Raw genomic sequence first — 60,948 nt, 5'->3', positions numbered from 1 at the left:
CTTCACGAATCAAACGTGTATACAAATTGTCAATACTATTAATGACGGTAATATTTTAAAACCGTAATGTGATAGCATGTTAATGTAGCTGGCTACGACGTTGAGAAACAGACATGCAGAGACATTATCCCGTTTACCTGTAATTTTCCCACATAAAAAAACGAACAATTGGAACATTCAAAATAACAATAATACATCGGGAATACCTCAACAACATGAATATCATTCGAGGACCCGTTAATAGTAAAATAATTATCTAGATAAGACTTACCAAAAGGAGCCCATGGAAATGATTCGCGCCAGGCGATTTCGAATAGTTAAGGAATCCGCGGTGTAAGGACGTCATTCGTTTTTCTCGGAACAGCGCCGCGAAATCAACGTGCGGCCAAGAATATATCGCATCCGAAGTGATAAGAACTGAATGGGAAAAGTTAAGGAAAGTTAAGCTTAACTATCCGCGGCTTCCGCGCGCGTCCTGGGTTCGAATCCCCATCGGCCGGGGCCTCTCTGTGCGGAGTTTGCATGTTCTCCCCGTGTTTGCGTGGGTTTCCTCCGGGGACTACCGGTTTCCTCCCACAGGACATGCAGGTTAAGCTGATTGGAGATTCTAAATTGCCCATAGGTATGAGTGTGTGAGTGAATGATGTGTGTGCCCTGTGATGGACTGGCGACCTGTCCAGGGTGTATTCCTGCCTTTTGCCCAATGTATGCTGGGATAGGCTCCAACCCCCCTGCGACCCTGCTCAGGATAAGCGGGTTAAGATAATGGATGAATGAATGAATGTAGGCTCATCATCATCTCCTGTTCAAATAAATCAATGAATGCCCAGTGATTTATCATACAATATGCAAGAACCAACTTAAAAACAGGATGCCACAGTTGTTCTGGAAAGGATACTCTTTCGCAACCCCTAATTTCACCGTACAATAAAAGTTGGAAAATGACTGATCGATTTATCCTAAAATTTTCATGATCTAAACATGGACTGTTGTTAAAGAAATCTGTTTCTATATAACTATGCTTTAGATGTAATGTTAGTTTTCAAATGTCATGTGTCAATTCAGTGAACAAATTATTGTATCCAAGCAATTGAAAAAAAAAAAAAGAATTTTGATTATCTGTTTTGAGGCGTGTCTACAGTTTCGAAAAATGACCCAAGGTTCTGAAATTTGTGTCAAAGTGATAGTAAAAAAAACCTCTAATAATATAAAACAAATTTACGGTTTACCTGTAAGAGCCCCATCTCATTAACATATAATCAATCAAACAATAGGAATACTGCACATTCACAATGCCGCATGTGTACTACATCACTACTCTATATGCATATTGTACATTCACAATGCTACATGTGTACTACATCACTACTCTGTAGGCATACTGCACATTCACAATGCTACATGTGTACTACATCACTACTCTATATGCATATTGTACATTCACAATGCTACATGTGTACTACTTCACTATTCTGTAGGCATACTGCACATTCACAATGCCGCATGTGTACTACATCACTACTCTATAGGCATACTTATATCCATCGTTATATCAGGTTTCATGCAATAAATGTGTATTAAAGAAAACCACTTTCCCAGGGTAGGTTGGTGTTAAACTGAATGTGATGTATTCATTTTTAGCTGAATATGTCTGGACATTATTAATCAATGTCCATGTTTCCAGTGATCTGATTTGTTGGTCACATTCTTCTTCCAGTGATCCACTTTGGGTTCATATCTGTTTGCAGTGATTCAGCATGTCTTTATATTCAGTGCCTCGGCAGGAGCTGTAGGATTGCCGTATACAGTAGAGTCACAGTCACAGTCATTGCACTCGCCTCAGTCACAGTCATATACAGTAGAGCCCTGATTGCACTCGCCTCAGTCACAGTCATATTCAGTAGAGCCCCGATTAGAATTGTAGGCGTAGCCACAATAAGATCCGCACAGCCGTTGGGCCCTTGAGCAAGGCCCTTAACCCTGCATTGCCCCAGGGGAGGATTGTCTCCCGCTTAGTCTAATCAACTGTACATCGCTCTGCATAAGAGCGTCTGCCAAATTCCATTAATGTAATCTAATGTAAAAAAAGAACTAACTTACTGGCAAAAGATGGCAGGATGAAATGCATTTTCAGTCATAATTCTGTCTTTTTTATCTCTTAAAGAAGCCAGTGGCAAACTCCTCTTGTTACTGAGCATTTTATGAGTGTGTGAAATTCTGTGTGCAAATGCAGCTGATACGGAGAATGGAGAAATGAAAATAACAAACACTGTGGAAATATATCCACATAACAAACAAGACAAACACTTTGGGGCCTTTCCCCTGTGCCTCCCTCAAGTGAGACAACACTGATCAGTTAAGGGTCCTGCTTTAAATCTCGTGTAACCAACACCAAGATAACCACAAAAAGTACTGCAAAATAAGCTGCAGTGTCCAGGAATGAAACGACTGCACATCACTGCTGCCCCCTGCTTTCAGGCACGGTAACTACAACACGATCAACAACTGCTTTCCAAGAAAGAAAATTATTTATTTGAAATGTTTAATTAAATTAATGTAAATTGTATAATTCCACTTTGCCATCCCAAGAAACATAATATTTGGACATTTCCACAGGCATCAAAAGTAAAACGAGACATTTTCTGTGAAATTAACACACACTTCACTGCCTGACACATCCTTCCACGCGTTCGTGGACCTCTGCCGTTCTGAGCTGTGGTTCAGAAAGACTGGGAAAGGAACACCAGGGAACCCGTCGGAAAGGGTCGATACCGTTTTACTAGCCCCCCTCACGGGTCACACTTCATGACTTCGCGGAGACAGACGGTGGCGTAGCAGGAGGAGTCCAGATCGAACAACAGTGCCAGACTGGGTCCAGAGGGGGGCGCCAGAGGGGCCTCGTGCTCCTCAGGACTGCCGCCAGGAAGCCCCTGCAGCCTGTGTGTGAGGTTCCGGGGGAACGCCAGCAGGGGGCGGTAGCAGCCCGGCACGTTCAGTTTCAGAGACGTGACCCGAAACCTGCAGCTCTGCAAGCCGTCCTTCTCCAGCCGGGCCCGGTACCACGGCCCCACCGCGTTCTCAGGGTACGTCACGCTGTTCCCCGGCATGGGCAGAACCACCTGGAGGGCGGCAGAGGTCGTGTCAATTCATCCCGGGGATGAGCACAGCCCCCAAAGCCAAGAGAAGACACAACATAGCCAGGGAGGTCACGGTAACACAGGATTCGGGCCTTTTTATGCAAAAAAATACACAATGTTCCATCAACATCGTGCCTGTGTGGCAAAAATCTACATTATATATATTTATAACAGAAGGCCAAAACATTATTGTTATCTATATTTCACCTCGTTAATCCGGCTTCTTGATAAAATAATGAACGACATCCATTTATTGTGTTATCGTGAATTACCATATGGCGGAAAAACTAGCTATCAGAAACCAAGTACATTAGCGTAAAACACAGATTTTTTTTTTTTATATATATACATTTATTTTGGGATTTTTCCCTTTTTCTCCCAATTTGGTAGCCAATTGTACCTCGTCTGATTAAATTAGAGCTAGCATTAGATACACCACTCACACCCCGTCCCTCGGTAGCCCGAAGGAGAGCGACACGCCTTCTTCAAGCCGTCTCGTCTCATGCTCGTGACCGTGATTCCGAGGCACCCGAGGTGCTTTATTGTGCAGCGATCCGCTCACCCTACCAAGTCCCTCCCTCTGGAGCAGCGAGCCAATTATGGTGCTGCATGTGAGCCGGCCAAACTTGGCTTTTGGCAGGACCGGGAATCGAACCCCGGTCCCCGGTGTGCAAGTGCAGTAAACTGCAACCGCAAGTCTGCTGCATCTTAGCCTGTTGCGCCACCACGGCCCCTAAAACACAGATTTTGACATTACCAAACCCATCACCCTGAAGTCATACCAAGCCCTTTGATCCTAAATAATCATTCAGAAGCATCTACACAAAGGATCTTGTCACAAACTGGATCTGTATAGTGTCTGTTCAGTATCAACTAGTGTATAATAACAATAGAAGAGTAAAACTGCACGTTTTAGCTGCAAAGCTTCTCCTCCACTCCAAGTTGAACACAGATTATGTGCAGTTGGGCATGTTGAATTAACGGCCCATGGGAAAACATTCAAATTGTGTTCACCATGTTTAAAGAAGGCGGTGGGTAGCACTGCAAGGAGGTCCTGGGTTTGAATCCCGGTCGGTCCTGGGTTTCCTCCGGGTACTCCGGTTTCCTCCCACAGTCCAAAGACATGCAGGTTAGGCTGATTGGAGAGTCTAAATTGCCCGTGGGTATGAGTGTGTGAGTGAATGGTGTGTGTGCCCAGCGATGGACTGGGTGTATTCCTGCCTTTCGCCCAATGTATGCTGGGATAGGCTCCAGCCCCCTTGCAAAAAGCTGAGTTTTCCCCCGGCTCTCGTGGAGCGGCGTTCATTGGCTCGCTGCTCCAAGGGAGGGACTTGGCAGGGTTAGTAGGATCGCCGCGTACAACAGCACCTCGTGCTCGGAGGAACGGTCATGGGCTAAGAGACGAGACGGCTTGGAGAAGGGTCGCTAGATCCGACTGGGCCAACCAGTGTATCCCCAGCTAAACACTAATTGGATTAGCTAGGGTACAATTGGCTACCAAATAAATAAAATAAATAAATAAATAAAATAAAAAAGATGGAGTCAAAACAGAGGGATGAAACTAACCTGACGGAGGGAGAACACACAGCCCGCCTCTTCTTCGGCTGTCACAACGTGAATCTGAGGGACAGGAATGGCAAGGAATTCATTTACGGAGCCGCCCAGGCTAGCAACCAACTACAGATAGATGTAAACAGGAGGTTAACTGGGAGTACACGGTTGCCAAGGGCGTTGTCATGGAAAGGTCAGAGTTCAGGAAAGTGGTGGACATTGATTTCTCCACAGCTAATGGGCATTTGTTTTTTGGAATGTTTTCTTTCTTTTCTAAACGCAATATTCAAGAACTGAATTCCAATGGGCGGCACGGATGGTGCAGTGGGTAGCACTGCCGCCTCACAGCAAGGAGGTCCTGGGTTCGAATCCCCGTCGGCCGGGGCCTCTCTGTGTGGAGTTTGCATGTTCTCCCCGTGTCTGCGTGGGTTTCCTCCGGGTACTCCGGTTTCCTCCCACAGTCCAAAGACATGCAGGTTAGGCTGATTGGAGAGTCTAAATTGCCCGTAGGTATGAGTGTGTGAGTGAATGGTGTGTGTGCCCTGCGATGGACTGGCGACCTGTCCAGGGTGTATTCCTGCCTTTCGCCCAATGTATGCTGGGATAGGCTCCAGCCCCCCTGCGACCCTGTTCAGGATAAGCGGGTTCAGATAATGGATGGATGGATGGATGAATTCCAATGAATAACCAATTAGCAAATTATTAGCAAATTCGTTTCACCGCACTCAAATCACATGCCGCTCATGTGACCTCGCACCCGAGAGGGTTAACAGACGATCCTCATACAACGCTGCACCTCGAAGCCTGAAAACATTTCGGGACCCGCTGTCTTCTTCGACGCGCCTCTCACCTGCTGGGGAGTCTGCCCCTCGCCCTGGCCCCTCTCCCCCGGGGCCCAGACCAGGTCTCCCCGCAGGGCCGAGGGCCCGTGGCCCAGGCAGAGGAGCCGGTAGGCGGTTGCCTGGTTCCACACGCGACTGCAGTAGGCGTGGATGTAGAAGATCCGCACCCCGTGCGGGAGGCTGAGCCAGGCGCGCACGCACCCCTCCCGGCCCGTCCCGTAACGGTGCAACGCGCGGAGCATCAGCCTCTCCCGAACCCGCTGCTCCGGCATCAGGGCCAGGCTCTCTCTGGCACTGCCTGCAACACAGTTTTCATTTCTGTTATTGTTTTTGAGTCTGTTATTGCCGTTTGCCAACATGAGGGCCAGACATCAGCTGAGACGGTCAAGGAAGCCATTATGTGCCTGAGAAACAAGAAGGGCTATAGTGAGCCAGCCTGGTTCAGCTCTACAGTGGGAAAGGGCTATAGTGAGCCAGCCTGGTTCAGCTCTACAGTGGGAAAGGGCTATAATGAGCCAGCCTGGTTCAGCTCTACAGGGGGAAAGGGCTATAGTGAGCCAGCCTGGTTCAGCTCTACAGTGGGAAAGGGCTATAGTGAGCCAGCCTGGTTCAGCTCTACAGTGGGAAAGGGCTATAATGAGCCAGCCTGGTTCAGCTCTACAGTGGGAAAGGCCTTTTCTCACCTGTCTGGAGGAAGTGTTTCTTGGCTCGGTTCTGGAGGTCGTCCCCTTCATCCGGGGTGAAGAACAGCTGCACAGCTTCCACCTGAGAGGGAGTGAGAACAAAGCGAGCATTCAAACCATTACTTTAGTTTTTCCTCAGGCAGAAAAACCATGTCCCCCAGCAAGCCATACTGGGGAGTAACTGAACAGATTTTTGGTGTTCATGTTCAAGTGGCATTTCACATAAAAATGAATGTGTTACATGTCGAGCCGAAGACTTTTTTTTTTTTTTTTTTTTTTTTTTTTTACGGCCATGGTGAAAAAAGCTAAAATAAAAGTCCCTACCATTTCCTCTTTGAGAAGAGCCAGCCCAACCTGGTCAGTCTTCACCCTCTGCCCTGCACCAAACCTCTGGGGTCCATACAGATTCACGAAGCCTTTCACCTGGAAGGAAATGCACACACGAACAAAGATATGTCCACACCAGATTTGCTTCACGATTTGCTTCACTAAAAAGCCATCATCGTAGAAAACATTAGCAGAGATCGAACCAGACGACACAATGAAGAGGTGTGATTTCTGTGAGCTTGGCTGTGGCACCTTGACGTTGTCCAGAGCTTCCTGGACGAGGCGTGGCAGGTCGGCGGTGGAGTCGGGAGTGTGGGGCCGGAGGTCCCGGACGACCAGCTGGAACCGGTTCCCCCTCAGCCTCCCCAGGTGGAGGGGCTGGGAGACCGGGCGGACGTGAGAGAGCTGGATCCCCTTCTTCTCAAACTCTGGCCTCCTCTGCAACAGCCTGCTTACACACACACACACACACATATGTATATATATACACATACACACACACACACACACACACCAGTAAACACCCCCATTTGTACATGCTACACAATATACACAATTACCTCATGAGCACACGCATCCATACAGGCTACTTACAGATGCAACTTCCCCCAAATCAGAACGTAGTGCATTCACCACGAAACCTAATTTAAGCCAACTTTAAGCACGAGGAGACAAAAATACGCAGGTATATCAGCTCCCCCCGACGCCGAGAACAATCTAGAACAGCAACGGGTACCCCACCGCTCCGGGGAGATCTTCTTCACCACCATGGACTGGTGAGTGAGGGCCCGTTTGTCCTTGATGCCGGCGTAGGTGAAGTCGGACGGGAGCACGCCCAGCATGGCGGCCATGTAGCTGATGGCCTCCAGCGTCTCCAGGTTCTCCTTCCGCAGAGTAAATCCTCAGAGGAACAACACGCTCAGACGTCAAATTAAGCGGTATCCCCACCACAAAAAACTTTCAATTTCAAAATGCAAACATCAAAAAGCAAGCATTTTTGAAACACGAGCTCAATGAGAGGTGTTCTTTACTATTATTTATCAACAATTGTACTTTGTTGAGTAGTACTAGCTATACTAGGGGTGCCCAATCTTATCCAGAAAGGGCCGTGGTGCAGGTTGTTGTTTTAGCACAGGACTAAGACAGCTGATTCTACTCAAGGTCTTGATTAAAGACCATGATTAGTGCATTAGTATAATCAGGTGTGTTACTGCTGGGTTAAAACAAAAACCTGCACCCACGTCGGCCCTTTTAGGATAAGATTGGACACCACTGAGCTATACTATAAGACTTATGCTATTGTACAACATACTTTAAGGTGTTCCTTTACCTGTGTAAATCACACTCTCTTCCTGACAATCGGCAGCCGTCCTCTTCTTGGCTGGTTTTGATCTGGCTCTGAACCGGACAGTGATCGCAGTTTTCTGCAATCCAGGACCAGAGACGTCGCTGAAGCTCTTGGTTTCCACCAGCTTACCGAAACGTTTGCTGACAAAATGATGCACCGCCTTCCTGTGCTCTTTGCTATCGTCCTGTGCGAACGTGAACGACGCATTGGGGACTTTGGCGTCAATGAACCGAAAGAAATCTTCAGCCTCCTCCTCTGAAACCAGGCTTGCCAGCTCTCGATAATCGGGGTCCTCCTTCACGAGAACCTCGGTCTTGTTCGTCAGGGTCACTAAGAACGGGAATAAATGGCGTACGGCGCGATGCACGGAGGCTCTCTGGTGCTTCTCCGCAAACGCGCCCAGGAATAGTTCTGTCCTGTCCGCGATGCTGTCCCTTCGGGGTGCGTCGCGCACTGACGTTGCAAACCGCTCCAGTGCTTCGTTCGCAGCCGGACCCAAAACTGCCTCCAGATCAAAAGCCTCTTCACATTCTCCTGCGGCGGTGTCCACGTTATGACACTCTACCGCGGCGCAGCAAAGTTCCTCTGGTATGCAATCCGTCTTTACTTTGACGTCCTCTGTAGTTAACGGTGTTAAGTTTCCCTCGATCTTTAACTCGCCACCAGGACACATCTGCCCGCTGCTATCGTACAGCTGTGAGGAGACATTATCCACCAAAGTCGTTTCGGTTACTAACTGACCACTGATATTTATTTCAGTCACTGCAAAGTCTCTGGTTGAGTTTTTGATGCTACCAAAGAAGCCTTCGTGATCAGACATAAAGCACGGCTCTGAATCGGAGTCGCTCTTCGCCTCTTCCTCCATTCCGATTTCAGGACGTCCCGGGAGTTCTGTTCAACAAATGAGTTAGGTATGAGAAACCATCATATGCCCACGATATGGTTTAAAATAGCATTTTATTCGAGTTCGGATGCACAACAACCTATTCAAACAGACGCAGTCATGTCAATGGAAATAATCATATTACAAACCAGCACACAAAACAACTGATAAAATGCATATACAACATAATCACCGAACAAGCTGAGACAATCGCGCAAAAGATCAGTACTTACTATAAACCTAATCTGTCTCAAATATGAAACTTCTTCATACCTCACACCTTAGTTTACACTGTACCTTGGCGCACACAATCCATTCAAAAACAGTTCAACACTCACATGGGGGTGCCTACTACTTCCGTGTCACGTGAGATTTTAAAGGGGATGTCCATGTTTACCGCAGGCCGATACAATACATTTAAAGGTGAAAACACTTTCAATATTTCACAGGGAAGTTGCTCAATTTTGGAAACTACGAGGCACCATTATTAACATATATTTTCATGGCACAGCATCACATAAAGTTTCGTTTTTCAAGCGATTGTGTGTGCTTTTATAACTAATGTAAAGATAAGGGCAAGTGTTGACAGTTGTGATGTGGTTCGTCATAGTTTGACATTTCAACTGACAATTAGAGGTAATAGTTGACGAAACTGAACTAAAATAGGTAATTTGACGGTAGCGATACCGGAAAGGAAACTGAAGAGTCTATGTCTATGCTATGTGTTCGTTTCTAGTGTTTCAAGATACGTCTAAAAAATCCGTGCGGATACGATAAACTATTATTAATGAATAAGACAAGCTTCCTTGTTAAATTATGTCTGGTATAAAGAGATTATACGCGTGTGACGTAACTTACATGTGTCTATATTCAATAATTTAGGATGAGTCAAGAAATATCATCAACGACATTTGTCCGGAGCCTCCAGCATGGCACACTGCGTCAACTGTCCGATTTTTTGGACCCACAAGACAGCTGGAAGAAGGTCTTGGCGGCTATTCATAAACCGACTGGGGAGCCGAGATACACACAACTTCATCTCAGGTAACGGTACATCGTCATCGCTAAGTAACACGCATACTCTCCTCGACTGAACTTCAGCATAACATTTTGCCAAATAATTACACCCACTTCCTTTGATTTAACTGGAAGGAAATCCCGAATGTTACTGGTTACGAATACTGCAATATTGCCTTCCGATAATTATTCAGCGACCCCCATATACGCCTGTATCGCGTCACTCGCTAATATTTGTGTGCAGGCGATTTGAAAGACTGGTCTCGATGGGAAAAAGTCCTACCATTGAACTGCTCTATGACTGGGGCACCACGAACTGCACAGTGGGGGAACTGGTGGATATCTTCCTCAGACACGAATTATTGGCGGCAGCGAGTGTTCTGCTTCCAGGTAAAAAGCAGCCATTGTGTTTTACAAGCTACTCAGATAATGTACCATTTTCCTATTGCTTTACATTAGATATTAAAATTACTTTAATCATTCCCATGTGTTGCATCTGGTGTGGCCACTTCAACAGGCCTACGTCTGTTTAAAATGTGTTGCAACCAAATTGTCCCCCTGGGACAATAAATATAATATTGACTGGAAAGTATGTACATGTGTTCTTATATTAGATTGGTCTTCTGATATAAAAGGTTGGTGGAGAACACGCCTTAGCACAGGATGGGAATTGCGAGTACAGTAGTGTTATTCAGGTGTTATAAGCTGTGACGGTTGCTTAGCGTTTACACGTACACTTCGGTGTTTTGATGGATCTGCTTTTCATTCCGTTTTGTTCAGACAAATTTCAAATGGATGCAGGTGTACAACGCCATGTTCCGGTACAGGAAACCGTTTCCCCGAGTAGCCAGGCAACGCGTCTGTTTGACCAGAAGGAACAGGCCAGTGACTGCCCACTTCCTGACAGCACCACGAAACCCTGGGAGGAGGAGGAGCCTGACGACACGGGTAAATTAGGTTCCAATTAGGTTCCAATTAGGTTTCAGTTAAGTGTGTTGGACGGTGCAACACGCATTTCGTCAACGATAGTACTTGAACTCATACATATTAAAAAATAACCTTTTAAACAGATGATAATGAAACCAGAAGATTCAAGTATGTTTTTTTGTTTCTATAAAGTAATAAAGTTGATTGCTTGGTTTATTACACCCCGAGGAAGGCCCTGTGAGGCGGAAACCAGTCAGCGTTGTTATGGGCATCTATATCCTAGATATTGTTGTTTTTATTGGCTGTTGTTGTATTCTAGCTGCCAACAGTGGTATGCTAGTTTGAATGTTAATTGTACTCTTCAAGGGTTCTGAATTTCTGTATGTTTACACTAGGACTCGGAACTGTACTGTCGTCTCAGGTCTACTTTTGCACTTGTTCTTGTGATTGATTTGCACTTTGTTGTACGTCGCTCTGGATAAGAGCGTCAGCTAAATGCCATGTAATACCATGTAATAATGTAATGTAAGATATGTCCAGCATTAGGGGGTTAGGTTTAGTTTTTCCCAATTTTCCAATTTCCAGTGTGGCTACAGGAAATGGCAAATGAAAATTAATCGAATAATACATTAAATAAATCTCAAAAAAATCGAAACACGTCGGTGAAGTGACGCGTTTGGTCGAATCGTTTCTCTCCTTTCCAGGATTCTACAGGTTTTCCTACGACAGGCTAGCGAAAATAACGAGCAACTTCGACGAGCGGCCGGCATCGGAAGGCGGGCGGCGTCTGGGCGAAGGAGGGTTTGGCGTGGTGTACAAGGGCTGCTTTAACGGGAAACAAGTGGCGGTTAAGAAACTCAACTGTGTAAGGGCCTGTTCTGACCAAATGCGCATGGTTCTGAAAGGCAAAGAAACCAATGCAACTGCTGCTCAGTTTTGTTCTGGATAAAATGTTGGACTTACCACCGTTTTATCATGTCAACAAGTACTGAAAGAAGAAACGCAAGGTTTAATGAAGAACATACCACAGACACAAGATTACCATTTTTTAAACTTAACTTGCTTGTATCAAAAAGTATTCTCTGAGGTAATATCGTGTTGTCACATTGAAAAAACCCAGGCGCTGTTTTAAAACTCAGGGGAACGATTACGGTTTTTTTTCCTTTGCAGGTGGATGACATTTCCCCCCAGGAGCTGAAAATTCAGTTTAACCAGGAGATTCAAGCACTGAAAATGTATGCATCTTTAGGCCAGTTCCAATGTGAAACTGCTACACTAAAGTATAAGCAAACAGACAGTCTCTGATGACAATGTAGAATTGAATGCGTTTGTACATTGGTGGTATGAAAATAAGATTCACACAAAAAGACCAATATGAAGGGGTATTTTGTGCCATTATCAGACCTGGGTCAAATACATAAGAGGACCAGAAGGTGGGGTTGGCACTTTGTGAGAGTGTTTCATAGGTTCTAATGCAGCAGACAAGCCAAAACAATTATGTATTTGACCCAGCTTTGGACATTACTGAACCAGTTGGTAGGATAAGTGACTGTTAGTGATTTTTGAGGTACTCGGTGTCATTTTGTTGAGCAGTCATGGGAGTTGATTTTTAGTGCGAGTAGATTTTAGCACGTGGTCAGTAGTGTCATTTTTATGGCATTATTGATTCTAGGGTTGATTGTAGGTTATTTTTGGATGAATGGTCATTTTAGAGTCAGCGGTCACAACAATCTCTTGGTGAATCGACACCGTGTCCCCCCCCCAAAAAAGAAAAATGCACTTATGATGACAACTATGTTTTCAACAGCATTTCATGTGTATTTGGCTAGTTTCTGGATGTGATGCTTTGACTTATGGTAGAACCTATGCACTTGTAAGTCGCTTTGGATTAAAAGCGTCTGCCAAATGACTAAAATGTAAAATGTGTGATATTAGGGTGGACGGTTTTTAGAGGGAACACTCACTGGATTCTATGTTAGACTAAACTGTCACTATTTAATGTTAGGCTAAACTGTCACTATTCATTGTTAGGGTAAACAGTCTATGTATTCAACTTTAGGGTGACTGGTTTTTCTTTGGTCTCAGGTTGAAACATGTGAACCTGGTAGAGATGGTGGGCTTTTCATCTGACAGGGATCATCCCTGCCTGGTGTATGAATTAATGGCTAACGGATCGCTGCTGGACCGGCTAGCCTGCCTGGTGAGTGATTACATCACCACGGTACTACATTACATCACTATTGTACTACACTACACTACATTACATCACTATTGTATTGCATTACATTACATTGCACTACACACTACATTAGATGAATACTGCATTACCTTACACTACATTACTACTGTACTACATTACATTGATGCGTTTAGCAGAGGCTGCTGTGATCAAGAACATACAAAATTTTCAGACAAATAACAGAAGTGTGTCAGAACAGATAGTTGTAGTCAGTAAACAAACCTACAGCATAAGAGTGCACCATGCGATTTGATTTGAGCATATGGTCTTAAAATGTCTCTGTGTGCGTGTACAGGGGGGGAGCCCTACCCTGTCCTGGAGCAGGAGATGTGCCATCACCGTGGGAACAGCAAGAGGTCTTCAATACCTGCATGTCAACCATCACGTTCACAGAGACATTAAGAGGTTCTTCATCTCTTGTACACTCCACACGGTGTCCTGAGCACTGCTGTTCTGGACGTTTGTAGAAGGTTTTGGGATGCCGGTAACATGCTACCGCAGGGGTAGACAACCCGGGCCCTTGACGGCAGTGACGTGTCTGGTTTTTGTTCCATCTGAGCTTGATGGAGTAAAATCTCAATATTCAAAACGGTGAAAGGTTGAGTGCCTCCAGCACATGGTCAGCTGCATTCATTAACCTTGATTAATTAAAATGAGTCCAGTTATGTTGTTATACGTCTGGATGGAGCAAAAACCTCTCTAGATTTCTTCCAATTTCGAAACAAATATGATCTGATTACATATCAACAAGGACGGCCCTGTCTTTGGGAGTTCTGAACTACAGCCGTAACCAACAGACAAAGTGATAAACGATTTCTCCCTTCCCCCGCCAACAGTGGGAACATCCTGCTGGACGAGGCGCTGGGGCCCAAGATCTCCGACTTCGGGCTGACGCGGGGCTCGGCCAGGCGGGGCTCCTCCACGGTGCTGACGGAGAAGATTGTGGGCACCACGGCCTACATGGCACCGGAGGCCATGAGGGGCGAGATCAGCCCCAAGTCCGACGTCTTCAGCTTCGGCGTGGTACGGTGCTCCGCCTTCTCCTGCTACCATTTACGCGTCTGCTCACAGTTAGCGGCGTCTGCTAACGGCATGTGCTAGCTGCTAACGGCTTCTGCTTGCTGCCAATGGCGTCTGCTAGCTGCTAACGGTGTCTGCTAGCAGCGCCCTCCTGTGGGCTTTGGTGGAACTGCATGTTGAGCGTTGTGACCTTTTTGGCAGGTGCTGTTGGAAGTGCTGTCTGGACTTCCGCCGGTAGACGACAGCCGCGAACCACAGTTTTTGGTAAGCCCTTGGATAGGAGACAGCCCGCCCACCCCCCCCACCCACCCCATTGACTTTACAGACATTACATTACACTATAGTCATTTGGCAGACGCTCTTATCCAGAGCGACGTACAATAAAGTACAAATCGGAAGCAGGGACAAGTGCGCCGAGAACCCAAGAGGGAAGTACGGTTCCAAGTCCGAGAGTGATCACATAGATAAAAACTTGAACCCTGATTAATCAGATAACGATCCAAGTAGCAATACCACGGTTGGCAGCTAGAAGACTGTTAAGGGGTGTCTTTTTGAGAAGGCGGGGGGGCAGGGGGTGTAGAGTGTGTCAGGAGCAGGGTGGCCTGTGGCGTAGTGGTTAAGGTAAATGACTGGGATACACAAGGTCGGCGGTTCGATCCCCGGTGTGGCCACAATAAGATCCGCACAGCCGTTGAGCCCTTGAGCAAGGCCCTTAACCCTGCATTGCTCCAGGGGAGGATTGTCTCCTGCATAGTCTAATCAACTGAACATTGCTCTGGATAAGAGCATCTGCCAAATGCCATTAATGTAATGTAATGTAATGTAAAGACCGCTTCTCCTTTCAGCTGGAAATGAAAGCAGAAATCGAGGATGAAGACATGACGCTGGAGGACTTTGTGGACAAGAAGATGGAGGACGGCGAGCCGTTGGCCGTGGAGAAGATGTTTTCATTGGCTCGGCTCTGCCTGAACGACAGGAAGGGGCGGCGGCCGGACATTGCCCAGGTACGTTGCGCGTTTCTCCACGCTGCATTCCTACACAATGTTTTGGTACAGCGTCGGGCCGTCAACTGTATATTTTGAAACCCGAATTTAAGGACTATTCATTCAGCCGTTGGTGAGTCAACATGTCAATGAGCCTTTATCAATGATAGGAAGGGATTTACAAACAATGTTTTAACACAAAATTGTTACCTCTACCCTATACTATGACAGCAAAACATCACCAAAACAACCCTATTTATTTTTTTCTGCTTCATTGGCTGTCCAGACCCACTTCCAGAACTCTAAATGTTAAGACTTCGTACTCAATTGTAAAACGAGATAAACGGGATTACGACGTTCGTAAAATTAGCAAACATTTCTTCATGCTTAGCGCCACGGCATGTCAGTTCACGTGACGGGACTGGAGCTTAACACGGGGTGTTGTGAGACGCATTAGAGAACGCAGGCCTGTCGTAGTCTATGTGCAGATCCTCTCCGCAGGTACTGAGGCAGCTGGAGGATGTCCTCACAACATCAGCTGAACATTAAGAGCAGAGCCCTCTTCACAGCAGGAGAAACCCCTCACCATGCAACTCACCTGGGGCCCCGAGACCTGATTTTTTTTTTTTTTTTTTTTTTTTTTTTTGCATTCCTGTAAATTGTGAACCTAGTCTTAGTCATTTAAAAGTGGAATTTCTGGTTTTAAGAAAATTAATAACCTCCAGGAAACAATTATGTGCTTTTACACTGAGTATAATAAAAACAAGAAAACGACAGTTGTGTTTAGAAATGTTTTTAAATATCGGCAAGGGTTATTTCAATATTTTATTCTTTTTTATTTTTTTTAAACATTTGTTTCATTGTAAAAACATTTAGAGCCAGCATGAGCCACCATTTATGATTCACTATTTTCATGAATGTTCGTTTCTGTTTTAAGCACAGAGAAATTTTGGGAATAGTGACTTACACACTGCAACAGTGGCTGCACCTTTTATTGCATATTTGAAATGTGTCAACAGTTTGAGATTCAGGAAGAAGACTTTCTGTCCACAAAACAATCGCTCAAGATTACAGTTACTATGTTCTGGCACAAGACTCCATTAAAACAAACAGTCATGTACAGTACATGCATAGAAAAATAATTACTTTTCAGCAGTGATGTGTTCTGTTAACCCCGGTTATGTCAAACCAGTGTTATTAGAAAAAGAACCGCAGTACAACAATGGATGCTGCAAACAGCATTTTTTAATGAAAACTAGCCTGTAACGTTTAAGAATGGAATCTTAAACTTAATTTGGTCAAATAAGTAACAGCACGCTTTAAGACTTGAATTGGTTAGTTGCTTTTCAGTGTATTGACCCATCAGTTCACACACATTCCCGTAGGCTTCCATTCGACCCCCCGTATCCTAACGACGAACGGTGCAGAAATGTTCGAACCCGTGTAAATTCATTAGTGGCTTTTTTAAAAATAAAAACAGCTGTGTGCCGTAATCCGCGTGTACACGGTACAGCAAACTCCAGACGGAAGCTTGTGTGGTGCGTGTGCATAGGTGTGAACTTTGTGGGTTTCGGTGGAGCTCACGGGGCTCGTCTCAAAATGGCTCCTCCCCCCCCCCCCCCCCCCCCCCGCTAAGTGGAATGTTCCATGGACAGGTTTGACTTGCTAAGTGGAATGTTCCACCGCAGGCAAGGGGTGGCCTAGTCCTCGTCCTCGTCCTCTCCCGGAGGGCGGATCATCCTGCGGCCGCCCCTCTTACCGGTAGGCCCCTTCGGCTTGGCAAACTTCTGCTTGTGCGCGTGCTGTTTCGGGTGAACCTCGTCGTACAGGAAGTCAGCGGTCAGCTCATCGCTGTCATCGATTTCAATCTGAGGGGCAGTTTTGTTACATTACGTTAGTTGTTTGGCTGACACTTTTATCCAAAGCGACTCAGCAGGGGCTAATTCCCACTCCCCCGGAGCAGTGTGGGGTTAAGGGCCTTGCTTCAGGGCCCAGCAGCTGCACTGACATTGTGACTACACTGGGGCTTGAGCCATCAACCTTCCAGGTCCCGGTCAAGCATGTTCGCCACTAGGCTACAGACTCAAAAACCTGAAAAACCTTTGAAGAAGGATCAAATCAAATCCCACTGACACAGGAATAGAGTCAGCCTGTTCGTTAACACTATTAAGAATTTACTGGTTTTAAATTACTATTGGTGTGCCTACAATTTTATGAATATTTAATTTGATGCTCTACCTACAGCAACAAGAACTAGTTCTCTTAATTCCATGACGACCGCTCCAGGCCAGGCTAGTCTGAGCTTTTAATTTCTCACCTTTTTTTCTATTTCCACCTTGAGCTTGCCTTCAGCCATGTCGATCAGGGAGCTTTTGCAGCTGGAGTACAGCATCCTTTCCCGAACGCTGCAACAGTACCCAGGCATGGAGTAGATGAAGACTGAAAACCAAACATTTACCGCTCAGTCACGAACAGACCGTCTGAAGCCACACCACAAACAGACCGTCTGAAGCCACATGACAAACAGACCGTCTGAAGCCACATGACAAACAGACCGTCTGAAGCCACATGACAAACAGGATGTGAACAGGCACCAGGACATAGGCCCTTCCAGCCTAGTTGGAATATTCCCACTCGTCCCGCTCGCGTAGAAGCGGTAATATGAGAACAAATCATTCTCCACACTAACCTTACCCAGAATACAAAATGCCAAATTCACTCGGCTGTAGACTGCCCTCGATAAGATGCCGAACGTCTACGTGGCCAACAGAGGTTTGTAATTTGTAATTAAACATGTTTTAAGAAAAAGGCATTAGTTTCAGGAAGAAGCCCTGGTGGGGGGGCTCTCACCGTTGGACTCTAGACAGTCGCCCTCGTGGTTGTGCTTATAAAGGAAGAAATGGTATCGGGCCGACTCCTTTGGGATCCTCTTCGGCAAGTCGGCTAACTCCGTGGCAACAGTGCTCGACACCTTTATGATCTCGTTCTCAAAGTCGATTTCCTGTCGATAAGCACAGAGAATAACGTCTCAAAATCAATTTCTGTTTAAAAAGCAAGAACGATTTTAAAATGCTTTCATATTTAGAATGCACAGTCGACATTTTTATAATGCCGTCAGAACATCATGATGCATTTTTTATGACCTCAAAATTTTTTTTAGCATTTGTTGCGTACCATCTAATTAACCGGTTAACAATAGAAAATGTTTCACTGGTAAAGTACACTTCATTGCTAGTCCAGTCCATTAACTACAGCTGACAGTAGTTCAGCCCTGAGGGCTTGTATAATGTAATGTCATGTAATGTCATGTTAGCACGTGTCCCTGGGGGCTTGTATAATGTAATGTAATGTAATGTTAGCATGTGTCCCTGGGGGCTTGTGTAATGTAATGTAATGTTAGCATGTGTCCCTGGGGGCTTGTGTAATGTAATGTAATGTCAGCATGTGTCCCTGGGGGCTTGTATAATGTAATGTAATGTTAGCATGTGTCCCTGGGGGCTTGTATAATGTAATGTAATGTAATGTTAGCACGTGTCCCTGGGGGCTTGTATAATGTAATGTAATGTTAGCATGTGTCCCTGGGGGCTTGTATAATGTAATGTAATGTAATGTTAGCATGTGTCCCTGGGGGCTTGTATAATGTAATGTAATGTTAGCATGTGTCCCTGGGGGCTTGTATAATGTAATGTAATGTTAGCACGTGTCCCTAAGGGCTTGTATAATGTAATGTAATGTAATGTAATGTTAGCATGTGTCCCTGGGGGCTTGTATAATGTAATGTAATGTTAGCACGTGTCCCTGGGGGCTTGTATAATGTAATGTAATGTTAGCACGTGTCCCTAAGGGCTTGTATAATGTAATGTAATGTAATGTAATGTTAGCATGTGTCCCTGGGGGCTTGTATAATGTAATGTAATGTTAGCATGTGTCCCTGGGGGCTTGTATAATGTAATGTAATGTCAGCATGTGTCCCTGGGGGCTTGTATAATGTAATGTAATGTAATGTTAGCACGTGTCCCTGGGGGCTTGTATAATGTAATGTAATGTCAGCATGTGTCCCTGGGGGCTTGTATAATGTAATGTAATGTTAGCACGTGTCCCTGGGGGTTCCTCACAAGCTGAACGTAGTTAAGCTCCTTGCAGCCGAACCGCTCCAGAGCTCGCACGGCGTCCGGGTGGAGCGGCAGGGCCACGCCCTGAAGGGTCTGCTGCTTGGTGTCCACGCCGATGTCCGTCTGAACCTGCACAACACGGGGCAGCAGGACAGCACACTGGTCAGAGCAGGGGTCAGCAACTCACCGTCCCTCATTACCCGGGAGAAAAGAAAACCAGGGCTGGATTTCATTCCTGGATTAGGTGAGGCTGCCAGTTCAAATCCCAAGAGATGTTTTACTCAGGAAGGTGCTCGTCATGAATTCATAAAAAGATGACTACTTGCAGTTCACACAGGAACTACAATGACCACAATCCATTGCGCCTCCAGAAACTTAAATAAATAAATAAATTAAATAAATAAAAAAGTTTGAAATTAGTATATGAAAATGTTTTAAGTCTTTCGAGAAAAGGACATTTGCTGAGACAATTCATGTACCTATAAACTTCTGCAAATTCAGTTCACATTGACTGGTTCCCCAGTCATGTTAAACACATATGGTCTCTGGAGATCTAAGGTACTATAGGTTTACATTTCAACCCAAATTTGCACACCTTTTTGTAGCTCAAGGATATCTTGAGCCATTAAATGAGGTATGCTTTGTCAGGGTTGGAGTGAAAACCTACAAGACTGTAGATCTCCAGGAACAGGGTTGGGTAGCCCAGCTCTAGGTGTTGAATTAGGTGTTGAATCTAGTGTCTTCTCCTCATCCTTCTCCTTCTCTGCACTGCACTCTGCTGAAGCCAAATCTAAACTGTCTGTTTAGAACAGCACTTCATGTGTATTTTACTAGTTATGGATGTGATGCTTTAACTTGTGGAAGAACCTATGCACTTGCAAATCGCTTTGGATTAAAAGCGTCTGCCAAATGACTTTAATGGAAATAAAATGGAAATGGAGGACTATAGACCTCCAGGAACAGGGTTGAGCAGCCCTGCTCTAGCTGTTGAATGAGGTGTGCTTGGTTAGGGTTGGAGTGAAAACCTACAACACTGTAGATCTCCAGGAACAGGGTTGGGTAGCCTGGCTCTAGCTGTTGAATGAGGTGTGCTTTGTCAGGGCTGGAGGAAAAACCTACAAGACTATAGAGTTAGGCAGCCCTTCACTAGCTGCCCATCAGTTAGCTAGCTACAAACAGGGTTAGGCAGCCCTTCACTAGCTGCTGAAAACATTTTATCATCTTGAGTTCTGCCGTGCCGATGTTACACCGTCAAATATGATATTGCTTGTGTTTATAGGTCAAATTCAAGCACAGAGACGCAGTTCAGTTCAGAATGCTCTCAATAGACCCCACCTTCCCTCCCTGAGTGCACTTGACTGCCCCCAGTAACCCCCGTCCCCAAAACTACAACCACACAATCGTCATTTAGACACAGACTGGAAGAGAAGTCTTCAGCACCACCCTTGAGTTACAAGGACAAGACGGGGCATGTGCAGATGATTAAATGTCATCAGTCCTGCCGTTTTTCTCCACTCAGATTAAGATAAATAGTTTTATGGTTTATAGCGCAGAGTAAAAAGCGGTCTCGACAAATTGATAATATTCTTCTTTCTGGTGCTGTCGGTCGGGGGGGGGAGGAATTCTTCAGCGCTTCCTGTTTGTGTTTTTTTTCCCTGGGCTCGAAGCTCAGACGCTTCCTTTTATGGAAGTGAGAGACGCTCCCCTGTGACATCACGACACGCACGGTAATTATTACCAGCTTTTTGTTTCCTACGGAAGAAAACCCAACTGAACAAAACAGGCTGAAGCCTCGCTTCTCTGAAAACATGCCTGGAGTGAGACGGACTTCTCTTTTAACGTTCTCTTTTAACGTCTGGACTTCTCTTTTTAACGTCTGGGTGGCCGCCGTCAGAGTTAACCCCTTGGATGCACGGTTCTGGATACGAAAACCCATATGGATGCGTAACATTCTCAAACGTCTGCAAAGGTCCATTTTGATGGTATAATAATAATAATCATATTATAAATTATTATTACAATAACCAGGAGAAAAAAAATTATTCCTTGGCACATAATTATTCCTTGGCATAGCCTCAGTGTTTAGATCTAATCTCATGTGCCGACTGTGTCATTCCACACCTAGTTACTCTAGTTTTGAGTTGCAGCTCTTTGAAATGAACCTGTCCTCCCCGGTGCTCTGCGCTGTTGCTTATCGTCCGCCAAAATGTAACACGGACTTCATTAATGATTTTGCTGACTTTTTGTCGGGGATCATGGTTAAATATGACCATATTTTAATTTGAGGTGATTTTAATGTCCATGTGTGCTGTGAATCAAGACCTTTAACCAGGGAATTTCTGCACTTAATTGATTCTTTTAATCTCATCCAATCTGTATCTGGCCCGACACATGAAAAGGGACACACATTGGATCTTGTCTTATCGTTTGGTCTATCTGTTTCTGTAAATGAAATCTGTACAACAGCAAGACCATTTACCTGTCCTGTTTACATCTTCTATCCCTTGCTCGGGAATCAAATCACGCGCCTCCGCACGCCGTTTGCGCTCAATCAACCAGTCGACCGCATCACAGTTCTCTGATATTTTCAGCGTCTCCTCAGGCGCGCTTGCAGGCGCCCTGAGAGAACGTGGAAAAAGGATAAACTCCATGTCTCTCTAGAAATCCTGCGTAGTTGCCTATCAGACTACCAGAGAGCTGTTAAAACTGCCAAAACAGAGTATATATCTACCTTAGTCTCCAAAAACACCCACAAGCCTCGGGTTCTTTTTAATGTTTTTAATTCCCTTATTAACCCCCGTGATGTATCCCCCATCATATCTTCACCCACACTCTGTGAAAATTTTCTTAAATTTTTCATTGAGAAGGTCTCTACTCTTAGGCTAGCCCACACGAGTGTTAACACATTGAGTGTTACCATTGACCCTCCTCCATCTCTGTGCTCTGCCATTTTTGACCAGTTTGAGCCTATATCCCTCCCTTCGCTCTCAGATATAATTAAGCATCTGCGGCCTCAGACAGCATCCCCTCTCGTCTTCTCAAAGAAGTTTTTGATTCAGTTGGTGCTAGCGTATTATTGCTAATCAATACCTGTCTCAGTTCAGGATGTGTCCCAGCTGCATTCAAACATGCTGTAGTGCAACCACTGCTCAAAAAGAAAAATCTTGACCCCTCGGTTCTCTAACTTTAGGCCTATCTCCAAGTTACCTTTTTTGTCTAAAGTATTGGAGAAAGCAGTTTTTATTCAGTTACAATCATTTTTAGATAAAAATGACATCCGTGAAAAGTTTCAGTCTGGTTTTAAACCTCGGCACAGTACTGAAACTGCCCTTTTACGAGTTTTTAATGATCTGATAATAACTACAGACTCTGGTGAGCCTGCTATCCTGGTGCTCTTAGACTTGACAGCGGCATTTGACACCGTGAATCATGAGATTCTTTTATCTCGCCTTGAACACTGTGTGGGTATTAAGGGGGCTGCCTTGGAGTGGTTTCGGTCGTACCTATTGGACAGGAGTTTCTCTGTCCATGTGGGAGATTACTCCTCAGATACAGCCCCACTCACTTGTGGAGTCCCCCAGGGCTCTATTCTAGGTCCTATATTATTTTCTTTATATATGCTGCCCCTGGGGTTAATTTTCAGGAAGCATAACCTTTCTTTCCATTGCTATGCTGATGATGAACAGATTTACTTACCTGTAAAATCTCAATGCAAGAAATCACTGCAGCCTTTACTTGCATGTCTTAAAGACTTAAAAAACTGGATGGATGCTAACTTCCTGCATTTAAATGAAAATAAGACAGAGGTCATTATGTTTGGACATCCAGCTCAATTGGCGGACATTGTTGGTGCTTTGGGCCCCCTGGCCCCCAAAAATGTTCCTGCTGCGAAAAGCCTTGGTTTCACCTTTGACAGTGCCTTTAAACTTGAGAAGCAAATTAGTGGTGTTGTCAAAGCTGCCTTTTTTCAGTTAAGACAAATAGCCAAGGTCAAGGCCTATCTTTCTCAAAAAGATTTGGAAAGAGTGGTCCATGCTTTTATAACATCTCGGCTGGACTACTGCAATTCTCTGTATATAGGTTTAGACCAGTCCTCTCTCTGCCGTCTGCAGCTAGTGCAGAACGCTGCAGCCCGCCTTCTGACTGGCAAAAAGAAACGGGAACATATTACACCAGCACTGTCATCCCTACATTGGCTTCCTGTCCGTTACAGAATAAATTTTAAAATTTTATTATTTGTTTTTAAGGCAATGAATGGTCTAGCACCTACGTACTTGTCTGAACTCGTCAATATGTATACCCCAGCTAGATGACTTAGATCATGCAATCAGCAACTTTTAGATGTCCCTATGTCGAGGAGAGCTAGGAGGGGTGACCGGGCCTTTGAGGGAGCAGAAGTTGTGGAACAGCTTACCGCCACATATTAAATCTGCCCAAAACATAGATGTTTTTAAATCCTTGTTAAAAACCCACCTTTTTAGTGAGGCCTTTATGTCAGACATAAATGGGGAATCCAGATAATGTACATGTATTTCATTTCATTTCATTTCATTTTATTTCTTTTTATCTCATTTTATTTCATTTTATCTTTAATTTTATTGCCTGGTTTTGTACAGCACTTTGGTCAACCATGGTTGTTTTAAATGTGCTTTATAAATTAAGTTTATTATTATTATTATTATACATTAAAACATCGGTATAAACCCATGGGGATTGCTGCTTGTGGAACCGAGCACTCCCGTTTCCTTCAGTGCAACATTTACCAGTGCACAGGTTCAGTCCCTGCCAATGCTCCGGCATAGCCACAGCAGGCTACAGCATCCGCACAGAGATGGACTGCCCCACGATATGCTACGCTATGCTACGCTACACTGCACTGGCATAGCCACAGCAGGCTACATCATCCGCACAGTGATGGACTGCCCCACGATATGCTACGCTATGCTATGCTACACTGCTTTGGCATGGCCACAGCAGGCTACCGCATCCACACAGTGATGGACTGCCCCATGCTACGCTACGCTACACTGCACTGGCATAGCCACAGCAGGCTACAGCATCCGCACAGTGATGGACTGCCCCACACTACACTACGCTATGCTACGCTACACTGCACTGGCATAGCCACAGCAGGCTACAGCATCTGCACAGTGATGGACTGCCCCACGCTACGCTATGCTACGCTACACTGCTCCGGCATAGCCACAGCACAGTGATGGACTGCCCCATGCTACGCTATGCTATGCTACACTGCTTTGGCATAGCCACAGCAGGCTTCAGCTTCGGCACAGTGATGGACTGCCCCATGCTACGCTACGCTATGCTATGCTACACTGCTTTGGCATAGCCACAGCATGCTTCAGCTTCGGCACAGTGATGGACTGCCCCATGCTACGCTACGCTACACTGCACTGCTTTGGCATAGCCACAGCAGGTTGCAGCATCAGCACAGTGATGGACTGCCCCATGCTACGCTACGCTATGCTATGCTATGCTGCACTGCTTTGGCATAGCCACAGCAGGCTACAGCATCCGCACAGTGATGGACTGCCCCATGCTACGCTACGCTATGCTACACTGCTTTGGCATAGCCACAGCATGCTTCAGCTTCGGCACAGTGATGGACTGCCCCATGCTACGCTACGCTACACTGCACTGCTTTGGCATAGCCACAGCAGGTTGCAGCATCAGCACAGTGACAGACTGCTCCAGGCCACAATGCTGACCCTTCTGCTAGCTGTCGGGGAGCATCGGCAGTGCCCCTGAATCAGTGAGATTAACACTGCCACCGTCTCCATATTCAATAAAGCCAGGAACGCAGCCCGCCAAATGCCACCTGAATCAATATTATGTGCCAGGTGGAGCCTTTTTGCCATTTCACAGATGCTGTTATCAAAGCAACTTCCAGAAGCACCCACAAAGGGCAGGTTTAGACCAGTGGTCCTCATTCCTGGTCCCTGAGAGCCGCAGGGTGTGCGGGTTCTGGTTTTTGCCTTAATATCAACAACCAATTCAGACCCAAGAAACTAGGTGGGGTGGGTTAACTGTGGAATTAACGATCAATTAATGATCAATTAAGTGCTGAGTAACAACAATAGCCAGCGCACCCTGCAACTCTCCAGGACCAGGAGTGAGGAGCACTGGTTCAGACAACAAGCAAGTTATCAGCATCACAAGAGATGGCAATTAAAACCACAAGTGGAGTGAAGCCCTGCAGCAGAGTGGACTGAAGCCCTGCAGCAGAGTGGACTGAAGCCCTGCAGCAGAGTGGACTGAAGCCCTGCAGCAGAGTGCAGTGAAGCCCTGCAGCAGAGTGCAGTGAAGCCCTGCAGCAGAGTGCAGTGAAGCCCTGCAGCAGAGTGCAGTGAAGCCCTGCAGCAGAGTGGTGAAGCCCTGCAGCAGAGTGCAGTGAAGCCCTGCAGTAGAGTGCAGTGAAGCCCTGCAGTAGAGTGAAGCTCAGCAGAGGAGTGAAGCCCTGCAAGATTGTGTATGCAGTGCTTTGAGAAGCAGTTGGGTTTGAAGATGGGATGCTCCATGCAGCGCAGGTAGGGTTAGTTGACCTACAGTGAGCACTCTGGAATAGCTGAGCTGAGATGCAGTGTCGACAGGTGCATTGTGCGTCAGAAGACGGGCGGCGATTTGACTGTGCGTGCGTGCGAGCCCGCGTTACCTCGTCCAGCTTGATCTGCCTTAGCTCCGCCTCTGCAGCGCTCAGCGGGAGGGGGGCGGCCTGGGAGGTCAGGTACTTCCTGTATCCGCTCAGAGAGACGTCGTCCTGCAGGGGGGCAGCGCATTCACCTTCACTCCCATATCTCAGTCTGGACTGCACCGCACACTGTCCTTAAGAGCGTGCGAGTGCTCATACTTACACACTCTCAAGTGAACTGGCACCAACCTTAACCCTGGGCGAGTTGATCTCGCACTGACGCACAGTTGTTCTAATAATAATAATAATAATAATAATAATAATAGAGCTTTTCAAGGTACTCAAAGACACTTAAGTTAGCACTAACATATTGCAGTTGAAATTGTACTTCCCTCTAGGGTCTTTCAGCGCACTTATCCCTGGTTATGGGTGTGCACTTTGTTGTACGTCGCTCTGGATAAGAGCGTCTGCCAAATGGCAATAATGTAATGGGTTAGCCCCAGAAACTCAAGTCCACAGTGCCAAGATGGCCAGTGCTTAACCCAAGGTTAACAAATGCTTATGAACACAAGATAAGCTAGCTCGTAAATGGCAACAAACTACATCACATGGGGTTATTGTGGTATGTATTAAGCATCAGCAACAGCAGAGAAATCAACTGCATTGCAATATCAACTTTTGTCGAAACATTTCCATCTATTCCTATGCGGGGATTAAATGGGTGGAGTTCAATTTAGTCTAAGCTATTGGATCCAGGTCCTTTGTGACATCAAGAAGGACCTGAGCTACTGGCCAATAAATGTCTTCCATACTTCATTGCTCATCTCCTCACGTGATTTGTAGATAGTTTTTTTTTTTTTTTTTGAGAGAGAGATTTGTGGGGAGAGCTTCCATCCTCACAGAAGAAAGGTCCTGGGTTCAAATCCTGACCGGGGCCTTCCTGTGTGGAATTGAGTTTCTCGAAGGTGTAACCACACCAGTGACATACTTCTAGGTTTGTGGGTGGCACGTTTTGGGAGGAGTTGATGGGGGAGCTGGGGTGACGAAGCGGTCTCGACCATGCCCATACAATCCTGATGCTTTTTTTCCCCCAATACAGGTTTTATGTCCGACTTGAAATGTGCATCACTGTCAGTATCGACGTTGCCTTGAACAGATATTTGGTGAGCGTGTAGTGGATACATCCCCGTGTGATAACTTATGGTTATGTCAACCATTTTCAGCCCCTTTACAGTGACTTTAACCTAAAATGCTTCAGTCAATATGCAACTCTATGAATGATGTGTGTAAACAACAGAAGCGGTGTAACCGGCCCTGGGTAAATCTGCAAAACGTGCAGGTCAATGCATTTCTGCAGGTATGCAAAGAGAGAAAGCATCTCTGCGCAAACAGAAATGCGGTAACACAGCTGGAAGTCCCCAGACGTACCGTTGTCGTGCCGAAGATCTCATCCTTAATGTGGCCCCCTCCAAACTCCTTCTTCAACGTAGACCTCGTTCCAGCGTACAACATCTTCTGCCGCACCTGTTCGGAGAGAACGACTTAGAGACTGCAAATACATTATTATTTGATAGCAATTTCACACTCATGCTTCTGAGAAGTATTCTGCGAAGACCACAAGCCGTAGGTAGGAACGAAAAGAGAGAGAAAGCGTCGAAACACTTTTGCATTTCCTGTTAATGCTGATCTCCAGTGTGTTACTTGAAGTGCGTAACTGACTCATTACAATTGCAAATGCTGGTACAACAAATTTGTTTTAGGGGCGGCCTGTAGCGTAGTGGTTAAGGTAAATGACTGGGACACCCAGTGTAGCCAGTGTAGGCCCTTAGCCCTGCATTGGTCCAGGGCAGGATTGTCTCCTGCTTAATCTGTACGTCGCTCTGGATAAGAGCGTCTGCCAAATGTAATGTAATGGTTTCTTAATCATCTCCTTTCACAGTCAGGTGCCCTACCCAAAATAAAACCAGTATGAGTTAATATGAATTCACTGCAATCAAAAACATTTTGCAGAAGCTAAGTGGACGCAGAGCTCTGATCCGGGAACTAGACGTTGTTTACAGTTCCAGGTGTTGCGCGAAACAGCCAAACACGCGCGGTAGGATACTAAGGCGCCAGCGCAAACTGCAAAGGTTTTCCAGAAGAAACCGTGCGATCCCTGGACCCGTTCGGACTTGCTGCGCTATGGAATGTTCGCTCCGCGTGCTGATTGCTCGCTCCGCGTGCCGATTGCTTCACGTGCGCTCTAGTCTCAAACGGCCACAGACTGAGACGAAACCGCAATAGACGCATAAACTACGGCCATCCAGGGTATGAGTCTAAAAAACCCCGCGGTGACATTTATTAGCGATATTAGCTCCGAGGCTTCGATAAACCTCTCTCGAATCACTAAACCAGCACACTTTCTGCTTTGTTTATGATGTTTCAAACTGGGCTTTCTCCATGTAAAACACGGCAGATGGCAGACCACCTCTGACAGTATCAGGTGGACATACAGTATGCGAAGAATGTGCAGTTGAGTACGGTACAAAATATATAACGTGGAGGAGGTTGTCGTGATAATGCTTACAGGGGATTGGTCAGGTGACCAGGCCAGGAAGAGCCACTCGTATCCCAGGTTATTGGTGGAGTCCAGCCGGAACAAGATGTAGGACGGCTGGTCCTTATCCAGGACAGGCAAGACACAGGAGTCATAATCCTGGTCCCAGTGCTGGTCCCCGATCTTCTGGACCTCCCCCACCTCCAACTGCTCTGTAAGACAGCCACAGACTGCACTTAACTGGATGTCCGGCAAAACTCTCAAACCCACAGCGGCCAAAACCTATGCCTGAGTCCAGAATCCCAATATCTAAATTACAAAATTAACAAGTACAATGCCAGTATAAGAATTGAGTTGCAGGTATGTATTCATATAAGGGCAATTAATCTTGCGTGACAAAAATCACTGCATGTATTTAAACTGAACATAAGATATGTTGTACAATACACCTCAAAGGCAAAGCATCTGATACATGATCTGATATATGTGTGAAATTCCAGTTATAAATAATGACACTGAAACGGTAGACCCAATTCAGGCAAGTTGCGTGACAGGACCCAGAAGGTAGGTGGTTCAAACCCCAGTGTAACCAAGATCCGTGCAACTGTGGGCCCTTGAGCAAGGCCCATAACCCCTTAACCCCACATTGTTCCTGGGGGGATTGGCCCCTGATGAGTTAAAACAACTGTAAGTCACTTCGCGTAAAAGCGTCAGCTAAATAAAAGAGTCATAAATTAAGGAAATTAAATTTGCGACTTACCATCTACAATGACGACTTTCACCAGTCGATAGTCACCGTTCCTTGCAATTGCAAAGACGTCTTTCAGTTTCCCCGACGCTGTCAAGATGAAATGGTGATTTATATGGAGATCAAGAAAACCTTGTGAAAAGTGCATTTTGACACTTCCTGCCCGACTTCCGAAAAAAGGACCCAATATTACCTGTTAAATTAAGCAACCAACTTCCAATTAATCACATGTGCTTGTTTAGTTATGCGGAAAATGCAGATGTTCTCGTTTCTTTTCTTTCTTTTTTTTTTTAACAGAAATGTAGTATATACCGACAACACAAATACACACTAGACAGGGAGGGTTTCCCTAATCACTAATCTTTGTGGAATGCTAGGTGTAATTTTGAGCGGGGCGATAGGATAGGCTATAGCCTATATCAGTTGGATTTACTAACCGAACCTGTTCGGCGCCGTCAAAAAAAATGCTTTGGTTCAAATTGCACAAAATATGTTTTATAAATAACATGCGATTTTACCTTTGATGTTAATTTATGATTGGGACGTGATAGTCGCAAATTATATATTTCCACCCGGATTTAAAAAATATATATACAACCTGAAACAATCGTCGTTTACTTATGGCTATTTTGGGTTGTAGCCATCAACCAAGCTAAATAGCCCTCATTTGTCCAGTGAATTCAGCATCCCCCTATGAAGTAGGTAGACATGAAAACGAACGAAACGGCTTGCTGACAAACAATCCGCTTGCGCTTTATTTGCAGAAATCAGCTCACTAGCTCACTCAGTTGTTCTCCCGCAGCTGCTCGTTTTGATGATTAGGCAACCCGTGCAGTCAAGGCGTTGTCTGAATTCATTCCAGCAGCGTCGCTTCAGTACTTGCAGCATACCTTAGGTTCGGAGTAACACCGAGGCGCAAGCGAGTTGGCTAGCAACTGCACTCCAGCCGAACGGAATGCCGAGAGTAGCGAATCTTACATATGTCTGACCACATTGGTCTAATAAAACACCTCCGATCATTATCTTAACGAGATAATGTTCAAGCTGTACTACAGGATGTAACAACAGGTCTTCCGTAAAAAGAAATTCCATTTTGTTGCAGGGCAAGTCAATCAAATCAATGGAGTCTGTGGCACACAAGATTCTGTCTCATTCTCGCATTTAATTTGAAGGGGCTCGTTAAAGCCGCCGCATCTTCCAGAAATACAAAATTGTTTACCTTGAATGCCCGTTTGATGGGACATTGTGCTTATTTCCCCGAACTCCACCGGCGGTTAATGGGAAGCAAAGAACAAGGAAGAAGGAAACAGAACTACAGTAACACGACCCGCCTCGTGTGACGTCATCACGCTTCAGCTCTACGAGACACGTCACGTAGCGCGGCTCTCTTGCCAAGAAACAAACGTGAAGGGGGAATGTTAATTCGAGATCATGCAATTTTCCCTCCGCCCAATCATGGGCCAGTGCATTAAGTGACTCTGATTTTAACTTAACTAATGAACTTACTGAGGGTGATTGCGAAACAGCTTTCTGATGTTCCCATACATTTCCAGGACATTTAAGGTTTTCCAGGGAAAAGAGTCCCGTAGGAATGAATGGAGGAATGTTCAGTTTCAACAGTGGTGACAGTTACAACTGTATTTTTTTGACGTGTTTTTTAAACTGCAAATCTCTCAATTTCTACACTACATATATATATATATATATATATATATATATATATATATATATATATATATATATATATATATATATATATATATTATATATATTACATAAAAATGTTCATATGGAGTCAGTTACTTACCTTATTAGGTACACCACTTTATTAGGTACACCTATACATCAGCTTGTAAATGCAAATATTTAAACACCATAGTACTAGCAGTCGTACCAATAGTCCACAGAATGGCCGCAATGCATTTTCTTTAGGAAATGCACATCTCTAATTTAATGAATTAATTTAACATTGGGCCGCTGTATAATCTGATTAATACAACAATCAAATTAAACTAAAACTAAACTAAACTAAAATTTCCCTCAGGATGAATAAAGTATCTATCTATCTATCTATCTATCACAGTGCCGTGTCTACAAATGTCTGGTCTGCAGGCAGCTAATGTTAAAATCTATGCCCAAACATCAGTGAAATGACCAACAAACAAATGTATTATCCGGAAGTACAAATGAAATATGGAAATGGTGCCAACATATTAGACCGCTTTAAACATTTAATTGCATGCACGCTCTCATTATTAACCCTTTAACAAGTCAGATCACAAACATGTGATTGCAATGTTCTTAAATTAACATTCTAATCCTGGTGTAACGATCACAACTACTTGCAAAAAACCTACCTCAGGGTTAAAGTTGAATGAACACAGAGGTATATTCACCTTAATTATATTATATTACCTTAGTTGTATCACAGACTCAATTCAACAACTGTAGGCAGATAATAACAACAAGATGGTAGATGGCAGTTCTAAATCTGGACATGACATCATCAGACACAAACATTTTTGTAATTACAACTGCTAACAAGAGTTCTCCCTGTGAGTTTAACACATGGACCAGGTTGATTTCTGAGGATATGATGCAAGTCTTGCAAAAAAACCCCACATCTTTCAGGTTGAAATTATGTTTCTATTTTCAGATAATAGTTTAACAGTTTTATTTTTGTGTCCCGGGTCGGTGTCATCAGTTCAATGGCATAAGAACAAACAAATGAAAAAACAGCTGCATTGATCCATGGACTCAATTCCACATACTTCACTTTTATGCAGGGTGGGGCTCAGAGGTGCAGTAAAAAGTCTCCTGCAGGACTTCCCCCTGTCAGGCCACTGTGTGGAGCTACCAAGAGGTCGACTTAGCAAGCTACAAGACGGGGCTGAGTCAGAACAGGAAACCGTTACGCCTGAGCTTGTAAGAATATCCACTCCCCCAGCGAACTCCCCACCTGCTGCGGCCTCCAGGGCATTCCCCAGGAATTTCCTGCAGGGACGAGAACTCGGACGAAGATGGTGGCGGACGCTAACAAGATACACGTGTTATAAGGGCCGTCAACAGAGAGTGGTCTTCAGCAAGCTGCAGTCAGATTGGACTGCTCACCTATGACAAGGTTGCGGGAGGGGGTGGGTTCCAACTGCCACAGCCAATGGTGTTTCAACTTCAGCGTGTTTACTGAGAAGGGGGAGGGATAAACAGTGCTGTGGTTTGAAGGTGTTTGTTGCTGCCATTCCTCTCTTGCTGACGAAATGACCCATTGTACCTTTAATAATCCACAGATTTTTTTGTACCGCTATGTCAGACTAGAGTGCTTAACTTTAATTTTACATTTCAGCTTCGAGAGTACATTCAGTGGACAGGAGAAACCTAATTGATCCTAATTGAGTTGATTTTACACCTGAAGTTAATCAACAATAAATTAAATGTGAAATGTATTCCCCACAGCATTTATCACCACGGAGGGTTATTTCATAACGAGGAGTATCGTTCTGATTGCCTTCAGGTGAGCGTTAGACCAGACGGGGCTTGAGTGAGCTTCAACATGTATGAGGGGCTTGGATCTGTGTCAGCAGGTCATCATGGCCACTCCGGAAAGTTCCATCCGACAACAATGAGCAGAGTAAACGTCACTGATACCTTACCCCCAAGCTCACAGGCTGATTCTGCAAAAGCTAGCATGGCAGCCATTTTATAGGGCGGCCTGTAGCGTAGTGGTTAAGGTACATGACTGGGACCCACATGGTCGGGGGTTCGATCCCCGGTGTAGGCCCTTAACCCTGCATTGCTCCAGGAGAGGATTGTCTCCTGCTTAGTCTAATCAACTGTACGTCGCTCTGGATAAGAACGTCTGCCAAATGCCATTAATGTAATGAAAGAGCAGCATTGCAATCATAAGACATGGTGCCATGCTCAAATATGCCTCAGCATATAGGGGTCCTCAACGAACAGCTACGTACCCTATGGTTAGCAAATGGGACGTGTTGGACCAGACGACCAGAAAACAACCAGAAAAGCGAAACAAAGGTGTATTGAAGATGAATCCCAGAATCACTGGGAGGTGGGAAGTGTTTGGATACTTAACTTTGGTCACTTTTGCTCTGTTTGTTTGTTTGTTCAAAAAATAAAAAATAAATAAATAAAATGGCCCATGTCCTTATCTTTGTTGTACAGGTAGCAGTTGAAATTGTACTTCCCTCTAGGGTCTTTCAGCGAACTTATCCCTGGTTATGGGTATGCACTTTGTTGTACGTCGCTCTGGATAAGAGCATCTGCCAAATGCCAATAATGTAATGTAAGTACTCACCCCGAGATGGAGAAGTCGGCTTCCCCAAGTCTCCTCCATGCCAGCTACTGAGGTGGTCGCCAGTGGGTGACAAGATGTGGTCATCTCCTCCAACTGAATGACTCCCTTCCCCTGAGCCATCCTGGAGCCATTCTTTCATCCCGCAGGGCTGGCCTGCCAGTCATCACATTGGGGCTCATCTACACACTGGAACAGCCCCTGAACTGAGACCAGACACTGGGGCCCATCCACACACTGGTACAGTGCCTTAACAGATAGCAGACCATGGGACCCATCCACACACTGGAACATGGTTACCAGACACTGGGGCTCATCTACACACTGGGACAGTGCCTTAAGAGTTACCAGATCGTGGGGCCCATCCACACACTGGAACAGAGCCTCAACAGATACCAGACCATGGGGCCCATCCACACACTGGAACAAAGCCTCAACAGATACCAGACCATGGGGCCCATCCACACACTGGAACAAAGCCTCAACAGATACCAGACCATGGGGCCCATCCACACACTGGAACAAAGCCTCAACAGATACCAGACCATGGGGCCCATCCACACACTGGAACAAAGCCTCAACAGATACCAGACCACGGGGCCCATCCACACACTGGAACAAAGCCTCAACAGATACCAGACCACGGGGCCCATCCACACACTGGAACAAAGCCTCAACAGATACCAGACCATGGGGCCCATCCACACACTGGAACAAAGCCTCAACAGATACCAGACCATGGGGCCCATCCACACACTGGAACAAAGCCTCAACAGATACCAGACCATGGGGACCATCCACACACTGGAACAAAGCCTCAACAGATACCAGACCATGGGGCCCATCCACACACTGGAACAAAGCCTTATCAGATACCAGACCATGGGGTCCATCCACACACTAGAACAGAGCCAAAACAGATACCAGACCTTGGGGCCCATCCATACACTGGAAAAGTGCCTTAACAGATACCAGACTGTGGGGCCCATCCACACACTGGAACAGAGACTTAGCAGATAGTAGACCATGGGGTCCATCCACACAATGGAACAGAGACTTAGCAGATAGCAGACCGTGGGGTCCATCCATGAATGTCATGTCACCCTGTTACAAATCTCATCATCAAATTTGCTCTCAATAAGTCAAAGATGAGCGAGCACGACTGGTTCATGTTTTTTGATCCAGGAAAATGTGAAATGCTATCGCTGGCTTCTATGAAATGCCACATTGTTAACTTCGGGTAGCAATGCAGGGAGTTTAACGAATTTGGACATCACTCATCGGAAATACGTGGCCGGCTCACGGCAGCAATTTTGTGGCGGTGCTGCTTGCTGAGTTGCTGAAGTGAAGAGGACTGAGTGGAACTGCGTGACACAGCTTCCATTTTAGTTTTTATACTTTCGTGGAAATGGGCTCCAGAGGAACCGCCTACAAAACAAGATAAGTCAAAGTCCTCTTCAGGCAAGACACGGCTACTGCATTTTTTATGGAAACCAGTGTCACAGAGTGGCCTATGCAACATCTTTCCTCAAGGACTTCAATATGCCACAGAAAACATTTGGCCGATGTATTCACGGTTGTATACTATTATTATGTACTATTTTCAGAAATCAAACACCAGAATTTTGTTGATTTAATGTTGATCTAAAATTTCCTTTTGAGATGTAAATATCTGGCAGACACGCTGGGGAAATTGTCTTGGGGCTAAAAACACAAATGGAAGGATCATTTTTTTCCTGTCCAGTTCTAGGTATTGCTCTGAACTCGTTCTATCTTTCCTCCACCAGGGGGCGATAATGTGCCATCTCAGTTCTTCCCCTGCACTCAGTGTACGCTCTCCTTCGCAGCAGAGATCTACCTGCACAAACGCATCAAGCGCTCTGAGACTGCCCCCCCCCCCCCCCCCCAGTGGATAAGCAGCTTCAGTAATTGCGTAGGCTTTGGGAAACCGTGACAAAAAAGCAAATTAATGTAATGCATTACAATTAATTGAGGCGCAATTTTCTATTTGGAATGCCCTAAAACCAGCGATCTGCCAGGCATTTGCAAACTCACTTCAGGACGACTTCCTGAGATATCGCTGTGCAAATACAGTAGGTTTCAAAAATACTTCCGCAAAGGATCTACTGAGGAGGAGGAGAAAAATAAGAGAGTGGGCCCAATGTGTTTGCCTAGTTCTCCTTCCTCCATTCCCTCTGTAACGCACCTATGTGATGATCTGAATTTGAATTTTTTTTACAAATAGAATTTTCCATTTTCTCAAATTGGTCATTTTCTCAATATTCTCTATTTCGAATAAATGTTCTCCACGTATCTCATGAGGCCAAGAGGAGAGCAAATATTCCCAGAATAACCATAAAGTTTTATATATGGACAAAATCTGAAGTCACAAATGTATTCGCATAACACAGTTAATCGGACAGCCATAAATAGAAGAGCACATATTTGCAGCATAAACAGGCAGTCTTATCTGTAGATAAAATCTGAAGAACCGATGGTCAAACACTGTTGGGTTTACTTGGGGTCTTTTTTGAGATGACATTTCCATCTGAATTTCCGGGTCGATAAGAGAACACGGCTGGTGCTGGTGTGGGCATGGTGTTCATATCTGTTATTCAAAAGCAACACATTCATTTCCGTAATCCATGGTGGCTTACCGCCTTAATTTTGATGAGGTTTTCCAACGTAACCACACGAGTCGAATTAAAGTGCTTCTGCACTGCAACGGATCACAAAGCAAATACGCTTAAAATTATTGGTAAACATGCACTTTTAATGGTAGTAAATATCACTAAAGTCACAGGGGCAGACGGCAGACTACAGCGCCTGCCGTTATACACAAACATACAATAAAACATGCAGACAGCATACAGTGGCACACAGAGTCCCTGATCCCAGAACAGGTGATGGGGTTAGAACTAGCCAGTGTTAATGTTCGACTAATGTACACAGTGACCACTTCAAATGGCCAAATGCCATTAATGTAATGTAATTTAATGTAATGCATTCCATCCACTTCACATGTCAACATGTCTGCTCAGAGATGCTCTTCTGCATACCACTGTTGTAATGCGTGCTTATTTGCCCTTCTCCTTATTATCACAACATTTCCGTGGAAAATCCCAGGAGATCAGCAGTTTCTGAGATACACAAACCACCCTGTCCGGCACCAAGAATCACTCCAATTTCAAAGAATTTTAAATAACATTTCCTCCTCATTCTGACATTCGGTCTGAACAACATCCATCCATCCATCCATCCATTATCTGAACCCGCTTATCCTGATCAGGGTCGCAGGGGGGCTGGAGCCTATCCCAGCATACATTGGGCGAAAGGCAGGAATACACCCTGGACAGGTCGCCAGTCTATCGCAGGGCACACACACCATTCACTCACACTCATACCTACGGGCAATTTAGACTCTCCAATCAGCCTAACGTGCATGTCTTTGGACTGTGGGAGGAAACCGGAGTACCCGGAGGAAACCCACGCAGACACGGGGAGAACATGCAAACTCCGCACAGAGAGGCCCCGGCCGACGGGGATTCGAACCCAGGACCTCCTTGCTGTGAGGCGGCAGTGCTACCCACTGCACCATCCGTGCCGCCGGCCTGAACAACAACTGAGCACAGTTAATAAAGTGCTCACAGAGCGTGTGCGCTGATCCTGCAGTCACCTTCAGTGTAACCGACCCGTCTCCAGGTCATCCGCCACTAGGGGGCAGCGTCGCCCCGCGGGCCCACGCGGCGGCTCCTGAGGCAGCAGAGGGCGGGCGCGCGGGGCCCGGGGCCCCTGCGGAGGGAGCGGCAGCCCCTGGGAAAGCGCTCGCTGGCCAGGACGTAGAGCAGCGGGTCCAGGGCGCTGCTGACGCTGCAGAGGGCCTCGAAGAGCTCGTAGGCGGCGTACAGGGAGTCCATGTTGGTCGACGTCAGAGACCCTCGGTCCTGCATGGCCACCACCGTCAGCACGGCGGCGTGGTACGGCACGAACGACACCACGAACACGGCCAGGGCGGCCGAGATGAGCGCCAGCGGCCGGGACGCCCTCTGCCTCTTCCCGCCGCGGGGGAGGGAGCGCAGGGCGCGAACCGTCAGGGCGTAGAACACCAGCATGAGGGCGAAGGGCACCCCGAAACCCAGCACCGTCCTGGCCACGGTGACGGCCTGGACCAGCTCCGGCGGGCCCCGCATGTGGTCCATGCAGGCCGTGGAGTTCCCCGGCCGCGCTTCGCCGGACGGCAGGAGGAGGAGGTCCGGCACGGCCCACAGGACCAGTCCGGTCCAGGCCAGGCCGGAGCAGAGCCGGGCGCGTTCGGCCCCCCACCAGCGCAGCGAGCCCAGGGGGTGGGCCGCCCCGGCGTAGCGGTCGAAGCTGACCAGCGTGAGGAAGAGGATGCTGCCGTACACGTTGACGTTGAAGGACACCCTCTTGAACTGGCAGAAGGCGCGGTAGTCGGCGGCGCGCGCCCGGCGCAGGCTGAAGTAGAGGGCGAAGGGGAGCGTGAGCAGCCAGGCCGAGTCGCAGAGCGCCAGGTTGAGGAGGAGCACGCGGCTGGACGTCCAGCAGCGCCGGGCCAGGCCGTAGTGCAGCAGCGCCGCCACGTTGCCCACGACGCCCACCGGCAGCGCCAGCGCATACAGCGCCAGCAGGAGGTAGCAGTACCACGCCGCGTCGCGGTACTGGCTGCAGAACTGGGAGGAGCGGTTCGTCATGTCCTGCAGTACCTGCACCTCGCCTGTGGGGGGGGGGGAGGGTGATGAGCACTTTTTCATTTCAGGCGCAAACAGGTAAATGGTTGGAGTTTATATTGCGCCTTTATCCAAAGCGCTGTATAACTGATGCTTCTCATTCACCCGTTCATACACGCACTCGCACACCGACGGCGATTGGCTGCCGTGCAAGGCGCCGACCAGCTCGTCAGGAGCGTTTGGGGGTTAGGTGTCTTGCTCAGGGACACTTCGACACAGCCCGGGCAGGGGATCGAACCGACAACCCTCCGACTGCCAGACAACTGCTCTCACTGCCTGAGCCATGTCGCCCCCAAACAGATGCAGAAGCACAGGCAAGTGCTCAGCTTGGTAAATTGTGTGTCCGTTGTCGCATTTCAGAGTAAGTTATCTGAAGGCAATGTCTGGTCCAGAGCTGGATTGAATACGTAGTCGTTTTTTAATTCAAATCTGTACTCAGCTGATCTTGCCTGGGGAAGTCGAGCCAACCAAGATGACCAGAAGGCAGGGTTTGCACAGTTTGAGAGTATTTCATTGGTTCCAATACACCAGACAAGCTCAGTAAAGTGTAGAAAGGCATTTGATTTCAAATCCAATACAATGACCTATTTCACCCAGGTCTGGTCTAGGCTCAGACAATTTACTGATATATTTATAATCAATTTATTAAACACTCAGCAGTTTTTTACAGGCAGGAAAATATCTTTTTAAAGATCTTGTTACGAGAGATTTGGATCAATAAAAATCTAAACCAACTTCAGCGGAGGTTTTTACAATGTTAGGCAGTGGCAAGGATCAATGTTGAGTGGTGAACCTCTGAAATCTCAAAATTATCCAATTTCTTTATTACTGTACCTTCTTAAAATATCAATACCCTTCCAACAATAGGCCTATCTATTTGATAACCATTCTCACTCCATAAAGGCCTGTTGCTATGCAGCGCAACTGTCTCCAGGAAGTGACTGAGAAACCCTCACCAAATTGCATTATGTTACATTATTGACTCTCCACGTTGCAAAATATTCTGAATGTCCGAGTTTTCAGACGGCGATATTCAAACAGAATTTGGAAATTTCGGTTTTTCGCAATTAGTCTACTGGAGCCACACAGATACATGAGGATTGATGGCCCCTGTATTTTATTTCAATTATTTCATCTGCATTTAAATCTATTCAATAATGAACATGGCTTGAGTAAATATTTGAGGGAATGAATTGAAAGGTTGCTGTTTATACAGCGTGCACCATTTGGACAGGTCTTTTATGATTAATATCGGAAGTTAAAATATTGACACTGGATATAGCTAGCGACTTGGACACAACCAGGCAATGATGAAATCTAGTTGCTTGTTTTACCCTCCAACTGAAAACATGTACAGTGCCTAGCACATATTATTCTAGCTTTGTATGCTTCTAATTTATAACACACGCACAATCTCTATCGAATAATAGCTTAATATTCTCAATATTGCATGACACTTGCACATACAAAGCACATGAAGAGTTAAAGACATTCAGCATGTAAGTGGAAGATGTAGGGAAGCAATCAATCCTTAAATCAGGACCTGGAATCTAAATCCAGGCCTGGTTTTCTTTTCTCCCAGGCCATTAGCTGAACAATTAGTGCCACTGATTGGCCAGACTTGTCTTCACAGGCGAAGGGAGGGTGGAAAGCCAACAGGTAATGGGACCAGCAGGTCTTGGACCACAATGACCCCTGCTGTAGGGTAACCGACAACAAATAATAAAGCACCGCAAGGCCATAAGACAACCTCTGAGTATGAATGAAGAATAAGACATACGTCTGCACTGCACTCTCTTACCGATCGCTCTGAGCAGCGAGTCGTTGCGGTGCCACTGCTCCATGGTATCGGGCAGGGAATAAAACGTCCTCTTCCCGAGCTGTTCCTCGATGCGGGAGTGCGCCGTCGTTCCGCAGTCGATCCACATACGATGTCGGGCGGCGTTTGAAGAGGCTGTAGTTCCCCCGCTCGGTTCCGAGCTCCTCCTCCTCCTCCTCAGCGTTTCCATGGTGCCTGCCCTGTGTTTGCTCAGACCGCGCTATTAAACCGCCGATTACCGCCGTTACTGCCCACACTCGGCCAGACGGCACCAGCGGGTAAACGGGAGAAGACCTGTAGCCTACGCGTGCTGCGTTTTCCAACTGACGCTGAACTCAACTAATGTTGACTTTGCTCAGGTCATTTTAATAGGCCCTACGGCAGGGATCAGAAAGTAAAAGTCATGCCGTGTGTTTCTTACACCCAAGGACTCCACCGCCAGGTGATTTCACGAATTAGTTGTACCTCCTGGCCGAAGAACGGTGCCAATTAGCGAATATAAACAAAATGGTGGAGAGGACTTTTACTTTCTGAACCTGGACCTTCCACCTCTAGGATGTGGCATACAAAGTGACGTTCCATCCGATTAAATTTCGGTTTGTATAGCCCTGAATTTGTTTATTTAGGAACCCTCAAATCAAGTTCAGTTAGTTCCCAAAACTGACTGATTTTTTTTTTTTAACTACCGTTTTTGGTTTCCTAAAATAAAAGGTTCTCATTGTTTTTATTATATGAATGTTGCTAATACAGTACGTAACTCACCAAGGCTGAAAATAACTTTGTGAAAAGCGAACTAGGAGGTTTTTGATACCGTACAACCACTAGATGGAAGCATCTCCAAACATGTATTAGCGAATGATCACCGCATTACGATTTGAAACGGGTTTCAGAACTTGGTTGGAACAGAAGGCATTTTTTCCCTATTTAAATTCTTCATCAAACTACAAGATAAGCTCCAATTGTTCCCTTTCTCCCCAGTTAAAATACAAAATGTCCATTTGAGTGTGTTGTTTCTTAAGATGGGGGTTGGAGATGTGGCAGGAGACACTTTATTGGTTAAAATGTAAATGTCATACTTAATAATAATTAAGGAATACATTGTGCAAATTACCTATTCCTAATCTTGTAGTAGCCAGTAAAGGAACATTATGGCTTGTAGGATAAAAAAAAACTTTAAAATAGAAAAATTGAAAAGTTTAAGTTTTAGAATTTGTTTCCCTCGTTTCTTTTTCTTCAATTCTTATTTTGTGTTGATGTAGATGTGTTATATTGATGTTGACTGCACCGGTCATTTAGTTTGTGACATTTCAGGTCCGATTTTTAATGGAAAGGCAGTAGATATTCGCAGCAGCATAATCCCCAGCTCTGGTTCTGTACACAATCCAGATCCACTTCGCGCACATTCCTCAACCGTGCTCTACACGAATTAGCTTATCTGAACCGAGCAGGTAGCTCCGGCCTCTGGTTGAAATCAGCAGGTGTGGCGATTGGTTGGACTGAAAACCTCTTCACCAGCAGGTGTGGCGATTGGTTGGACTGAAAACCTCTTCACCAGCAGGTGTGCTGATTGGTTGGATTGAAAACCTCTTCACCAGCAAGTGTGCCGATTGGTTGGACTGAAAACCTCTTCACCAGCAGGTGTGCTGATTGGTTGGACTGAAAACATACTCTCAGCCCTCCGTGGCTGGGCACCATATGAGCACATAATGACAAGACAATTTCAGGTTCCATTGCCTTCAGGTGTTAGAGAGCCGTTCTTAGTCCATGAAAAGAGTTCCCAGATATTTTATCTCCAGACCCCATAAAGTGTGACTGAGGACCCCTGAATTGGCCGGCGCACAACCTGCTACACGATGTGATTGGACCGTTTAGTTTCCCATTAATTGGGGGACAGCTGCTCTTAAATAGTCACACATGGTTCAATCCCAGCATGCAACTCTTTCCTCAGAAAAGGTTCCAACGGGGGAACAGAACAAGTTGGCAAGGCAGTGTCACAACCAATTCTATCCACCTTACAAAACTTATTCCCTCCGGGGTCACGTTTCCGGTTCTGTGAAATCAGGGGTCCTCACTCCTGGTGCTGGAGAGCTGCAGGGTGTGCTGGGGTCCTCACTCTTGGTCCTGGAGAGCCACAGGGTGTGCTGGGGTCCTCACTCCTGGTCCTGGAGAGCCGCAGGGTGTGCTGGGGTCCTCACTCTTGGTCCTGGAGAGCCACAGGGTGTGCTGGGGTCCTCACTCCTGGTCCTGGAGAGCCGCAGGGTGTGCTGGGGTCCCTCACTCCTGGTCCTGGACAGAGCCAGAGGGTGTGATGGGGTCCCTCACTCCTGGTCCTGGAGAGCTGCAGGGTGTGCTGGCTTTTGTTTTTGCTGTAATATCCGCAACCAATTCACACCCAAGGTGAGGTGAGTTAATTGATCAATGAAAGCAGTTCATTACACAGTTGAGAGTAACGGCGAAAGCCAGCACACCCTGCGGCTCTTAGCCCAGTGGTCCTCACTCCTGGTCCCTAAGGCAGTGGTACCAACCCAAAATAGAAGAACTGTGTGAGTAGCCCCAGCTGAACCCAGACAGGTGCCAGCACTCCCTGTCAGTTATCTTCTGTGGAAAGAGCTGAAAGCTTAGGGTGAGTACGGTGTGTGGAGTCATTTCAGGGCAGCCCTGAGCAGGCCAGCCAATCGCACAACTCAACCCTGAGCAGGCCAGCCAATCCCACGGCTCAACCCTGAGCAGGCCAGCCAATCACGCTGGAGCGACGCGTGTGTCCTGTGGAAAGAACACATACAGTGGTCACGTTCAGGAGAACACACCTGCTGAGAACACTGGTCCTCCTGAAACGTGGAGTAGTGTCTTTAAAGAAGGGCAGATTTATTTTCTCCCATTTGTTGTAGCTTCCAACGGAATTGGTGAGGTAGGCCCAGTCTAGAAAAATTTGTAACATTTGACCAATCACAAAAAACGTTTCCCAAGTCGAATTTATTGTCCATGACAATTGTGGTGAAAATGAGAACTAATTCTCAGCTTTATTGTGTGTTGCACAACAGAATAGAACATATATGATATTTAGAATATTTAATTAATTATGTTAATCACATTTAATAATCAATTCTTAAAAAAAGAAACAATTATTTTTGTGAAGCCCTACACTGAACTCCACCTACAGGGCAACACAACCACGCACTCAAACACAACCTCAGTCACAACCACAACCTCAATCACAACCACACAATCAATCATAACCTCAATCGCAACCACACACTCAATCACAACCTCAATCACAACCACACACTCAAACACAACCACACACTCAATCACAACCTCAATCGCAACCACACGCTCAATCACAACCACACACTCAATCACAACCACAGATGTCATGAGTGGACATTGTATGTTAATCACTAATAAACATTAAGCAACTCAACACATTGGATGACCTCTGAGCATATCTCATCATGATGACATACAATAGCCAACAGCCACTGCGTACTTAGTCATCAGAGGAGTGATGGAAAATATCAGTCTGGTAGCACAGGAGACTCCTCTTGTCATAAGCACTTTCACAGCAGAGAAACCATGCATCTTCCAGGATAGAGTTCATGGGCGTTTGTATTGACACGTTAATACAAAAGAAACCCGCCGAAGGAATGGCAGTACCTTCACGCCAGAGTGACGAAAGGGCCTCGTGGAACCGGTTCCTTCCGCAGAACGATGCGAGTGGCGTGTATTACCACGGTGTGCGCGGGAGGGGATGATGGCGGCTACGCGGCGCGGGGGAAACTCCGTTGGGCCCCGCCGGTGGGAGTACGCCCGGAGATCCCAGCAGGGGAGAGAAGGACAGGAACAGCAGGAGAGAAGGAGAGGAACAGCAGGAGAGAATGAGAGGAACAGCAGGAGAGAAGGAGAGGAACAGCAGGAGAGAAGGAGAGGAACAGCAGGAGAGAAGGAGAGGAACAGCAGGAGAGAGGGGCCAGAACAGCAGGAGAGAGGGGCCAGAACAGCAGGAGAGAAGGACAGGAACAGCAGGAGAGAGGGGCCAGAACAGCAGGAGAGAAGGACAGGAACAGCAGGAGAGAAGGACAGGAACAGCAAGAGAGAAGGGTCTTGCAGTTAATTTTTCTTTGAAGTTTAGTGTTGATTGAATCCCAGCCAGTATCTTCCCTCTGCATGTGCAAATGACCTTCCCGGGTTAAATTAAGTTGTGTTGTATTCTGCTTTGACATTTAAAATTAAAGTTACAATTTTTTGGGTGAAAATGTATTGAACAATACTATTGTAGGCAATTGTTTTTTTTTTTAGAAAACTTTAAAGGTGTCACAATTTCTATTTTTTGACTTTTGCATAGCATGAATGCATGTTTCAAGCCTCATTCCATGATTTTTGATGCTAAACAACTTGTTTAATCTGGTTTGAGGCAACATTATTCATTGATTCATTCATTCATATAAATTACTCATTAATATATATATATATATATTATATATATATATATAATTATTTTATATATATATATATAATTATTTTATATATATATATATAATTATTTTATATATATATATATTATTACTTTATTTTTTGGGGGGTAGTAGGATGAGTACGGCTAACCCCAGAGACTGTTCCCAGCACCAGCTAACCCCAGAGACTATTCCCAGCACTAATCCCAGAGACTGTTCCCAGCACCAGCTAACCCCAGAGACTATTCCCAGCACTAACCCCAGAGACTGTTCCCTGCACCAACTAACCCCAGAGACTGTTCCCAGGACCAGTTGACCGCAGAGACTCTTCCCCGCACTAACCCCAGAGACTGTTCCCTGCACCAAATTGACCCCAGAGACCGTTCCCTGCTCCAGTTCACCCCAGAGACTGTTCCCTGCACCAGCTAACCCCAGAGACTGTTCTCTTCGCTAACTAACCCCAGAGACTCTTCTCAGCACAAGCTAACCCCACAGTCCTCTCCACTGTGGATCATGTGTTGGAATACACAGCACTCATTAGCCTGGTTGACGTCCGGGACATTAGCATTTTCATTTACCCGTCAGACCGGCCCCGTTTGTGTAAAACCACACGAGCGTAACCACGCTGGGAGCCCATGGCACAGCGCACGGCATTGTGGGAATAAATCACACCCTAATTAGGCGCTGTTATTTAATTAAGAGTCACCCATTCCGCGGAGCTCTCATTAATCACAGCCAATTAGGGGCCCGGGCCGAGGCAGCGTGAGGCTGGGGGACCCGCTGGGACGGCCCCTCTCGGGCTGCGGAGCCCTGTTACCCCTCCCCCTGTGTGTGTGTGTGTGTGTGTGTGTGTGTGAGAGAGAGAGCATCTGCAAGAGTGTTTGTGTCCAAGTGTGTGCATATTCGTGCATGTATGTGTGTGGGTGTGTGTGTATATTCATGCATGTACATGTGTGTGAGTGAATGTGAATGTGTCTGAGTGAGAGAATAAGTGTGTGTGTTTGTGAGTATGCGTGCATTTGTGTGAGCAACGGTGTGTCTGCGTTTTCCATCTCCAAATCGCAGTTTGATCTCATTCTGTGAGAGCAGTGTCTGACACGTACTCTTCTCTGAATTACGGGACAATGACTCTGCAGCCGTCCACCTCCTTGACGTTTCCAAATCCCACAGGGACTGGCGCATCAGAGCTGCCTTCTTTCTCAAGTCCCCCTCGACTCAAAGCACTCCAGGAGCTCACACGCGCCATTTTGGCTCCAACGTTGAAAAGATGAAAACTATTCATCTTTAAACAAAGACATGCACGTTAGGGAATACGGATGCAAATTCTCATTGGCCGACTCTGGCACATTTACATTGATGTTTAAACTGCCCCTAGTAAATGAATAAAGAACAAAGAACACGTGTGATTTCTGATTTCATATTATCTCTGGGCAGATCCAGTGACTTTACGTAGCCTGACCAGTGATGATATGAATGTCGCATCCAGACACAGGAAGTGGCCACAGTCTCAGCAGGCTCGGACAGGAAGCTGCCGCATGTCACTCGCTGATCCAAGACATATTGTCCGTTTTTGTCGGTTGGGTTATTTGTCCGTTCTCCAAACGTTGACGTTGCTCGGGAACAGATGGTTCTGGAAGGTCCAGGGCCCGACGCGTGTGGCGGGTCAGCTGTGGAGCACTTGCACCCCGGGCCGAACTGAGGTCAGTCCAGGCGAACGTACGCTTATTTCATCTATGATTGCTATTGAGCAAACTCAAATTGAGCCTCAAACTGAAATGAAAGTTAGCATCTTGTCGTGGGGACTGTTTTACTGTTGCGGCCTCCCGGTGGTCAGGAAAAGGCGATGTCGGTATGGAAAGGTCCAAAAGGACCAATTAACATTTGTTAAAGGCAAAGGCTGATTATGTCTTTAACATAATAACAATTCCATGCGATCATATTGTACTTCTCATACTCAAAGCGCTTTTCTAGTGATGAGGGGAACTACCTCAACCACCCCTGATAAGTAGAACCCACCTGGGTGATGCAATGGCAGCCATTTTGTGCCAGAATGCCCACCACACATCAGCTAGAGTGGAGAGGGAGAGAATACATTTTTAGCCAATTAAATTAAGGGATGATTAGGTATACAGGCTGAGAGCCAGGTTGGGAATTTAGCTGGGACACCGGTGAACCCCCCTACTCTTTGAGTGTCTTGGGATCTTTAATGACCACAGTGAGTCAGGACCTTGGGTTGAGCATAATGTTTTAGATATTCGAGGAAAAGATGAAACATTTTACAGAAAAGATGCTGAGAGTAGGCTCTCAGTTCAACTTTTATTGACCAGTCGTTCCGCCCATTTGGAGATTCACATCTGACTGAATCCTGAAAAAAAAAAACACGACTTGACAGGTCTTTAATTATGTAGTAGCCTTTTTACTGGGTAAATACCAGCTACTTGTGTAATTATTACATGCAGTTAACAACTGATTTCAGAGGTAAGCACCATGAAACAAACTTGTTACAATGCAAATACATTTGACAGGCTGTTTTATAGTACTTACCTCTGAAATCAAAATAGTTACTTCCCGTTAATTACAGGTAAGTACAGTGGGGTGCAGATATTTAGTTATATGTCTGACACAAGGAATCTGCACCTGAACTCTCAAATTGATAAACATGAGACCTTTCTGCAAATTGTAAAGCAAGATTGATTTTTATTAAAATTGTTTACTGTTTATAAGTTATATATATATAAGGCAAGGTCTGGAAGACCAAGAAAGATTTCAGATAGAATGGCTTGAGACCTTGAGAGAAATGTTCAGAAGAACCCACACATCATTGCAAAAGAGCTGAAAAAAAGGAAAACACAGGTCTAGCTGTTCACAGGACAAGATCAAAAGACTGGTTACAGGAAACATTTACAAGCGGTTCAGTTGCCCAAGGAGGCCAGGGTTCCCAAACGTTTACGCAGGGCCTTATTTCTTTTTTGAAAGACAGTTCACCAGTGTAGGGGGCTGTGTGGGCGGGGCTGCCTGCATTGCCGCAGCAATGCTGCCAACTGCCATATTTCATAATCTCTCATAATATTTCATCTGGCATTTTTGTTCCATTTGGAGATGGATGACCCGTTTCAAACGGTAGGTTCGATTAAAGCGTTCTTGACAGCATGGCCATTTTTCACGCATATTAATAGCGAGCAACAAACAGCACTCCGTGTTGTTTTTCTTCCTCTGGAAGCTACCCTGTGTGTGTGCGTGTGTGTGGATAACCATCTGCAGCCTTGGTTTCCCGTTTCATGTTTATACTACCAACTTCCAGCAGGTTAATAATGGTTATCCCAATTAAGAAAATGGATTTACACAGGCGGGGGAGAGGGAATGAAGCTGTTCTGTTAAGATGAAGGCGTGAAGCACACCGTGAGATACTAGGGCCATGGAATGGGGCCCCTTGCATTCAGGAACTGGCCCCTGGTTAGGGGCCACCATCGCCACAGTGCCCTGCTAACCATTGTCTGGGTAAACGTCCCAGGGAGTTCAGATGACCCATGCGTATGATTAAGCCCCAACAAACATGAATGGGAGACAGCTAGACAGGTTGTGTAGTACCGCTGTGTTTCAAATGTCGACGGCCATTCCCGTCAACTCAGGATACTTTTTCAGAAGATGGAACGACAACCCGGTAAAAGTTTGAACGCCTGCAAGCCTACAAAGGTCCCGTTTTGGTCAACGAAACTGACGTTTTCAAAAAAATTACGTCCCCGGAAAGTTCCGGTCCGAATGCGACTTCCCAGCCGAATGTTTGGTGTCAGCAGTCTCCCCCTGCGGGGCTCAGGGAGCAGATAAAACCCAGAAGCCCCCTGGGGGTGGGGGTTCTTCGGTCTCTGCTAGAATCACCTGCTCCACCAGCCTGACCCACTTTCCCACAGCGGGTTTATCTGGAGATGATATCATCGCCGGTCGGCCCTCGGCTGCCAATCAACCGTACGGCCCCGCCCCCACCACCACTGCGTAAGGGGCGGGGTAACAATAGCTGTTATTTGTCTTAATGTCAGCTCACCGCGTTTAGATATAGAAGGCGTCTCAAAACAAAAGAACACCCTTCCTTAAGCACTTATCGGCACACTCTCTGAAGAGTCCTCGAGAGGCATAGTTGCATGAAATTAACCGTTTGTGGCAACAAGACGGATGCATTTTAGAGAGATTCTGCTCTTCAGGGGAATCTGGGGAGGTACTGGACTCACAACAGTTCATGAAATGCATTCGAAAGAGTAATAATAATAATAATAATAATAATACAAAAAACTACTTAGCATTTATCAGGCAACACAACAATACTTTCAGCAGAGATTTGCAAGGAGGAACAAAAAAAAAAATACATGAGTAAAATCGAGAATATTATGAAACTGGGTCAATAAATAAGAAGAAAACCCGACGGTACTAAGACAGGAACTGGTCCGTTCAGGCCCGTTCAGGTCCGTTGCTCTGGAGCGGAGTGTTCTTTACTCAGGGGGCCGGCACTCACCGTAGGGTCAATGCAATAAGTCAGCGCTGCGTGTCAGACGGAAGCAGAATAAACGCGTCTGGCAGACAGAAACGGGGATTGACGCCTTCGTCTCGCGCATCTCTTGATTGATTAGCGGCGTCGGCACGATTGATTCATGAGCGGGTCGTGACGGAGGGATCGGTGTCGGGGGAGACGGACCCCGCCCGATGGGCTCCATTCGGGTGATTTGTCACGCGGCGTTAGTGTAATGGGCGCGCCGAGCGCTAACAGGCGGAACGTGTCGCGCGAGTCGTCCGGCTGGGTTAGCCTAACGGCCGGAAAAGTGGTGCGAGGCTCGCTGCTGTCGACTCGGACTGCGTCTCTGCCTGAGGGCGTCTCTCCCTGAGGGCGTCTCTCCCTGAGGGCGTCTCTCCCTCAGAGCGTCTCTCCCTGAGGGCGTCTCTCCCTGAGGGCGTCTCTGCCTGAGAGCGTCTCTCCCTGAGGGCGTCTCTCCCTGAGGGCGTCTCTCCCTGAGAGCTCCTCTGCCTGAGAGCGTCTCCGCTCTGCCTGAGGGCGTCTCTCCCTGAGAGCGTCTCTCCCTGAGGGCGTCTCTCCCTGAGGGCGTCTCTCCCTGAGGGCGTCTCTCCCTGAGGGCGTCTCTCCCTGGGAGCGTCTCTGCCTGAGAGCGTCTCTGACTGAGGGCGTCTCTGCCTGAGAGCGTCTCTCCCTGAGGGCGTCTCTGCCTGAGAGCGTCTCTCCCTGAGGGCGTCTCTCCCTGAGGGCGTCTCTGCCTGAGAGCGTCTCTGCCTAAGGGTGTCTCTGCCTGAGGGCGTCTCTGCCTGAGGGCGTCTCTGCCTGAGAGCGTCTCTCCCTGAGGGTGTCTCTGCCTGAGGGCGTCTCTGCCTGAGGGCGTCTCTGCCTGAGAGCGTCTCCGCTCTGCCTGAGGGCGTCTCTCCCTGAGGGCGTCTCTCCCTGAGAGCGTCTCTCCCTGAGGGCGTCTCTCCCTGGGAGCGTCTCTGCCTGAGAGCGTCTCTGACTGAGGGCGTCTCTGCCTGAGAGCGTCTCTCCCTGAGGGCGTCTCTGCCTGAGAGCGTCTCTCCCTGAGGGCGTCTCTCCCTGAGGGCGTCTCTGCCTGAGAGCCTCTCTGCCTGAGGGTGTCTCTGCCTGAGGGCGTCTCTGCCTGAGAGCGTCTCTCCCTGAGGGCGTCTCTGCCTGAGAGCGTCTCTGCCTGAGGGCGTCTCTGCCTGAGGGTTTGCTTAGAAATAAATAAATGCAACGGTCGATTAGCTTTCTTCACAGGCAGGTTGGGAAGTGAAGTCAACAACTGTGGCCAGGACGGGACCCAATCAACATTTTCTCTCAACTCAACTTAGTTTTTCCTTCAGAAACGATTTGGCAAGGCCAGCGATCGCTGAAGCCCAGTGAAGGAAAAGTTTGAGTTCCAAAGTGAAGGACAAATGTCCTTAAATGCCCGCTCCCCTGCACGACTCACCAGCTGGCCGCCAAAAGGAGATTTGTCCAGATGAGTCCTGTTAACCACCACCGCTCTGGTCCTGCGAATCATGAGTCGCTCCGGCCCTGCGTATCACCGACTCGCTCCGGCCCTGCGAATCACCGACTCGCTCCGGCCCTGCGAATCACTGAGTCCGCAGACAGTGTTCGGCCTGTTTTCCCCTCAGAGTGGTATTACCGGACCGGGTCGACTGGGCTCTTTATGACACCCGCCGTTTCAAATACACCTTGTGCAGGACAAACAAGGACAGGCCCTCGTCCCTCAGGAGAGCTCCAACACGCCAATTTAGGATGGCCGTAAACCTGTCCTTGCCCTGAAACGAAGTGGAGACTGATCTGCAGCAGGGAAGGAGGGAGAGAGAGAAGGAAGAGAGGGAGCGTGGGTGAAAATGACTTGGGGGTAAAGGCTCTGTGGAAGGGAGGACAGGTTAGGGAGGGAGAACTGATAACCCTGCCTCCTCCTGAATCATCTGTCCTCAAGGCGGACTGGGTCACGCTAGGATCCCGCCATTTCAGCACAACAAGCCACCACAACACAACTGTTAGTGTCCTCTACGGCGGGAGAGAGAGAGAGAGAGAGAGGGAGGGGGGGAGAGAGGGGGGGAGAGAGAGAAATGGGTGGAGGGAGAGAAAGAAAGAGAGGGGGAGAGGGAAGGAGACAGAAATAGACAGAAGACAACAGAGTGAGAGAAACAATAGACAGAGAGAGACAGAGAACAAGAGAGGGATAATTCATGTTTTTTAATCTCCACCATCTTTGGGCTCTCTCTCTCGACCCTGTCAGCAGGAAGGGAGACAATCTGTGGAGATGGAGAGAGGGGCGGAGCAGATACATTAATTACAACACCCCGCTACAGCCTCCCTGAGGCAGGCTAGCCTGGCGTGGCTAACACTGTCTTTCCATCCCCGCTAGCCTGGCGCGGCTAACACTGTCTCTCCATCCCCGCTAACCTGGCACGGCTAACATGATCTCTCCATCTCCGCTAACCTGGCGCGGCTAACACTGTCTCTCCATCCCTGCTAGCCTGGCGTGGCTAACATGATCTTTCCATCTCCGCTAGCCTGGTGTGGCTAACACGATCTCTCCATCTCCGCTAGCCTGGCGCGGCTAACACTGTCTCTCCATCCCCGCTAACCTGGCACGGCTAACATGATCTCTCTATCTCCGCTAACCTGGCGCGGCTAACACTGTCTCTCCATCCCCGCTAGCCTGGTGCGGCTAACACTGTCTCTCCATCTCCGCTAGCCTGGTGTGGCTAACACGATCTCTCCATCTCCGCTAGCCTGGCGCGGCTAACACTGTCTCTCCATCTCCGCTAGCCTGGCGTGGCTAACACGATCTCTCCATCTCCGCTAGCCTGGCGCGGCTAACACTGTCTCTCCATCTCCGCTAGCCTGGCGCGGCTAACATGATCTCTCCATCTCCGCTAGCCTGGCGTGGCTAACACTGTCTCTCCATCTCCGCTAGCCTGGCGCGGCTAACACTGTCTCTCCATCTCCGCTAGCCTGGTGTGGCTAACATGATCTCTCCATCTCCGCTAGCCTGGCGCGGCTAACACTGTCTCTCCATCTCCGCTAGCCTGGCGCGGCTAACATGATCTCTCCATCTTCGCTAGCCTGGCGTGGCTAACACGATCTCTCCATCTCTGCTAGCCTGGCGCGGCTAACACGATCTCTCCATCTCCGCTAGCCTGGCGTGGCTAACATGATCTCTCCATCTCTGCTAGCCTGGCGCGGCTAACCCTGTCTCTCCATCTCTACGGCTGTAATTCTTACCGCTAAGGCCCGATCACAGCCTCCCTCCAGGGCCAGCCTGGCCACCCTGCTGCCTTACTCTCTCCCTCCATTTCTGAATGAGTCCTGAGTGTTAATGGCAGTCACAATTGTGGATATGGGGAATAGAATAGGACCCTCGGTGAGCTGGGCAGCAGACTCCGTCAAGAAATGGTCAGAAATGACCGGCAATTCTAAGGCTTTTCACACCGCCCTCTGCGAAATTGCATTGACACAACCTGTTTGTAAATGTTTATAAAAGTACAGACTGACAGGATGACTGACTGATTGGATGATTGAGTGAGTCGTCAGGCACACAATAGTTTCATGAAGTAGTCTGCACGGCACCCGGTAAACCAGCCATCTTTAAAATTCATTTGAATTTCTCACAGGGCTACATCATTCCTTTTAGAGTATGTACATCATTGCAATCTCTCGCCGTCTAACGCATACATTAGAGACTGATCTTTCCAAAATATATACGCCGCTTAGCTACGAAGGTCTCGCTTGATTGATTGGTTTAAAGGGGGGGCGCAGACATTTAATGTTGACTGATTTAATCGCCGCACCGCTTGAATTATTGCTCAGGTGGGGAGCAGGGACAGCTATGGATTCAATCAAACGGTGAGTGTGCTAATGGAACGAAAATAGTGGCTGGAATCTCGCCAAAGGGAGCACGTTTCTCAGAGGGGCCATTAAACACGCGCGACAAACGTTCGCGGCGATGCTCAAGCCCATTTCGTTTCGAACTTCAATATTTCATATTTAACCGACTTTATTAATAAACCGATTCGGTTTTTTTGGGACGTTTTCTGTCCGATTCTAACCAAGCGGCCATTTCTCCTCTCTGTCGCCGAAAGAGTGCTCCTGATTCGAACGCAATCACATTTCGGCAAAAGTCCACAGCTGAGGGCCCCAATACAGTAATATCGAGAGGCTCAAACAAATCACTCAAACCCAGCCTCTGAACTGTGTGAACCAATAGAAGGGGATCGTGCTTCCAGCGAAAACGTCGCCTTCCAATCACGGCTTTTCCGGGGAGGATGGAGGAGACATCTTACAACCACAAACTGCGTTTAACTGGAGAACTCGTGATTCACCTTTTTGTGCTCAAAGCGCTTTTTTCAAGAAGCGGAGCATTTCCGACATAGGCTCACCCAATCAATCAAGTGAGATGTTGTTTGGGGATACAAGCGGTCAGAGAGAGGTCACGTAGCGCACAGTAGGATCAAAGCCCTGTGAGAAGGTGCTCATAGTTATCTTTTATCGCAGGCTTGCACTGAGGGGTGTTTTCTTTCCTTCCTGAAATCCCTTTTGGCAGCTCTACTCAGCCTTGGTTCCACATTAACTGCTGACTAAAGACTTCTCTTTCAGCAAGCTACGTGAAACCAATACGCTTTTCTGTGGGTAATCATCAGCTCATTGTTCCACACAATATTATGCAGTTATCCATTCTATCACACACACTCTGCACACACACACACTCTCACACACACTCTCACACAAACACACTCACACTGCGCACTCACACATACTCACTCACACAGAGAACGCCTACCTCACACACACACACACTCACACACACACACACACACACAGGCATGTACCACACACACATATATACACGCAGCGCACAAGCATACACACACACTCACACAGAGAGAATGCCACACTCACACTCACTCTCACTCTCACACTCTCACTCACACTCACACACTCAATAGCTGTAAACTCTAGAGAGGGTCATGGGAAATGCGGTTTCATTGATTAAAATCAACAGAAATCAATTCATAGAAAATTACGTTTTATGCCGTCAACCCAACACGTGGGTTTCACACAAGTGACTTTTCTGGGGATCAGCAGACTGTCAAGCCTGGACCCCACATAATCACGCACAACCCTACATATTTCTTGCAAAAAAGCTGAGAAAATGCAGTTCTGATATCAGTAAAATACCGGGTTCTAGCAAACCCCCACTATTAAAATCAGAAATGTGCAACAGCCATCACCATGAACCCAGAACATACGGAAAGGATCATGGGAAATGTAGTTTTATTCCGCAAACAGAGCAATTGATTATTTCGTTTCAAGCAAATAAAGTACGATAACACCCCCCACAGGAGAGCACCGCGTACACTTGCCCGTTTCGGAATAAATTTTAAACGAGGCAAACTAGGCATTCATTAATTATTCACTGTCATTCCTCAAAGAATCACTGAGTCATTCAATTTCTCCTCAAATCGTTGCCTTCATTAGTATTTGTCAGGAACGGCACTCAAATCCCTCAATCATATTTTCAATCAACGGCCTTTTCAATCGTGTAAACAGACCTCATTCTTCCGAAATCGCATTATCCTCCCGGTTTCCAATCCTTCACATAAAGTTTCCCGTCAGTGATTAATGGCTTCTGCTTTGCCGTTAATTTCATCTCCGCTAATTTCGTCTTCGTCTTCCCGCTGAGGCGGCGTCCCTTGTTAATCTGGCAGGGCACAGTGCTACTCTGTAAGCCTCCGGAGACCTTCCCAAACAAACAACCCATCCACTTAGGTTTTCTCTCCAGCACCCAGTCCAAGAGCCGCAGGGCGGCGGGCGCAACATTGGCTCAGGCTATTTGGACATTTATATCTGTGCAATTTACATGCCCCCATCTGAATCATCATACTACACTGAAGATACTTCACCTCTGTGAAGGCCTGGGTCTGTACATTGTTAATGGGAGGACCAGGGGGGACTCTCTGGGGAGATACACATACAGCTCAGTGCTGGGTAGCATTGTGGTTGATTATGCCATTACAGACATGGACCCAGAATGTATTAATGCATTTACTGTCATGCCATAAACACCCCTCTCAGACCATAGCCAGGTAACTCTATACCTGAAAAAAACAGAACGGGCCTTGAAAGATCACCATCCTGCAGCAAAACTGTTCAACTTAGAGCCCACATACAGATGGGGCCAGACCAGCAGTGCAGAATACCAGGCAGCACTGAGCAGGGCTGAAATAGACATGCTGAATACCTTTCAGCAAACACAGTACCCAAGCAACAACGAGGGCTTAAACCTGGCAACAAAACACTTAAATAATATATTTGTTAAACTGGCAATAAAATCAAACAGCAAACATGAAAATAAGAAAAATAAGAATGAGCCAGAAGAAAAATGGTTTGATAATGAATGCTGTACAGCTCAGAAGCAGCTGAGACAGCTGTCCCATAAACACAGGGAGCCCAGTGACAACGAAGGACGCTTCAGATACCATCAGGCCCTGAAACTGTACAAACAGCTCCTCACAAGGAAAAAACAGCAATATACAGTACTGTGCAGAAGTTTTTGGCACCCTGGACTTTATTATCTATATGTTCATTTTTTGTGTGTGTCAGTATAAAAGCACACATTTGAGATTTCCAAATATTCATTTTTCAAAAGATTTAATTTTACAGAGAAAATTTTTGTATTTCATTAAAAAAGTTACATATTATTGTCAGCAATTGATTACTCTTTACATAAAAACTTGATCAAGGCTGTCTGAGATCAGAAGCAAGGAGCCAACCAAAGTCTGCAGAAGTGCTGTGGCAAGTTCTCCAACATGCTTGGAACAACCTCCCTGCTGTCTTATAGAACTGCAGGACAGCGTTGGCTATCTCAGAGAAGTGATGCAGTTTTAACACCGAAGGGTGGTCACAAAAAATATTGATTTGATTCAGTTTTTTAATATTCTGCCAAATTACTAAAATGTAAGGTAAAATGTATAGTACATTTATTTAGGACATTTCATTGAATTATTTTTATAAGATATAAGAATGTTATCTGTACAGAAAGGTGGCACGGATGGTGCAGTGGGTAGCACTGCTGCCTCACAGCAAGGAGGTCCTGGGTTTGAATCCCCCATCGGACAGGGCCTCTCTGTGCAGAGTTTGCATGTTCTCCCTGTGTCTGCGTGGGTTTCCTCCGGGTACTCCGGTTTCCTCCCACAGTCCAAAGACATGCATGTTAGGCTGATTGGAGAGTCTAAATTGCCCATAGGTATGAGTGTGTGAGTGAATGGCGTGTTGCCCTGTGATGGACTGGCGACCTGTCCAGGGTGTATTCCTGCCTTTCGCCCAATGTATGCTGGGATAGGCTCCAGCCCCTCTGCGACCCTGTTCAGGATAAGCAGGTTAAGACAATGGATGGATCTGTACAGAATGCCTAAGACTTTTGCACAGTACTGCATGTCCAAAGAAATTGACAAAATTGAAAATGCAATTAATCAAAACACGTTTTGGGATCTTTGGAAAAAACTAGATTCATCAAACACAAGAGAAAAATTGACAATACATCATGGTAATATCTTGAAAAAAACACTTTAAAGAACTGTTTCAAAAACTTGAAAGTGAAATATTTAATTACAATCAGACCTCAATATACAAACAATTAAAAGACTTAGAGACAACCATTAAAGACAATCAAAATCCTTTCGACACCTTAATTACTTTGCAGGAGTTAAAAAGCAAACTACAGAAGGCCAGAAAAGCATGTGGACCTGATGGTATCTGCACAGAGATATTGAAACATGGCAGCCCTAAACTACATGAGGCCCTCCTCAAACTATTTAATTTAGCACTTAAGACGGCATGTTTCCCTGCAATCTGAAAGGCTTGATTACCCCTATATTTAAAAGTGGAGATAAATTGGTATGATTACAAAAGACTGACTGAACTTAGTTGGGAGCAAGGAGGCATATTCAATCAGTTAGACCACAGCCTATTTCGGCACCATTTCAGAGAAATTTGCTTCACAATCATTGTTTCATGCTGAGGACATTTTGCAGGTTTGAGAAAAGTAAAAGGTAGGAATGTAACACTGAGTGTGTTGGCAAATGTAAGCTCAACTCCGTAAAAAAGTATGTCGCTGCCCTTGAGAAATCTGACACGATTCTCCATTCGGCTCAACCTACAACCCTCATGGGAGAACGGTTCCAAGCTCTGTTGCTTCTAAAAGGTTACGGGTCAGTTTATCAGAGACAGGGGAAAAAAAAAAACATTTGCAATCCGCGCAACAGTCCAGTCTCAAAGTCCCACTTCAAGCATCATTCAGTCCCCACACACCAGACCTGTGCCAAACACGTCATTGTTTTTGAATCAAATACCTTTCTGCGCTCGATTGATCATGCCTGATGCAACCAATCAAGAGGACCAGAAGGCTTTTCTAGATGATACACCAGAACACCAGACAAGCTCAGTAAAGGGTAGAAAAGTATTTGAATCCAAACCAATCGCAGGCCTGTTACTGTACACAGTTGCAGGGTGTGCTGGCTTTCGGTGTTACTCAGCACTTAATTGATCAATTACAGCAGTTAATTACACAGTTAACTCACCTCACCTGGTTTCCTGGGTCTGAATTGGTTGCTGATATTAATATGGAAACAAAAACCAGCACACCCTGCGGCTCTCCAGGACCAAGTTTGAGGACCCCAGCACACCCAGCGACTCTCCAGGACCAGGAGCGAAGACCCCAGCACACCCAGCGACTCTCCAGGACCAGGAGCGAGGACCCCAGCACACCCTGCGGCTCTCCAGGACCAGGAGCGAGGACCCCAGCACACCCTGCGGCTCTCCAGGACCAGGAGCGAGGACCCCAGCACACACTGCGGCTCTTCAGGACCAGGAGCGAGGACCCCAGCACACCCTGCGGCTCTTCAGGACCAGGAGCGAGGCCCACAGTTTCTAAGCCGCTGCTGTAACTTCAGATTTTCGCTGTTGTTATTTTTACCGCAGCTCCCCGGCAGTGTCTGAGGTTACCCTCGCGTTTCTGCCCACGCTCCGGAGAGAGAACGCCAGCTCTCTCAGAGTCTCATTATATCCTCTGTGCCACCGCGCTTGTGTCACCGCGGCGAACTCCCCATCTAACGAGGAAGCCCAGGGCGAGGGGAACGCGTTCGCTCCCGAATATGAACCGTCGCGGTCATAAACACGCACCCCGCCCCCCCCCGTCCCCCCCGCTTCCCCCACCCCATGATGCCAAACTCCTGCTGGGACAGGGAGATGACAGAAACCACGAACAAAGACGCCTTAGAGAGGGAAGAGACGCACCGTTCCCAACGGGGTCACGGGGGGTGCATTACGCCGAACACAACAGCCGACCGGAAATGCTCTCCTTTTTACCGTGAAGCAGCTGGCCCGTACTATACCCTGCAATCATTACGCGAATACGTAAATCACCGTTTATAAAATTATTATTATTATTTTATTTTTTTAAACGGCCGTCTCAGAAATTGGTTTGATCACCTAACACGTACACATATACTGTACCTTCAACCTTTTTGACGTCATATTAAAAAAATAAATATATATATATATTAATCATTGTTCAATTTGACCCACTTCATTAAGCAAAATCTCTGCGCCAAGCTGTGAAATGAGCTTCCCTACGAGAAGAAGAGTGGGGAGTTTTGATTGAGCGGCACGCCGATTTCTCCTCGGCCCCTGTGAGCTTTCTGCACAACGTTCATTTTCCCCAGGCTTCCTCCGTCACGGCAAAAAAACTGTGACGGATCAATGAGATCAATGAGATCATTCTGGTTAACATTTCAATTGGATTAAATGTATATTCTCATACCATGATATACATTGGGGGCCTGCACAAAAAATAAATCCATTCATCTTGCTTATGCGATTATCATCATTTGTTTTTCAGCTCTTTGCTTTCTTTTTCATTTTGTTGTGAAAACGAAAGGCTTTAATATTGCGGAGCGCTGATTTAGTTCTGTGATTTTATGAATCTGGGTATATTCATTTTAGAAGTGTATTTACAGCCATTTCAACAGGAGATCATTTGTATTACGAGTGGCAATCAGGAAGATTAGAAACAGCGACATGATGCCAGGCCTTATTCTTGAGCCTCTTGAATCCTGCTTTGGGATCTTTTGAGCTCAGACTAAACCGGTCCAACGAAGGTGACCACTACACTTCTCTCTCTCTCCCACCCCCCCCCCTCCACCCCCCTCCACCCCCCTCCACACATGAAAAGCCCTGCTTCTCCACCGGAATCTTAAGTAGGAGAACATTGAGACTCCCTCTCTCCACAGCAGTAAGTGCCAACCGGTCAAATCAGGTAATGATGGGCGTGCGTTGATATTAAAGGGAGGCCCATAGACTGTGATATGAACCGATAAGAAAATACTTTCATACAAGCTTAGCAGAGACCTGGTGTTTGATATCACAATGTGTTTTTGACACGAGTAAAAGGCCTGTCGTTTTTACCCATGCAGGCATTAGTCTGGACAAAGTTACAATGTACACTGAAATGGAATTTACTGCAAACATCTTTAAGTTCGAGTAGTGTGTTACATTCTTAGTCATTGCCATAGAGATTGGTTCTAATGAAAGATTTAAAAAATTGGCTTAAAAATGTTGTAATGCAAAGTCAAGTTGGAGTTAGTCCATTGAAACATGCATCAAACTGAATAAACTGAACAAACACAAACAAATTTTGAATGTAAACGTGAACATATTTGCTTATGGAACCACAGTGGAGAGTCGTTTAAAAAAAAATATATATTATTATAAAATCCAATTACAGCCTTGTTCCTCTCACATCAGTCACTGGAACATGAACCTCTGCTCTGTCATATGACCTAGCAATGCATAAGCAAATAAATTAGATTAGAATATTGAGATAACCTGTTTGCCGATTTTGTGAAACTGGATAAAAAATGCTCATTTTGAAGCATCCGTCAAATCCCGTATGGATACTAATTTCTCATGAGCACACGAATAGTGACGCGGTACAGCTATTTCCTGCACTGACAGGAACTCCTTTCATCACCATGATGACTCTTTTTTCAACGAAATGAGGTTTCAAATGCATATGGCTGAAAAAAAGAGGCTGCTCAGTTGCCATCAATTTAAAGGATATCGGAACACTTTTTTTAAACAGTTACGCATTTGAGAGCATGATATATTTTGTATATATATATATATATATATATGTCAGTGTGAATGAAAACTAATTTGTGAAGACTGGTCTAGGCTTCTAAACAGTTTAATTTAACAGCACGTTAATCGAAGTGATAGAAGGCCTCCTTTACGGGAGTAACAAAAGCCCTAAAACGGGTTAAAAGGGAAGAAAGGAAAACAAACATGCCTTTTGCTCATATCTTGGACTGCTGTTCCCTGCCGCATAAAACAGGGCCTGTGTGCTGGGGTCCTCACTCCTGGTCCTGGAGAGCCACAGGGTGTGCTGGGGTCTTCACTCCTGGTCCTGGAGAGCCACGGGGTGTGCTGGGGTCCTCACTCCTGGTCCTGGAGAGCCGCAGGGTGTGCTGGTTTTTAATTTCGCCTTTATATCAGTAACCAATTCAGACCCAAGAAACCAGTTGAGGTGAGTTAATTGTATAATTAACTGCTCTAATTGATCAATTAAGTGCTGAGCAACAACAAAAACCAGCACACCCCACAGCTCTCCAGGACCAGGAGGGAGGACCACTGGGTCATAGGCACCATACGTTGCCCTTTAGAGCATGTGATTCAACACGGAGAGAGGAAGGAGTCCAAATCTAGCGTGAGCTCCCTTGCAGCTGTGAGGACACGTGACACACGGACAGCGAAGAAGAGACATGACTGAACGTCCCGCCAATTGATCAGGCAGGCTGCAGTTAAGGGGAGAAATCGGCCTCCAAATATCAACCACCACAAAAATAATCCCATGAGGGATTACGAATGCGTGTATTTCTGAAGCGTGGATCGCTCACCAATCACAACACAAAGACAAAGGAGAGAATAAGGACATGTATCAGCAGAGCTAATGCATTTAGGAAGGTCTCATGAATGCCTAATGAACTGCTTACGAAGCTGCTTATAAGGCTGTAAACATGAGCTGGGGCATCAATGT

The 60,948-nt window shown here is 46.4% G+C and overlaps 4 protein-coding genes across 9 annotated transcripts; 1 reads left to right on the top strand and 3 right to left on the bottom strand.

Annotated features, from left to right (window-relative positions):
- Positions 1-2,552: 2,552 nt before the first annotated feature.
- pus7l (pseudouridine synthase 7 like) lies at positions 2,553-9,767 on the bottom strand. Of its 4 annotated transcripts, none has more exons than XM_061229021.1 (9): positions 9,630-9,767; positions 7,871-8,779; positions 7,282-7,441; positions 6,793-6,988; positions 6,538-6,636; positions 6,214-6,295; positions 5,539-5,828; positions 4,704-4,757; positions 2,553-3,119 (listed from the first exon to the last, which is right to left on the bottom strand). In XM_061229021.1, the coding sequence occupies exons 2-9, from the start codon at positions 8,751-8,753 to the stop codon at positions 2,790-2,792; spliced, it is 2,094 nt and encodes a 697-aa protein (XP_061085005.1). In that variant the 5' UTR covers positions 8,754-8,779; positions 9,630-9,767; the 3' UTR covers positions 2,553-2,789. The 4 variants fall into 4 exon arrangements, with proteins under 4 accessions (XP_061085005.1, XP_061085009.1, XP_061085006.1 ...); XM_061229025.1 differs by lacking the exon at positions 9,630-9,767 and adding an exon at positions 9,110-9,141; XM_061229022.1 differs by lacking the exon at positions 9,630-9,767 and adding an exon at positions 9,005-9,123.
- Positions 8,641-15,731, top strand: irak4 (interleukin-1 receptor-associated kinase 4). Of its 3 annotated transcripts, none has more exons than XM_061229028.1 (12): positions 8,641-8,799; positions 9,654-9,815; positions 10,033-10,178; positions 10,569-10,736; positions 11,420-11,580; positions 11,886-11,950; positions 12,801-12,915; positions 13,250-13,359; positions 13,791-13,977; positions 14,176-14,238; positions 14,820-14,978; positions 15,459-15,731. In XM_061229028.1, exons 2-12 carry the CDS (start codon positions 9,655-9,657, stop codon positions 15,504-15,506), a joined length of 1,383 nt encoding a protein of 460 aa, XP_061085012.1. In that variant the 5' UTR covers positions 8,641-8,799; position 9,654; the 3' UTR covers positions 15,507-15,731. The 3 variants fall into 3 exon arrangements, with proteins under 3 accessions (XP_061085012.1, XP_061085011.1, XP_061085010.1); XM_061229027.1 differs by lacking the exon at positions 8,641-8,799 and adding an exon at positions 9,220-9,407; XM_061229026.1 differs by lacking the exon at positions 8,641-8,799 and adding an exon at positions 9,220-9,437.
- Positions 15,732-15,931: 200 nt separating this feature from the next.
- On the bottom strand, positions 15,932-30,375 carry LOC133118790 (twinfilin-1-like). Its single transcript, XM_061229029.1, has 9 exons — positions 30,219-30,375; positions 29,012-29,089; positions 28,282-28,463; positions 27,144-27,239; positions 25,740-25,844; positions 19,073-19,198; positions 17,808-17,958; positions 17,275-17,396; positions 15,932-16,825 (listed from the first exon to the last, which is right to left on the bottom strand). Exons 1-9 carry the CDS (start codon positions 30,241-30,243, stop codon positions 16,658-16,660), a joined length of 1,053 nt encoding a protein of 350 aa, XP_061085013.1. The 5' UTR covers positions 30,244-30,375; the 3' UTR covers positions 15,932-16,657.
- Positions 30,376-36,281: 5,906 nt separating this feature from the next.
- On the bottom strand, positions 36,282-40,427 carry LOC133119360 (P2Y purinoceptor 6-like). The gene is made up of 2 exons (XM_061229901.1): positions 39,858-40,427; positions 36,282-38,043 (listed from the first exon to the last, which is right to left on the bottom strand). Exons 1-2 carry the CDS (start codon positions 40,063-40,065, stop codon positions 37,022-37,024), a joined length of 1,230 nt encoding a protein of 409 aa, XP_061085885.1. The 5' UTR covers positions 40,066-40,427; the 3' UTR covers positions 36,282-37,021.
- Between the last annotated feature and the right edge of the window lie 20,521 nt (positions 40,428-60,948).

This window comes from Conger conger, chromosome 19 (assembly GCF_963514075.1).
Source record: "Conger conger chromosome 19, fConCon1.1, whole genome shotgun sequence".
NCBI lineage: Eukaryota > Metazoa > Chordata > Actinopteri > Anguilliformes > Congridae > Conger > Conger conger.
The sequence above is the reverse complement of the archived record's forward strand: the minus strand, read 5'-3'. Positions and strand labels throughout refer to the sequence as shown.

Coding starts and splice junctions, on each gene's coding strand:
- LOC133119360 (XM_061229901.1), bottom strand. CDS start 40,065: ATGGAAACGCTGAGGAGGAGGAGGAGGAGCTCGGAACCGAGCGGGGGA. Junction 38,044..39,857: donor CTCGCTGCTCAGAGCGATCG/GTAAGAGAGTGC, acceptor CCCCCCCCACAG/GCGAGGTGCAGGTACTGCAG.
- irak4 (XM_061229028.1), top strand. CDS start 9,655: ATGAGTCAAGAAATATCATCAACGACATTTGTCCGGAGCCTCCAGCAT. Junction 14,239..14,819: donor GCCGCGAACCACAGTTTTTG/GTAAGCCCTTGG, acceptor TTCTCCTTTCAG/CTGGAAATGAAAGCAGAAAT. Junction 14,979..15,458: donor GGCGGCCGGACATTGCCCAG/GTACGTTGCGCG, acceptor TCCTCTCCGCAG/GTACTGAGGCAGCTGGAGGA.
- pus7l (XM_061229021.1), bottom strand. CDS start 8,753: ATGGAGGAAGAGGCGAAGAGCGACTCCGATTCAGAGCCGTGCTTTATG. Junction 6,989..7,281: donor AAGAAGATCTCCCCGGAGCG/GTGGGGTACCCG, acceptor GTGTGTAAGCAG/GCTGTTGCAGAGGAGGCCAG. Junction 4,758..5,538: donor AGGGGCAGACTCCCCAGCAG/GTGAGAGGCGCG, acceptor CCTGTCCCTCAG/ATTCACGTTGTGACAGCCGA.
- LOC133118790 (XM_061229029.1), bottom strand. CDS start 30,243: ATGTCCCATCAAACGGGCATTCAAG. Junction 17,959..19,072: donor AGCTTAACTACGTTCAGCTT/GTGAGGAACCCC, acceptor GCTTATCGACAG/GAAATCGACTTTGAGAACGA. Junction 17,397..17,807: donor CGACTGTCTAGAGTCCAACG/GTGAGAGCCCCC, acceptor TTTGGTTTTCAG/TCTTCATCTACTCCATGCCT.